This window comes from Anomaloglossus baeobatrachus, chromosome 5 (genome assembly GCF_048569485.1).
Source record: "Anomaloglossus baeobatrachus isolate aAnoBae1 chromosome 5, aAnoBae1.hap1, whole genome shotgun sequence".
Lineage (NCBI taxonomy): Eukaryota > Metazoa > Chordata > Amphibia > Anura > Aromobatidae > Anomaloglossus > Anomaloglossus baeobatrachus.
Genome location: NC_134357.1, coordinates 539,359,499 through 539,431,587, shown reverse-complemented (window position 1 = coordinate 539,431,587; position 72,089 = coordinate 539,359,499). Strand labels below are relative to the sequence as shown.

General features: G+C 48.9%; 1 protein-coding gene, 1 non-coding gene and 1 pseudogene across 2 annotated transcripts; all 3 read left to right on the top strand.

Moving 5' to 3' along the window:
• The first annotated feature begins 8,198 nt into the window (after nt 1–8,198).
• LOC142313420 (U2 spliceosomal RNA) lies at nt 8,199–8,395 on the top strand. Its single transcript, XR_012754457.1, has one exon. It is a non-coding gene; the product is annotated as a U2 spliceosomal RNA (small nuclear RNA).
• Nucleotides 8,396–14,372: 5,977 nt separating this feature from the next.
• LOC142313437 (U2 spliceosomal RNA) lies at nt 14,373–14,594 on the top strand (annotated as a pseudogene).
• Nucleotides 14,595–36,971: 22,377 nt separating this feature from the next.
• LOC142312201 (uncharacterized) lies at nt 36,972–65,426 on the top strand. Its single transcript, XM_075351105.1, has 6 exons — nt 36,972–37,116; nt 37,199–37,659; nt 37,741–37,864; nt 37,948–38,045; nt 38,243–38,333; nt 63,746–65,426. The coding sequence occupies exons 2-6, from the start codon at nt 37,462–37,464 to the stop codon at nt 65,251–65,253; spliced, it is 2,019 nt and encodes a 672-aa protein (XP_075207220.1). The 5' UTR covers nt 36,972–37,116; nt 37,199–37,461; the 3' UTR covers nt 65,254–65,426.
• Nucleotides 65,427–72,089: the final 6,663 nt, after the last annotated feature.

Sequence of the window (72,089 nt, the reverse complement as noted above, 5' to 3'; positions counted from 1 at the left end):
TCCCACCTACTAACACTCTCTCTGCTTCTCCTCACTGCTGGGGATATTGCTCCAAATCCTGGTCCTCCTCACCACATCCCTATTGTCACTTCAAACCCACATCCACAACCTAACACAAATTTCCGAACCCTCTCAAACCTCATACGCATCCACCCAGCCCCCGCTCCACCAGTCTCACTAAAAGGAGCTCTATGGAACGCTCGCTCTGTCTGCAACAAACTATCCTACATTCATGATCTTTTCATCACTAATAAACTATCCTTCCTCGCCATCACTGAAACTTGGCTCACCCCTTCTGACACTGCCTCTCCTGCTGCACTTTCTTATGGCGGTCTCCAACTCTCTCACACCACCCGCCCCAGTAACAAGCATGGTGGAGGAGTTGGTTTGCTCCTGTCTGACCAATGCTCCTTTACACCAATTCCACTACCACCCTCGGTTACTCTCCCATCTTTTGAGGTGCACTCCGTTCGCATCTACGCCCCCTCCAACCTTCAACTGGCTGTCATTTACCGCCCTCCAGGGCCAGCCACTGCCTTTTTTGATCATTTCACCACCTGGCTACTACACTTCCTTTCCAACGACATCCCCACCATCATCATGGGTGATTTCAATATCCCCATTGACACTTCCCACTCATCTGTCTCCAAACTTCTAACACTCGCTGCCTCCTTCGGCCTCACCCAATGGTCTTCTGCAGCTACTCACAAAGATGGCCACACGCTGGATCTCATCTTCACTCGCCTCTGTTCCCTATCTAACCTCTCTAACTCGCCTCTCCCCCTGTCTGACCACAACCTACTCACATTCTCTTCCCTCTCTTCTCCAACTACGCAACCCCCCCTCCACAAACTTTCACACCCTCGCAGAAATATAAAACACATTGATTTACACGCCCTTTCTCAGTCCCTTCTCCCTCTCACAGACATTGCATTTCTACACGATGCAGATGCTGCTGCAACTTTATACAACACTACAATCTCTGCAGCTCTCGAATCAGCCGCCCCCCTCACACACACCAAAACCCGCACAATCAACAGGCAACCCTGGCACACCAGTCAGACTAAAGAACTGAGACGGGCTTCCAGAATTGCTGAGCGCAGATGGAAGAGGTCTCATTCCACTGAGCACTTCATTGCATATAAAGAGTCCCTCACTACCTTCAAGTCCACACTCACTGCTGCAAAACACACCTACTTCTCATCCCTCATATCCTCTCTCTCTCATAACCCTAAACAGCTATTCAACACTTTTAATTCTCTCCTCCGTCCTCCAGCACCACCTCCCTCTCCTCTCCTCTCAGCTGAAGACTTTGCCTCTTTCTTCAAGCAGAAGGTTGACAACATCAGAGCAAGCTTTGGCCCACAATCACCACAGCCCCTCATCATAGCTACTCAGCCTTCTTCCTCCAAATCCAGCTTCTCCACCATGACAGAAATCAATCTTTCCACTCTACTCTCAAGATCACATCTAACAACCTGTGCACTGGACCCGCTCCCATCGCACCTCATCCCCAACATCACCGCAGTCCTCATCCCAGCCCTAACCCATCTCTTCAACCTATCACTAACAACTGGTGTATTCCCCTCATGCTTTAAACATGCTTCTATTACACCCATCCTCAAAAAGCCCTCCCTTGACCCATCCTCTGTGTCAAACTTTCGCCCCATATCCCTTCTCCCCTATGCCTCAAAACTACTAGAACAGCATGTCCATCTTGAACTGTCCTCATTCCTCTCCTCCTGCTCTCTCTTTGACCAGCTACAATCTGGCTTCCGACCGCATCATTCCACTGAAACTGCCCTAACTAAAGTCACTAACGACCTACTAACCGCCAAAACCAAGCGACACTACTCTATCCTCCTCCTCCTGGACCTGTCCTCTGCCTTCGACACAGTAGACCATTCCCTCCTACTACAGATTCTCTCATCTCTGGGCATCACAGACCTGGCCCTATCTTGGATATCCTCATACCTCACCGACCGAACTTTCAGCGTCTCCCATTCTCACACCACTTCCTCATCTCGCCCCCTATCTGTCGGTGTTCCCCAAGGCTCAGTTCTTGGACCCCTGCTTTTCTCCATCTACACCTTCGGCCTGGGACAGCTCATAGAGTCCTATGGCTTCCAGTATCATCTCTATGCCGATGACACACAGATCTACCTCTCTGGACCTGACATCACCTCTCTACTAACCAGAATCCCACAATGTCTGTCTGCTATTTCATCCTTCTTCTCTGCTCGATTCCTAAAACTTAACATGGACAAAACAGAATTCATTGTCTTTCCTCCTCCTCACTCATCTCCTCCAACAAGCCTTTCCATCAAACTCGATGGTTGCTTACTCTCCCCAGTCTCACAAGCTCGTTGCCTTGGAGTGACCCTCGACTCTGCTCTATCCTTCAAGCCACACATCCAAGCCCTCTTCACCTCATGCCGATTACAACTCAAAAACATCTCCCGGATCCGTGCTTTCCTTAACCAAGAATCAGCAAAAACATTAGTGCATGCCCTCATCATCTCCCGCCTCGACTACTGCAACCTCCTGCTCTCTGGCCTCCCTTCCAACACTCTTGCACCCCTCCAATCTATCCTAAACTCTGCGGCCCGCCTAATCCACCTCTCCCCTCGCTACTCCCCAGCCTCGCCACTCTGCCAATCCCTTCACTGGCTTCCCATCACCCAACGACTCCAGTTCAAAACACTAACCATGACATACAAAGCCATGCACAACCTGTCTCCTCCCTACATCTGTGACCTAGTCTCCCGGTACCTACCTGCACGCAACCTCAGATCCTCACAAGATCTCCTTCTCTGCCCCTCCCTTATCTCCTCTTCCCACAATCGCGTACAAGATTTCTCCCGTGCATCCCCCCTACTCTGGAACGCTCTACCTCCGCACATCAGACTCTCCCCTACCGTGGAAAGCTTCAAGAGGAACCTCAAGACCCATCTCTTCCAACAAGCCTACAACCTACAATAGCCCTCAGTCCAGTAGACCACTGCGCAACCAGCTCTGTCCTCACCTATCGTACCATCACCCATTCCCTGTAGACTGTGAGCCCTCGCGGGCAGGGTCCTCTCTCCTCCTGTACCAGTCTGTTATGTACTGTTAATGATTGTTGTACGTATACCCTTTCACTTGTAAAGCGCCATGGAATAAATGGCGCTATAATAATAAATAATAATAATAATAATAATAATAATAACTATGGGGTGCATTATAATACATATAAGACTATGGGGGCTGCATTATATGGAAGACTAATGGGGTTACCTTATACATGGACTATAGGGGTACATTATACATGGTGGATTATGAGGCTGCATAATACAATATGAAGCACACCTTTTGCATGGACAATAGGGGTACATTATACATGGAGGAGTATGGGGCTGCATAATACAATATGAAGGACTATGGGGCTGCATTATATGAGGACCAATGGGGTTACCTTACACATGGTCCATGGGGCTGTATTATAATACATGAAGGACTATGGGGTAAATACAATATGAAGGACTATGGGGACTGCATTATAATACATGTAGGACTATGGGGGTGCATTATAATAAATGGAAAACTATGAGGTGCAGTATACTATATGGAAGACTATGGGGTGCAGTATAATACATGGAGAACTATGGGGGCAGTATAATATATGGAGGACTATGGGGTGCAGTATAATAGATGCAGGACTATGGGGTTTAGTATAATATACAGAGGACTTTGGGGGCTGAATTATAATACATGGAGGACTATGGGCAGTGCATTATACAGTAATACATGGAGTACTATGGGGGCTGCATTATAATATATGCAAGACTATAGGGCCTTCATTATTATACATGGAAGACTATGGGGTCTTCATTATAATACATGGAGAGCTATGGAGTGCATTATAATGCATGCAGGACTATGGTGGCTGTATTATAATATATGAAGGACTATGAGGGCTACCTTACATAGACTGTGGGGGTGCATTATAAAACATGGACGACTATGGGGGTGCATTATAATACATGCAGGACTATGGTGGCTGCATTATAATATACGGAGGACTATGTGGTGCAATATAATATATGGAGGTGAATCATCATGAAATGGAAAGACCGCAAGGGGAAGGGGAGGTGCTTGTGTGGCGCCCTAGATAAACCAGGACGTCACAGGTACTGCAACAACACACCCCACACCCCGGTTAGGCACATCAGCCGCACACACAAATCCTTGTTGCCTCCCTCCAGGGGCTGATGTCCACACCAGGTGGGGCGGGGCCAGGCGGTTGGCCCCGCCCATCGAGGAGTTCACAGTCCTGGAGGCGGGAAAAGGAGTTCAGTTTTGGAGTTGAGGGAAGTGGTAGTTGAGCAGCAGGCTGCGGACCCCAACCAGGCTGGGAGTCGCCTTTAAACCGGTCAAATCCGTTAGCGAAGGGAACCTCCGGGGTTTCTCAGCAACAAAGTCCCGATTGAAGGCAACCGTCCAAACCGTGAGGGAGATAAAGCTACCGCCAGAGCTAGAGCTCCCAGGGCCAGTGCCTGCGGGCAAAAGGGCTCCTCCGGCATCTATACGCTGGGGAGCGGGTCACCGGTGGGAAGCCATCGGGACCGAAAACACACAGAAGGTGCAGGGAAAGGCAGCCATCACCAACCGACCGGGAGTAGCCAAAGCAGCCGGCTGCGGGACCCGTCCATCCAGCCGTTTGTTTTACCGGAGACTCTGTGTTCATTCCTGGCTGAGTGAGTACCACCGTGCCGTCCGGCACCGCGCTGCCCCCACGACCCTGCACCTGACCTGCCCTGCATTCCTCCCTTCACCCCTCACCGGGCCCCGGGACCACAAACCCCTACCCACAGAGGGGGAAAACATCCCAGCTGCTCCCTAACAACGCTCCCGAGATCCCCGTCACCAGCAGCGGTGGTGCCCCAATCTCACCACGACCCGTGGGTGACGTCACGAACTCAATCCCCAAACCAAACCAACCCCTTTCACTCACGGGCGAGGAGCGCCGCTCGAGTCCCCAGATCTGGCCCACCGCTCGAGCCACGAGCAGCGCACCCCCCGCCCGCGACAACTTGGCGTCACGAACAGGATCTTACCGTTCTACCGGCGGGTAGAAGTGCGCCTTGTGTCCCACCGGAGGTGTCCGGCCGAAAAATTTCAGAAGCCGTCATTTTGGGCGCGAAGATTTCCCCGCTCGAGCGTCTTCCCGGGCAGTGGAGGCGCGAAAGCCGAAGCTCCGCCCCTGAAGAGGAGGTACTAAGAGAAAACCAAGGGGGGACGGATGGCGGCCGGCCGCATGTAGCCGAGGCTGCAGAAGGACGGGGACGCCAGGACTCCGTGCTAACACCGTTCCTGGAACCCCAAAACCACGGCACCATGTCCACTCCGCTGGTGCCGCCGGAAGCCCAGCCGCCCATGCCCGGGACAGCGGCATGGATTAGGGGCCGAATGGCGGGAATCTGTCAGCGTTACCGGAGTCAGATATGTCTACTGATGGAGCAGTGGACCGCAGAGGTGGAGGAGTTAGCTGTGGTCGCCCGGGTGTACGGGATGGAGGCTATGGCAGAGGAGCTGGTGAGTGACCACGCGCCTGTGTCCCTGAGGGACCAGCCGCTGCGGCTGAGGGACCCGGTCTACCCCCGGCCTCTGGACAGCCCCCGTCTTCCCTGCCCGCGCGGCCCGCCGCTGCTGGTCCATCTGGCTTGCGTCTCCTCGCAGTGGCAGACGAAGGAGTAGTGAGCCCGGAGCCTGCGTCAGCTGGCGGCAACCCGCCTGGCGCAGAGACGGATGATAGTGACTCCGGGCCGGACACGGAACCTGTCTCGGAAGAGGAGGGGATTGCTAGCTTGCATGACATGGAGGCCACCTACATCCCACGGAGTGGCAATAATGGCTATCGGGCGGCCCCTCCCCGTCGCGCCTGTTATGCGCTGGAGGGGCTGGTGCCCGTGTTTTTCCACCCGGGGTCGGATGAGGAGCAAGGAAGCGAGCAGTGAGTCAGCGGTTTCCCCGATTCACCGTTGGGACCACCAGTACCGTTGTTGTGTGAGTAAATGAAAAAAAAATGAATGAATCAACCGAAGTTAACCTGATTAGAAACCGTGATTGAACCGGCCGTTGCCGGCAAGTTTGTCCCTGGAGGGACTCTTTGAACCCTGTGTAAGAAACTGCTTACGGACACGCCCGAGAACTTGCAGGGCAACCACAAACTTAGTGGAATGTAAATAAAATGTTGGCATTTTTCCGTGACCGCCTCCGGAGAGGCTGTTTTGGAGGATGGGCCTGGAGGAAATGGATGGCCCAGGCCCGCCACTACCGCAACCGGTGGCGATCCTCCGGGGGTCAGGGGTCCCCCATGGACGTGGGTCCCCTTAAAGAGACCGTACCCGCTCGGGCAGCTTGGTGATGGACTGGGGCAAGGGGTGCTGCCCATTTGCTTAGGGGCAGCATCAGGGCCAGGTTGTTTGGGTGGGGGGAAGAGCGGAAGCCGTTGTTAATAAAAATTGACTACCGTTAGTAACTTTAAAGAAAGTGCCTCCCGTAAGGGAAGTTTTAAGAAAAATGCTTATGTTGAAATGTTTGCCGTTACCTTGTTATTTATATTTTTCAGTTGTGAAAATAAAACCGGTGATGGACGGGCAGCCCGCGGACGGTCTGCATTTAACCAAGGGGGAATGTGGCGCCCTGGACAAGCCAGGACGTCACAGGTACTGCAACAACACACCCCACACCCCGGTTAGGCACATCAGCCACACACACAAATCCTTGTTGCCTCCCTCCAGGGGCTGATATCCACACCAGGTGGGTCGGGGCCAGGTGGTTGGCCCCGCCCATCGAGGAGTTCACAGTCCTGGAGGCGGGAAAAGGAGTTAGTTCAGTTTTGGAGTTGAGGGAAGTGGTAGTTGAGCAGCAGACTGACCGTGTCCGGGTACGTGGCCCGGGCACATACAGCAAAGTTGGCAGACGGTGGTGGCCGTCTGCAGGAGAGGCCTATCGACGCGGAACCGTAGGGCCGGGGCTGGGCGGTGGCCCACCGGTACCGAGCCGGGGAGTGAAGAGAAGCCAGCACCAAACCGGCAGGGCTGCGGACCCCGACCAGGCTGAGAGTCACCGTAAAACCGGTCAAATCCGTTAATGAAGGGAACCTCCAGGGTTTCTCAGCGACAAAGTCCCGATTGAAGGCAACCATCCAAACCGTGAGGGAGATAAAGCTACCGCCAGAGCTAGAGCTCCCAGGGCCAGAGCCTGTGGGCAAAAGGGCTCCTCCGGCATCTATACGCTGGGGAGCGGGTCACCGGTGAGAAGCCATCGGGACCGAAAACACACAGAAGGTGCAGGGAAAGGCAGCCATCACCAACCGACCGGGAGTAGCCAAGACAGCCGGCTGCGGGACCCGTCCATCCAGCCGTTTGTTTTACCGGAGACTCTGTGTTCATTCCTGGCTGAGTGAGTACTACCATGCCGTCCGGCACCGCGCTGCCCCCGCGACCCTGCACCTAACCTGCCCTGCATTCCTCCCTTCACCCCTCACCGGGCCCCGGGACCACCAACCCCTACCCACGGAGGGGAAAAACATCCCAGCTGCTCCCTAACAACGCTCCCGGGATCCCCGTCACCAGCAGCGATGGTGCCCCAATCTCACCACGACCCGTGGGTGGCGTCACGAACTCAATCCCCAAACCAAACCAACCCCTTTCACTCACGGGCGAGGAGCGCCGCTCGAGTCCCCGGATCCGGCCCACTGCTCGAGCCACCGAGCAGCAGCAGCCGGACCCAAGCAGCAAGCACAGGCGAGCAGCGCACCCCCCGCCCGCGACACTTGTGCCCAAAAGGAGGAGTTATTCAGATTCATTGCAGTGGGCGCCGGCTGCAAAACGCACCATTCTTCTTGTTTTGGCTCTGCAAAACAGCCTTTTCAAGGGTTGTCTTGGGTGACAAAATGTCTTCTGTAGGCGTGGGTTTGTCTACATCTCCCTAAGATGTGGCCAGCATAGGCCAGGGTGCTACCCAAGGCCGAAACCAATTCGTGTTATCGCTTCTCGGCCTTTTGGCTAAGATCAAGTGTAGTTTGGGAGGGCACTACCTTGGTTGGTGCTGGAAGGTGCCTGGGTTTGCACTACTGCTGGCCTTGGGGGAGTGTGCATCGTAGGATGTCATAGCCCTCTTGTGCCGGACGGTTTCCTGGGCAACGAGAGGCGGTCACTTTTTTATTTTCAAGCTCATCCTTAAAAAAAAAAAAAAGTCTGTTCTTATCAGTTTAATATCTGATATGTCCCCTATCTGGGGACCATATATTAAATGGACTTTTTGAACAGGGAGATGGAAGAAGAGCTTGCTCTGTCCACTCCACGCATTGACCTGGTATTGCAGTACCTCCAGGACCGGTGCACCCCTTCTTAACCCAGTTTCCAAAAGCAGAACTCAATTCACCTGATCAATATTAGCCCGATTAATGAATTGAAAGAAGGCAAACCACTTCATATGCACCTCAATTTGGCCCATTCACTTTTGACACTTTACCCTTTTTTATCTTTCACACTTTTTACTTGCCTTATTCAACCAAAAGCTGCGCCAAGTAGCAAACTCATCAACACTCAACTTGACCAACTCTGCTATGTCCCGTGCAGTTTCTTGTTCTCAATCTTAACTAGATCATTTGCAATTGAATGGAATAGATCCCTTTTGGACAAAGTGGATTCAGCTGCTGCTGCAGTTGTGGCGCCCTGGACAAGCCAGGGGCCACAGAGAACAACACCAACACACCCCACACTCCCGGTCAGGCACACCGAAGTCAGACAAAAACCCTTGTTGCCTTCCTCCAGGGGCTGATGTTCACACCAGGGGGGTGGGCCAGGCGGTTGGCCCCGCCCACTGAGGAGTTCACAGTCCTGGAGGCGGGAAAAGCAGACAGATAGAGTTTGGAAGTGAAAGTGGAAGGAAGGAAAGTGGTAGTAGAGCAGACTGAAGTTGGTCCGGGTGTGTGGCCCGGACGGATCAGCAAGGTTGGCAGACGGTGGTGACCGTCTGCAGGAATGGCCTATTGGAGCTAACCGTAAGAACCGTGGACGGGCGGTGGCCCGACGGTATCGGACCGGTACGCAAAGAGAAGCCAGCACCATCCGGCAGGGGCTTACGGACCCCGGCAAGGCTAGGAGTCGCCGTGAATTTGCCAAATCCGTTAGCGAAGGGAACCTCCTGGGTTTCCCAGCAGCCAAGTTCCGACAGAAGACAACCGTCCAACCGAGACAGGGAAACACAGTCACGGCCAAGGCTAAAGTTCCCAGGGCCAGAGCCTGCGGGCAAAAGGGGCTTCTCCAGCAACCATCCAAGCTGGGGAGCGGGTTACCGGTGGGAACCCATTGGAACCGTTTACAGTACACAGGTGCAGGGAAAGGCAGTCACCATCAACCTGCCGGGAGAAACAACACCGCAGCCGTCTGTGGGACCCGTTCATCCAGTCGTGTGTTTTACCGAGAACTGTGTCCTCATCATTGGCTGAGTGAGTACCACCGTGCCGTGCGGCACAGTGCTGCCCCCGCGACCCTGCACCTCACCAGGCCCCGTAACCCGCCTGCCATCCATCCCTACCCCATCACCGGGCCCCGGGAAAACCAACCACCTACCCACGGAGGGGAGCACTAACATCAAACCTGCTCCCTGTCACCGCTCCCGGGATACCCGTCCAGAGCAGCGGTGGTGTCACCAACTTCACCACAACCGTGGGTGGCGTCACGGACAATAACCAAATCCCCACCATCCAATCAAGTCCCCTTTTCACTCACAGGCGAGGAGCGCCGCTCGAGTCCCCGGGATCCGGCCCACCGCTCGAGCCACCACGGAGCCGGACCCGAGCAGTGGGAGAGCGCAGCATCCCCTCCTCCGCCCGCGACAACTTGGCGTCACGAACAGGATCCTACCGTTCTACCAACTGGTGGAAGTGCGCCTTGTGTAACCGCCGGAGGTGTCCGGACAAAAAATTTGACAAGCCGCCATCTTGGGCGCGAAAAGTTCCCGCTCGAGCGTCTCCTCGAGTAGTGGAGGCGCGAAGGCCAAAACCCCGCCCCTGTAGAGGAGGAGCCGGAAAGAGACTAAGGGGGACTGATGGCGTCTGGCCGCATGTAGCCCGCGGCTATGAAAGCAGAGACGCCAGGACTCTGCGGCGATACTGGGTTCCTGGAAGACCTTATTGCCAAGATGCACCATCCGACTACCAACGATGACGCTTCCGCGCCCGGCACGGCGATGTGGCTGAGAGACCGGACCGCCCCGCTGAGTAACCGTCTGCAAGCCCACATGCAACTCCTCCTGGAGGAGTGGGAGACCGACATGGCGGACGTGGTGGCTGCTATGCGGAGACGCGAGGTGGAAGAGGATTTGGAAGGGAGGGTGAGTGACGCACGCCCCTGTAACCCTAGTGGGTCAGTCATCGCGGCCGAGGGACCCGGTCCATCCCCGCTCGCCCTGCCTCCTCCCCCACTACCCGTGTTAGCTTCTGCCGCCCCGCCACTAGGCCCGCTACCCGTTCAACCGGTAGCGATACCCTGCCAATCCGCCTCGGCAGACCGACTGGCTGCAGACACGCGGAGCCGGCCTGAATCACCCCTGTGGGAACCGCCAGGATCGCAGCCCCTTAGTGAAGACGTATCAGAGGCCTCGGCCAGGATGGCACCAGGCACTGTGCCCGAGCCCGGGACAGTGGAGTGGATGAAGGCCAGAATAAAGGAGTTCAACCAACGCCAGCAGAACCAGATATGCCTTATGATGGAGCAGTGGACCAATGAGGTGGAGATGCTGATTGCGACTGCCCCGATGTACGGGATGGGAACAGATGTGACGGAGCCGACAGGTGACCCACGTCCCTATGTCCTACCAGGACCGGCCACTGCGGCTGAGAGGCCCGGCCCAGTTTCGACCCACGCATCGCCCTTACCATTACTTATGGGGTGCCTCAGCGTGAACCCACCTGACCTACTGCCCCACACTACCGCAGAAAGATCTGATGTGCTGGATACTGGGAGCCGGGAGGCTGCGGCAACCCGCCTGATGCAGAGACAAGTGATAGTGACTCCAGCTCCGGTGCTGAGCCCACCCCTGGAAGTGAGGCGGAAAGCGAACGTCTCCGCTACGTGGGAGAACCGGTGGTTTATTACACCCCGTGCAATGGTGGAAACGGATACCGGGCACCCCTTTCACAGCAGGCCTGTCACTGCATGTTTGATATGCTGGTGGCGGAGGATGAGGCCGACTCAGAGGAATCAGAGTGATGGCAGTGGAGTCCCATTGCAATTGTCCCCGTTGGGACCACCAGTGTTAAAAGTACCGTTTAAAAGAATGATAAGTAAATGATTAACCGAAGATTCACCTGATTGACAAACCGAGATTGAGACCGGTCGTTGCCGGCACCGTTGTCCCCGTGGGGACTGTCTACAAGTGTTGCATAAGGGACTCCTTATGGACAAGCCTCAGAACTAGCAAGGCAACCACGAACTTGTGGCTTGTAAGTAAAAATGTTGTTTTATGGTTTTCACCGTTGCCGCCTCCGGAGAGGCAGATTGGAGGAAGGGCCCGCAGTGGAGCAGGCTGGGGCCCAGCCACCACCGGAACCGGTGGCGATCCTCTGGGGGTTTTAGAGGGATCCCCATGGACGTGGGTCCCCTGAAAAGGACAGAACCCGCTCGGGCAACTTGTGCTGGACTGGGGTCAAGGGGTGCTGCCTGTTTGCTTAGGGGCAGCATCAGGGCCAGGTTGCTTGGGTGGGAGAGAGCGGAAGCCGTAACAGTTTTGCAACGTTAAAGTAAGAGTACCTCCCGATGTGGGAAGATGTTATTTTAATTGTAATCTCTGTTTTACCGTTTATCTTTTCAGTTGTGAAAATAAAACCGGTGATGGACAGGCAGCCCGCGGACGGTCTGCATTTTACTAAGGGGGAATGTGGCCCCCTGGACAAGCCAGGGGCCACAGAGAACAACACCAACACACCCCACACTCCCAGTCAGGCACACCGAAGTCAGACAAAAACCATTGTTGCCTTCCTCCAGGGGCTGATGTTCACACCAGGGGGGTGGGCCAGGCGGTTGGCCCCGCCCACCGAGGAGTTCACAGTCCTGGAGGCGGGAAAAGCAGACAGATAGAGTTTGGAAGTGAAAGTGGAAGGAAGGAAAGTGGTAGTAGAGCAGACTGAAGTTGGTCCGGGTGTGTGGCCCGGACGGATCAGCAAGGTTGGCAGACGGTGGTGACCGTCTGCAGGAGTGGCCTATTGGAGCTAACCGTAAGGACCGTGGATGGGCAGTGGCCCGGCGGTACCGGACCGGTACGCAAAGAGAAGCCAGCACCATCCGGCAGAGGCTTACGGACCCCGGCAAGGCTAGGAATCGCCGTGAATTTGCCAAATCCGTTAGCGAAGGGAACCTCCTGGGTTTCCCAGCAGCCAAGTCCCGACAGAAGGCAACCGTCCAACCGAGCGAGGGAAACACAGTCACCGCCAAGGCTAAAGTTCCCAGGGCCAGAGCCTGCGGGCAAAAGGGGCTCCTCCAGCAACCATCCAAGCTGGGGAGCGGGTTACCGGTGGGAACCCATTGGAACCGTTTACAGTACACAGGTGCAGGGAAAGGCAGTCACCATCAACCTGCCGGGAGAAACAACACTGCAGCCGTCTGTGGGACCCATCCATCCAGCCGTGTGTTTTACTGAGAACTGTGTCCTCATCATTGGCTGCGTGAGTACCACCGTGCCGTGCGGCACAGCGCTGCCCCCGCGACCCTGCACCTCACCAGGCCCCGTAACCCGCCTGCCATCCATCCCTACCCCATCACCGGGCCCCGGGACAACCAACCCCCTACCCACGGAGGGGAGAACTAACATCAAAGCTGCTCCCTGTCACCGCTCCCGGGATCCCCATCCAGAGCAGCGGTGGTGTCACCAACTTCACCACAACCGTGGGTGGCGTCACGGACAATAACCAAATCCCCACCATCCAATCAAGTCCCCTTTTCACTCACGGGCGGGGAGCGCCGCTCGAGTTCCCGGGATCCGGCCCACCGCTCGAGCCACCACCGAGCAGCAGCAGCAGCCGGACCCGAGCAGTGGGAGAGCGCAGCGTCCCCTCCTCCGCCCGCGACACAGTGACTGCAGGTGTGAGAACATGCAGAATTGACATCAGGTGATATCTATCAGCTTCCACTCCAATTAAAGGTACCGTTTAATTCCTACCATGCATTTAATTTTTTGGTGTTTTCTTTGAGCAATGATGATCTGTTTCCTGCTCTCTTGGCTCCCTCTCCTGGATGCAGAGCTTGCTTGCTCTTGGACTTTCAAAAAGAGAGGTCATGATAGACATTTAGCTGCTGAGCCCAATTGGGGAGAGCCATGGTTGATAAATGTGTTGCACACTGCTGCGAAGCATGATACGGCAATATAAGTAACGTCTAATACTACGAATGGGCGGCGTATGAAATTAATTCGTACTTTCATTAAGCATACTTAAACGGCTAATCGGGAAAAGACAAATTGTAAAAAGCCTTCTCAGAAAGCCCCGCTCTACCTTTTGTTAGTAAGCTTTTCTGTAGTCTGCCTGTTGATGTATTTTCCGTTTAAACAGTGTACAACATGAAGAGACGGAACACTGGCGTGTCACGATGCCCCCCGCTGACATCACAATAGCGCTACTGTCTAGAAAGCCAGCTGCGCAGCAGTAGTTGCTCTTTGGGTGGGATGGTGAGCTAGGGGAAGGAGGGGTCAAACACTTTTCTTCCCGGGTGGTAGGGGGATGACAGGGGAAAAGATGCGGGTGGTGGGAGGGGTGCAGAGGGCCGGGATTGGGGGCTGGTAGGGGAAGGGAAAAGATTAGGGTTTGGTTTTGTGGAAGGGCTTTCTACGGGTAAGGATGGGAAAGCGTGGCAGTGACAGAAAGTAAGGCAGCCTGTTCTGTCCTTTCCTGTCCTGTCTTTTTGTATCATGAAATGGAAAAACCGCAAGGGGAAGGGGAGGTGCTTGTGCCCAAAAGGAGGAGTTATTCAGATTCATTGCAGTGGGCGGCGGCTGCAAAACGCACCATTCTTCTTGTTTTGGCTCTGCAAAACAGCCTTTTCAAGGGTTGTCTTGGGTGACAAAATGTCTTCTGTAGGCGTGGGTTTGTCTCCATCTCCCTAAGAAGTGGCCAGCATAGGCCAGGGTGTCACCCGAGGCCGAAACCAATTCGGGTTATCGCTTCTCGGCCTTTTGGCTAAGATCAAGTGTAGTTTTGGAGGACGCTACCTTGATCGGTGCTGGACGGTGCCTGGGATTGAACAACTGCCGGCCTTGGGGGAGTGTGTGCGCCTTCTGGTGACACATAGCCCTCTTGTGCCTGGACGGTTCCCAGGCAACGGGAGGCGATCACCTTTGTTATTTTGAAGTCCTACCGATAAACAGAAAAAGAAAAAAAATCTGTTCTTATCAGTTTAATATCTGATACGTTCCCTATCTGGGGACCATATATTAAATGGATTTTTAGAACAGGGAGATGGAAGAAGAGCTTCTCTGCTTCTCTTCTCTTGCTCTGTCCACTCCACGCATTGACCTGGTATTGCAGTACCTCCAGGACCGGTGCACCCCTTCTTAACCCAGTTTCCAAAAGCAGAACTCAATTCACCTGATCAATATTAGCCCGATTAATGAATTGAAAGAAGGCAAACCACTTGATATGCACCTCAATTTGGCCCATTCACTTTTGACACTTTTTACTTGCTTTATTCAACCAAAAGCTGCGCAAATAGCAAACTCATCACCACTCAACTTGACCAACACTGCTATGTCCCGTGCAGTTTCTTGTTCTCAATCTTAACTAGATCATTTGCAATTGAATGGAATAGATCCCTTTTGGACAAAGTGGATTCAGCTGCTGCTGCAGTGACTGCAGGTGTGAGAACATGCAGAATTGGCATCAGGTGATATCTATCAGCTGCCACTCCAATTAAAGTTATTGTTTTATTCCTACCATGTAGTGTTTTTCGGTGTTTTCTTTGAGCAATGATGGTCTGTTTCCTGCTCTCTTGGCTCCCTCTCCTGGAGGCAGAGCTTGCTTGCTCTTGGACTTTCAAAAAAGGGGGGGTCATGATAGACATTTAGCTGCTGAGCACAATTGGGGACAGCCATGGTTGATGAATGTGTTGCACACTGCTGCGAAGCATGATACGGCAATATAAGTAACGTCTAATACTACGAATGGGCGGCCTATGAAATGAATTCGTACTTTCATTAAGCATACTTAAACGGCTAATCGGGAAAAGACAAATTGTAAAAAGCCCTCTCAGAAAGCCCCGCTCTACCTTTTGTTAGTAAGCTTTTCTGTAGTATGACTGTTGATTTATTTTCCGTTTAAACAGTGCACAACATGAAGAGACGGAACACTGGCGTGTCACGATGCCCACCGCTGACATCACAATAGCGCTGCTGCCTAGAAAGCCAGCTGCGCAGCAGTAGTTGCTCTTTGGGTGGGATGGTGGGCTAGGGGAAGGAGGGGGCAAACAGTTTTCTTTCCGGGTGGTAGGGGGATGACAGGGGAAGGGATGCGGGTGGTGGGAGGGGTGCAGAGGGCCGGAATTGGGGTGCAGTGTAATATATGGAGGACTTTTGGGTGAATTACTGTATTTTTCAGACCATAATACCCACTTTTTACCCCCCAAAAGTTGGAGGAAAGTGGGGGGTGCGACTTATGGTCTGAATGTGGCTGCGGGGAATGAGGGTGCTGCGGTGAAGCGGGTCATCGGGGGCGCGAGCAGGCTATAGCAGCGCCTGCCGTGACCACGTGGGCCCGCTCATTAGATATGCATGCCTATCCTCCCGCCCATCATCTCTCAGCGATGGTCAGCGCTGACAGGTGGGCGGGGTGATGGGCGGGAGGATGAGTGGGGGGTGCGCGCATAATTAACAGCCGGCCATGATCACCCCTGGCAACTACAGCCTGGAGTGATCATGTGCGGCTGTATTCACTGCCCCCCGTGCATCATTATCAGGGCGGGGTGCAGTGAATCAGTACACTCACCCGTCACCGTGTGTGAGCCGGTCAGCTGATCTGTGTAGAAAGCCGTGAGCACAGCGATGACGTCATCGCTGTGCGCGTCGCTACAGATCAGCTGACCGGCTCAGAGAGGAAGACATCGGAAAGCTGCAGGGGGACGGCTGCACACACAGTGACGACTCCACTCAGCGGCGCTGCTGCTGAGACAGAGAGAAAGATGATCGGTGCGGCAGGGAGTGAGGAAAGGTGAGTATAAACGTTTATTTTTTTCTGTGCCACAGGATACAGGCCATATACCATGATGGGGGTATTTTATGAGCAGGATGGGGGTATATTATGAGCAGGATAGGGGTATATTATGAGCAGGATGGATGGGGGTATATTATGAGCAGGATGGGGGTATATGAGCAGGGTGGCGTATATGAGCAGGATGGGGGGTATATAGCAGGATGGGGGTATATGAGCAGGATGGATGGGGGTATATGAGCAGCATGGAGGTATATGAGCAGGATGTATGGGGGAATATGAGCAGGATGGATGGGGGAATATGAGCAGGATGGGGGAATATGAGCAGGATGGATGGGGGTATATGAGCAGGATGGATGGGGGTATATGAGCAGGATGGATGGGGGTATATGAGCAGGATGGATGGGGGAATATGAGCAGGATGGATGGGGGAATATGAGCAGGATGGATGGGGGAATATGAGCAGGATGGATGGGGGTATATGAGCAGGATGGATGGGGGAATATGAGCAGGATGGATGGGGGAATATGAGCAGGATGGATGGGGGAATATGAGCAGGATGGATGGGGGAATATGAGCAGGATGGATGGGGGTATATGAGCAGGATGGATGGGTGAATATGAGCAGGATGGATGGGGGTATATGAGCAGGATGGATGGGGGAATATGAGCAGGATGGATGGGGGAATATGAGCAGGATGGATGGGGGAATATGAGCAGGATGGATGGGGGAATATGAGCAGGATGGATGGGGGAATATGAGCAGGATGGATGGGGGTATATGAGCAGCATGGGGGTATATGAGCAGGATGGATGGGGGAATATGAGCAGGATGGATTGTGGAATATGAGCAGGATGGATGGGGTATATGAGCAGCATGGGGGTATATGAGCAGGATGGATGGGGGAATATGAGCAGGATGGATGGGGGTATATGAGCAGGATGGATGGGGGTATATGAGCAGGATGGATGGGGGTATATGAGCAGGATGGGGTATATGAGCAGGATCATATACAAGGCAGGAGGATCGTTACCAGAATGGGGTACCTTAGTAGATAATTTGGGGATATTACCCCCATAACAGTGTCAGCAGCAGATCCTTGCCCCATAACAGTGTGTCATGACCACATTTTTTGGTTAAAATTTTATTTTCCTCCTCTAAAACCAGTGTGCGTCTTATGGTCAGGTGCGTCTTATAGTCTGAAAAATACGGTATAATACATGGAGGACTATGGCGTGAATTATAATACATGGAGGACTATGGGAGTTGTATTATAATAACTGGAGGGCTATGACAGCTACCTTATACATGGAGGACTATGGGAAATGCATTATAATACATTGAGGACTATGGGGTGCATTCTAGAAATATAAAAGGTTATGTGGGACCCATTATACTATATGGAAGGCTATGTGGGGGCCATTATAGTATTTGGAGAACTATATACGAAGGAGTACAAAGACACAAGCTTGGGATGGGTAGGTTTTGTGCTGATGGAAAGAGGCTCTTTCCCTCAGCACCCAGCTTTCCCATGCTCTGATATGGGAAAGCTGGGTGCTGGGGGAAAGATGTATATCAGAGCATGGGAAACCTGTGTGCTGAGGGAAGGATATATAGCAGAGCATAGGGAAGCTGGGTGCTGAGGACAAGATGAATATCAGAACATAGGAAAGCTGGGTGATGATAAAAAGAGGGATTTCAGATTATGGGACGCCTGGGTGCTGAGGGAAAGAGCCAAGTGTCAACATCATTATCCCGTACTCTGCGAGTGACGGTTTCATTATCCCGTACCCCGTGCGTCTGTGTTGGGTGGGCCCAGGTCCAAACTTTGCACTGGGGGGCCATCAAGCTCTAGTTACACCACTGCTCAGTACAGAGATGACAAGATTGCAGCTGTTGCACTGATGTTCGTGATTTCTGGGCACTGTATCGTCTATAAGGCCAGAGCCACCATGGCGTATGACTCAAGAAAATCTCGCATTGCACTCAGCTTCATGTTAGACAATGATGCAGCTCAGATCTACGATTTTTCTTCAGTCCCAAGCGAACTGAGGAATAAGTGACAGCATGTTGTGATTGCAGGGAGTCTCGACTCACTTGCACCCAGAGAAGTCTATGGGTGCATGTGAAACATCGCACTGCGCTCGGATGACATCTGGATATACGCAGAGACAAGTAATGGAGAAGATGGAGCGATTAATCCCTCCTCCTCTGCACCTGTGATCCGATCACTGGATAGCATCACAGTATAATGACACTTGACACACTCGCAGCAGAGCCTGATCCGAGTGCCTTTAGCATATCGCATCTGATGCCTTATGGTAGTGTGGCTCTGGCCTATAGAAACCCTCTGTACAGCAACTCTAATTTAGTTTTATCAGTACAGAGATGACTAGATCAGAGTTGATGCACTGAGGCTCATGATGTCTTATCTCCCAGCACGGTCTATAAGGAACGTCCTCTGTACAGTAACTCCATTCTATCTCCCCTACAGAGGTGACTATATCGGAGTTGCTGCAATAAGGCTCATGATTTCTGAGCTCACTGTACTGTCTATAAGGACATTTGGTGTACATCAACTCCATTATAGATGTTTCAGTACAGAGATAACAAGATCAGAGTTGTTCACCTAGTTCCATGATTTCTGGGTACTGTACTGACTATAAGGACATCCTCCCTGCAGCAATGTCATTCTATCTGTCTCACTACAGAGATGACAAGATCAGGGTTGCTGCACTGAGGTTCATGATTTCAGAGCTCCCAGTATTATCTATAAGGATGGCCGCAACCAGTCCATGCGTTCCGATATTGTACTGACGTGCATAGATGTTTGAATAAGCCCTTCTACAGATTACATGAAGGCTCCCATAGAGATAGGGATAAAGTCGTCAGAACCAGACAACAATCTGATGTGTATGGGGGCTTCTCGACTTACCTCGAGAACGGATGTCAAGGGAGGGTAGGAACTGGAGTGTTGGAATTCCACTGGTTGATCCTTTTGTTCTTTTCAAAAGATAAGCCACCACCAGAGGAGGCGACAACTGCTCTCTGATAAAGAACACAAGCACATTTGGCCGAGCATTCATGTTTGCGATAGTCAAGAGAGCTGCGGCCAAACAATTGTAGGGATTGGTTGTTTATAGGGGCTTAAAGGGTTTATGTAGTGAAAAACATGTTTTCACCTATCCATTGGCCAGGTGATAATTTGCTTATCAGAGTGTCCAACCACTGGCACCCACACTGTTTGGGAAAACGGAGAAGTTTCATGAATGTGTTTCAGGTACGTGTGACATCAGTTTTTAACTATTCTATGGTTTTTATTCTATGGTGTTCCTCACCTGAGTGTTTTTCACACGTACCGTGTGACCCCGAGTTTCCCCGCACGTGCGCAGACATGTCCACTTTTCTCCGACACCACAGGTGTCACACGTTCTACAAACTGATGTGATCCATGTGACATGTACCGGAGAAAACACGTGTGTCTGAAATAAAATGATTTTCTATACTCACTTGTCTCCAGCCGTGTTGTTTTCAGCGCTGCTGTCACTTGCTTCCAACCCCCGCTCATTGTACTTAATGAATAAGCACTGCATGGAGGACCTGGAAGCAGCAGCGCCATAGAAATCAGTGCCAGGGACAGCATCGCTGGGGACAGGGGAGTATCCAGCAGTGTGTGTGCAGCGAGGTCAGGAGGTCATCGGAATATCCAAGGAACTCTGACGACACCCTGACACCCACGCTACCACGGGTGTAGCGACAGTGCCTTCACGGGTTCATCAGAGTTCATTGGGAATTCCGATGAACCCATGATGTTACTGCTGCGACACCCACAGTAACGCAGATGTCACAGGGGTGTCTTGAGGATGTCCTCTGAGTTCATTGTGAACTCTGATTAACCCGTGAAGTCACTGCCGCGCGCGCGCACGCACACACACGCGCGCGCACACACACACACACACACACACACCAGCGCCCCTGGGCACACCTTATGAGCTTCATGTCACCGCAGGGAATCATACACAGCAGTGTGTGCTCTTACAATCAATGAGGAACGTTCCGTTCTCCATTGGATGTGAAAGCAGCATGGGATCAACGTGGCCACCCCTAATTGGATTATGGTGGATCAGGATTAGGGCTTTGATAGAGAAATAAAATTTCTAGAATGATTTTCTCTTTTTATGTGTTTTCAGGTGTGCTTTTGGGGAATGTCATGGGACTTCACTATGAATTACGGCGGACCTTTGTTTAATTATTTATAAAAATCAAATAAATTGGTGAAAGAGCACTGGAGTCGGAGGTTTATTGTTTATTTAAACTTTATTCTCCTTTCAACTACTGGATTAGTAATGGCAGTGTCTGCTAGACGCCAGCCATTACTAATACCATTGCTTGTTGCCAGCTAGAGCTGGCATCAACCCCAGAAATATTACCCCGTTTGCCACCGAACCATGGCAATGGGAAGAGTCGGGTCCAGCACCAGAATTGGCACATCTAATGGATGTGCCACTTCTGGGGCGGCTGTGGGCTGCTATTGTTAGGCTGGAAAGTTCCAACTGACCATGGGCTTTCCCACCCTAATAATATCATTCCCCGGTTGTCTGCTGTACCATGGCTGGTTTGTAGTAAAATGGAGGGGACACCATTTTTTTAACTCTAAAAATTTGAAAAATAAGTGTGGGATCGCCTCTATTTTTCATAACCAGCCACGGTACAGCAGAGAGCTGAGAATTGCAACCGGCAGCTGCTGCTGTTCCTATGCTGGACATGAAAGTTGGGGGGAATCCCACGTCAATTTAATTTTATTTTTTAATTTAAAAATGGTGTAAAACAGCTGGTCAAGCTCTCTCTATTCTGTTCTATTTATCTTTCTATATCTATGTAGAATTCTTCAGGCTTTGCCCATCTTTTACACATTAAAAAATACACTAATTTCAGTATCATGCATTTTTTTTACCGGTACCACACAGATGTCTGGAAGGGGCCTTATGGATACCCATCTTTGTACTATAGCTTTGAGTTACTGCAAATTATGATGTTCTCCTCCTTGGCTAAAAATACTTTCTAAGGAGTATTGTTACCCCTCTGTAAAATATGTAGTGTGACCTCTGCCAGAGCCTGTCCTATGGAACAGTGGTGGCAACAGTTTCATACCCTCAGCGAAAATCAAGTTATGTCCCTTAAAAAAAAAATATTCGCCCACATATGACTTGAATCAGGCTGTATGAGCTTCATGGAGTTATGTCGCCACAAAAGGAGGGAAACACCGAGAAACACGACTGGGGCCTAATAAATGTGGGTCATAAGAAAGGGTCAGGGGCTGGAGGATAGACTATAAATTGTCAGCGAGATCTGAACAATTTACTGTGGGTTTATATGTGAGTTCTTGTGGAAATTACCTACCACAATGTGTGAACGCAGCCCGATACAGATCCATCCGGCAGTGACTGTTCACTAATGTCACTCCGAGCTTTATCATTATAGAAACATACCTCCCAACCGTCCCGGATTCTGCGGGACTTGCACGATTTTTCAGGTCTGTCCCGCACTCCCGCGGCTCACAGCTGATGTCCTGGCTCCTCCCCTCAGTGGAGTGAATAAATTAAATTATCATTGGCTCTGGATTTTCGGGGCGGCCGGGACTCGAACTCGTGGAACTGTGAGTTCATTATTTCAAAGGCAGCAGCTTTACCACTGAGCTACTGCCTGTAATGAAAGCAATAGGAAAATTTTGTTATCTTGACCTCTATACTGCAGGTGACACACCAGAAGCAGATTATTCAGCTGCAAAGATGGATGGAGGGATGGATGAATGGAGGGATGAATGGAGGGATAGAGGGAGGGATGAATGGAGGGATAGAGGGAGGCATGAATGGAGGGATAGAGGGAGGCATGAATGGAGGGATAGAGGCAGGGATGGATGGATGATAGAGGGATGAATGGAGGGATGAATGGAAGGATAGAGGGATGGATGGATGATAGAGGGATGAATGGAGGGATAGAAGGAGGGATGAATGGAGAGATAGAGGGATGAAAGGAGGGATAGAGGGAGGGATGGATGATAGAGGGATGAATGGAGGGATAGAGGGAGGGATGAATGGAGGGATAGAAGGAGGGATGAATGGAGGGATGAATGGAGGGATGAATGGAGGGATAGAGAGATGAATGGAGGGATAGAGGGAGGGATGGATGATAGAGGGATGAATGGAGGGATAGAGGGAGGGATGAATGGAGGGATGGAGGGATAGAGGGAGGGATGAATGGAGGGATAGAGGGATGAATGGATGGATAGAGGCAGGGATGGATGGATGGATGATAGAGGGATGAATGGAGGGATGAATGGAGGGATAGAGGGAGGGATGGGTGGATGATAGAGGGATGAATGGAGGGATAGGAGGGATGAATGGAGTGATAGAGGGATGAATGGAGGGATAGAGGGAGGGAGGGATGGATGGATGAATGGATGGATGAATGGAGGGATGAATGGAGGGATGAATAGAGGGATGAATGGAGGGATGAATGGAGGGATGAATGGAGGGATGAATGGAGGGATAGAGGGAGGGATAGAGGGAGGGATAGAGGGAGGGATAGATGGATGGATGATAGTGGGATGGATGGATGATAGAGGGATGGATGATAGAGGGATATATAGATACACGAAAGATAATAGATAGATAGAGATAGAATCATAGAGAGATAGAATCATAGATAGATAGATAGAATCATAGATAGATAGAGGGATAGAGATAGATAGATAGATAAATACTGTATCTCAATGTTGGTGAAAGAGTCAGATTCATTTGTTCCCATAAAACTACTATAAAGGAATGAGGGAAAAAAAATACAAATACAATTTTTTTTTTTATCTTCACCACCTTGGATTCAAACCAGCAACATTCAAAACTTGTGTCCAGCAGCCTCCTGGCTTTCCTAGCTGCTCTAGCTGTTGAACCACTAGGAGTGATGATGTCAGAGGGAGGATTTCACATAAATGAACCTACAATGCAGCCTCTTACACAGGACACAGCTACATTGTACAGAGCAGCATCTCTATGTCCTGTATTCTAGAGGGAGAGGAAAAGAGGATTTTTTTTCTTCTAATAAAGTTACTAAAAATAATAAAAAAAAAAAATAGAATAATGTAATTTTATTGCACTTTTTTTATAAAATAATAAACATTACAAATCAGCAAATAACATGGACATATTTGGTGTCCCTGTAATCGTAATGACCTGAACAACACAGCGATCAGATTATTTATGGGGATCGGTAAATGGCAGGAAAAAAAAGGCGCAATTTATTATTTTTCTTTATTAAAACCCATAAAAAATGTAATAAAAATGGATCACTGAGGCCGTGTTCACACATAGCGTAAATGCTGCATTTTTTCTGCAGGTGTCCGTGCCACGAATGCAATAACAATGTTCTATGATTATTGCGTGTTTGCGGTATTTTTTATACATTTTCCCCCTTATTTGATACATGTTTGTTGGTGATGTGAATCCTGAAGCTTATAAAGAAAGAAACACCAAATCCGCACAGTTCAGCGGCGTCTTTCCACGCACCAGGAGCGGAGATTTCAGGACGTCTCATCCACTTTGCTTGGACAATTACTCCGTGTTCACATGTAGTGTAAATGCTGTATTTTTTTCTGCTCTTTCTTTGCACATTTATTCTGCTGTGTTTAATTGTCCAAGTAAAGTGGATGTGATTCCATGAAAAGACGCTGCTGAATTCTGCGGTTTTCGGGGGGAACGGGGGGTTTCTCTGGAGGTTTCTATGTGGAGCTTAAAAAAATGCAGGAAAAAGCTTCTCTGTACATAAAAACACTTAAAAACGCAGATTCACGCAGCATGTGAACCAAAAACGCATTAAATAATGGAGAAAAGGCAGAAAAAATGCAGCAAAAATGGAAACAACAGAGAAGATTGTTATTGTGTAGTTTGCTGCAGACAGAAACAAAAAGAAACAGAATTTATGCAACGTGTGAATACAGATTGATAGGCACAAATAAGCACCATGTCATATAGTGACACAGAAATATAAAAAAATTCTGACTGCTATAAATATGAATGAACAGTCCGGGGCATCTGCTGAATGACCCTTACTGCTAAATGGGTGTGGCTAGGGGTGTGGCTAGGGGCGTGGTCAAAATTTGCCGCTGCGCGCACCGCATACTTTGTCCCTCTTTCCTTTCTTGAAAAGTTGGGAGGTATGTAGAAATGAACATTCATCCCAAACTTCTAGAACAGTTTTATTAAAACAAGTACATCAAAAAATGTATACAGTTTTATTTATAGAGAACTATTGATTCCATGCTGTACATGATAATGGCTTACACACAAAATATGGGTATAAATTACAGTGAATAAATCAATCCTGACAGAGGAGAGCAGACCCTGCCCTCAGGGGCTTATAGTCTACAGGGTAATGGGGGAGGAGACAGTAGGTCGGGGATACAAATGTATAACAACTTTACAAATCAATACGTAGAATAAAGCCATGTTGGACATTAGCGACAATGAAAAAAAAAAATCTTTTGTATCGGAGTCCCGTGCGTTTTAGGTGTAAAAATTGTATTTCTGCATTTACCATAAAAATCCTCTCTTGTTGAACACATTGGAGGACAAAGGAGGTGTGATGTGGATTAGACCACACTATTCTCTTAGGCTATGTGCCCACAGGGGAAAGTGTCCTGCGGTTATATCCGCAGAAGCTCCCAGAAAACCGCAGCACAACTTTGTCTGTTTCAATGCTGCGGTTTATTTGCGGAATGTCCTGCGGATATCACGGGCATTCTGCATTGAGGATACAGTACCATGGCTTCAGCACTGCATCCTTAATGCAGAACAAGTGCTGAGTGATCGGGGGAGTTCATACTTACTTCCATCACACAGCACTTCTCTCCAGCGTCTGTCAGCGTCTCTACATGTGCAGGAGAAAGTGGGCGGGCCTGAACTAACTCCGGCTGTCACATGACCGGAGCTCGTGCAGGCCCCGCCCACCTCCTCCTTACTGCTCATGGATCCACCGCGCTCCACCGGAGGAAAGTGACAGGGTGTCTGCGATCAAGGCAGGTAAGTATATGGGACTCTGCGGAGAAATGCGCAGGAATAATTGACATGCAGTTATGTGCGGCTGCGGGATATCCGCAACATATTCCGCAGCCGCACATTCCGCAACGTGGACACAGACACTCCCCATGTCCCATAGGATAACATGGGGAGTGTCTGTAAATGCTAAAACCTGCGGATTCATCTGCAAAATCCAGATAAACCCGTAGGTTTTCGGCGGCAAAATCCGCAGAAACAAACTCCCGTGGGCACATGCCCTTCTTAGTCTCTAAGGTGGGATGACGAGGAGCAATTACACCCAGTTGCCAGTAGTCACAGCTGTACCTCGCTTAACGAGTAACCCACATAACGAGAATTTCGCTTAACAAGCAAAGCTTTCTGTAAATTTATAACTCGATTTACGAGAAAGCTTTGCTGTACGAGCGAAATCCTCACTGCACACACTTCCGGTTCCGTCCATCCACCACGCTCTGACCCGCACTTGCAGTCCACACAAGCACACACAAGTACGCACAAACACACACGCACGTGCACACATGGTATTATGCTCACTTTACCTTCCGTTCCACCGCCGGGCTCATGGTTCTTGTAGTTCCCGGGTACATTGCGACGTCCTCGCGGCGAACTACAAGACTCAGGAGGCCTGCGATGGAACGGAAGGTAAGGTGAGCATATAATATAATATAGTGTACCTTCCGTTTCATTGCCGGCCTCTTGGGTCCTGTAGTTCGTTGCTTCGCTCCGCTCCAGGCTGTGTATCGGCATCCATAGCAACGAGGCAGGAAATTCCTGGTTCCTGTCACCGCTACTGAAAGGCAGCGCGCTGGCCAGGAAGTTCCTCCCTCGTCGTTATGGTAATGCAATACACAGCCCGGCCCCGCACCAGAGAACAGCAAGTCCCAGGAGACCGGCGATGGAGCGGAAGGTAAGGTGAGCATATATGTGCGTGTTTGTGTGTGTTTGTACATGTGTGGAATGACAGAATAGGGGACCAGGATGGGACATTTAACACCTTGTGGAACGAATCGTCTGCAATGCAATGAATTCCTATGGGAAATCTTGCTGAACGAGTAACTTGGTTAACAAGCACACTCCCAGAACGGATTGTTCTCGTTAAGCAAGGCTCCACTGTATTTGAAAAAAGGAAGAAGATTAATAACGTCCAGCGCGAGCCCCCCTCCCCCAACCCGAAGCGTCGCCCTCCGCGAGCCCCCCTCCCCCAACCCGAAGCGTCGCCCAGTGCGAGCCCCCTCCCCCTCCCCGAAGCGTCGCCCTCTGCGAGCCCCCTCCCCCAAGCGTCGCCCTCTGCGAGCCCCCTCCCCCAAGCGTCGCCCTCTGCGAGCCCCCTCCCCCAAGCGTCGCCCTCTGCGAGCCCCCTCCCCCAAGCGTCGCCCTCTGCGAGCCCCCTCCCCCAAGCGTCGCCCTCTGCGAGCCCCCTCCCCCAAGCGTCGCCCTCTGCGAGCCCCCTCCCCCAAGCGTCGCCCTCTGCGAGCCCCCTCCCCCAAGCGTCGCCCTCTGCGAGCCCCCTCCCCCAAGCGTCGCCCTCTGCGAGCCCCCTCCCCCAAGCGTCGCCCTCTGCGAGCCCCCTCCCCCAAGCGTCGCCCTCTGCGAGCCCCCTCCCCCAAGCGTCGCCCTCTGCGAGCCCCCTCCCCCAAGCGTCGCCCTCTGCGAGCCCCCTCCCCCAAGCGTCGCCCTCTGCGAGCCCCCTCCCCCAAGCGTCGCCCTCTGCGAGCCCCCTCCCCCAAGCGTCGCCCTCTGCGAGCCCCCTCCCCCAAGCGTCGCCCTCTGCGAGCCCCCTCCCCCAAGCGTCGCCCTCTGCGAGCCCCCTCCCCCAAGCGTCGCCCTCTGCGAGCCCCCTCCCCCAAGCGTCGCCCTCTGCGAGCCCCCTCCCCCAACCTGAAGCGTCGCCCTCTGCGAGCCCCCTCCCCCAACCTGAAGCGTCGCCCTCTGCGAGCCCCCTCCCCCAACCTGAAGCGTCGCCCTCTGCGAGCCCCCTCCCCCAACCTGAAGCGTCGCCCTCTGCGAGCCCCCTCCCCCAACCTGAAGCGTCGCCCTCTGCGAGCCCCCTCCCCCAACCTGAAGCGTCGCCCTCTGCGAGCCCCCTCCCCCAACCTGAAGCGTCGCCCTCTGCGAGCCCCCTCCCCCAACCTGAAGCGTCGCCCTCTGCGAGCCCCCTCCCCCAACCTGAAGCGTCGCCCTCTGCGAGCCCCCTCCCCCAACCTGAAGCGTCGCCCTCTGCGAGCCCCCTCCCCCAACCTGAAGCGTCGCCCTCTGCGAGCCCCCTCCCCCAACCTGAAGCGTCGCCCTCTGCGAGCCCCCTCCCCCAACCTGAAGCGTCGCCCTCTGCGAGCCCCCTCCCCCAACCTGAAGCGTCGCCCTCTGCGAGCCCCCTCCCCCAACCTGAAGCGTCGCCCTCTGCGAGCCCCCTCCCCCAACCTGAAGCGTCGCCCTCTGCGAGCCCCCTCCCCCAACCTGAAGCGTCGCCCTCTGCGAGCCCCCTCCCCCAACCTGAAGCGTCGCCCTCTGCGAGCCCCCTCCCCCAACCTGAAGCGTCGCCCTCTGCGAGCCCCCTCCCCCAACCTGAAGCGTCGCCCTCTGCGAGCCCCCTCCCCCAACCTGAAGCGTCGCCCTCTGCGAGCCCCCTCCCCCAACCTGAAGCGTCGCCCTCTGCGAGCCCCCTCCCCCAACCTGAAGCGTCGCCCTCTGCGAGCCCCCTCCCCCAACCTGAAGCGTCGCCCTCTGCGAGCCCCCTCCCCCAACCTGAAGCGTCGCCCTCTGCGAGCCCCCTCCCCCAACCTGAAGCGTCGCCCTCTGCGAGCCCCCTCCCCCAACCTGAAGCGTCGCCCTCTGCGAGCCCCCTCCCCCAACCTGAAGCGTCGCCCTCTGCGAGCCCCCTCCCCCAACCTGAAGCGTCGCCCTCTGCGAGCCCCCTCCCCCAACCTGAAGCGTCGCCCTCTGCGAGCCCCCTCCCCCAACCTGAAGCGTCGCCCTCTGCGAGCCCCCTCCCCCAACCTGAAGCGTCGCCCTCTGCGAGCCCCCTCCCCCAACCTGAAGCGTCGCCCTCTGCGAGCCCCCTCCCCCAACCTGAAGCGTCGCCCTCTGCGAGCCCCCTCCCCCAACCTGAAGCGTCGCCCTCTGCGAGCCCCCTCCCCCAACCTGAAGCGTCGCCCTCTGCGAGCCCCCTCCCCCAACCTGAAGCGTCGCCCTCTGCGAGCCCCCTCCCCCAACCTGAAGCGTCGCCCTCTGCGAGCCCCCTCCCCCAACCTGAAGCGTCGCCCTCTGCGAGCCCCCTCCCCCAACCTGATGCGTCGCCCTCTGCGAGCCCCCTCCCCCAACCTGAAGCATCACCCTATGCGAACCCCCCAAACGTGCAGCGTCACCCCCTGCCCAGTGAGAGCCCCCCGAACAAAGTCACCCCCTGCCCAGTGTGATCCTCCAAAAACGTGCAACGTCATTTCCTGCCTAGTGCGAGCCCTCAAACGTGCAGCATCACGCAAACCAACCCAAACGTGCAGTGTCACCCCCTGCCCAGGGCAACCCCCCCCCAAACAAGCAGCGCCACCTCCTGCCCAGTGCGAGCCCCCCCAAACGTGCAGTGTCGCCTCGTGCCCAGGGAAAGCCCCCCAAACGTGCATCACCTCCTGCCTAGTGCGGGCCCCCCCCCAAACGTGCAGCGTCACCTCCTGCCTAGTGCGAGCCCCCCCAAACGTGCAGCATCACCTCCTCCCCAGTGCAAGCCCCCCAAATGTGCAGTGTCACCCCCTGCAAGCCCCCCAAACATGCAGTCAACCCCTGCCCAGCGCAAGCCTCCCCAAATGTGCAGCGTCATCCCCTGCCCAGTGCAAGACCCTAAAACGTGCAGTGTCACCCCCCTGCCCAGAGAGATACCCCCCAAACGTGCAGCGTCACCCCCTGCCCAGCCCCACCTTCCTTATAGAAGCCTCCACAGCACTGTGCTTGCAGCTTCAGTACATTCCCTGTCAGGAGAAGCCCCCTCTACTTATGGACGCCTACACAGCAGCACGGTGCTGCAGCTTCAGCACATTCCCTGTGATATATACACGAGCTGCAGCCCCTGGCACTGACAGGAGACACTGCTCTGTGCCCCCAAAATACAGGCTGAGAGACCCCAGAGCTATAACTAATGAGGACAAGCTGAATATTCTCCACCTCAGGGTCAGGATCCGTCCGAGCACTGCTGCTTCCCGCCCACAGAGCTGCACTGATGAGGCCCCGCCTCTTCCGGTGACATCATTGCCTCAGGAAATCAACTCCACTACCCTTATGTGCGGCTCTGCAGGAGGTATGTAAAGGGCGCTGTCGGGCTGCCTGCTGTGGCGCTGTGAAAGTCTCCCCAGGGGCTGCGTTTGCCGCCCTGTAGTGGGAGCCGCCATTCTCTGAGCGCAGCTATTATGCTGACAGAGAAACTGCAGCGTGCGGCTCCCACTGCTCGATGTCAATTGTCCTTGTATCTGTCAGATGCTAGGGCAATTGCGGTGCCCGCCGGCGCTAACTTCCGGGTCAGAGAGACGGCTGTAGTGTGTGATCATGTCAGCTGACCCGGAAGTCAGGGCCGCAGCGCAGAGGCGGCAGAGACCGCTGATGATAAGTGCTCCTGTGGAGCTGAAGACACGGAAGAGGAACAGTGAGGGGCGAAGTATCTATGCACACAAAATGGGGGGACAGAGGGTGGGGAGGGGGGCAGTATCTTTTGGACACAGTATGGGGGAGAGAGGGTGGGGAGGAAGCAGTATATATAGACACAGTATGGAGGAGAGAGGGTGGGGAGGGAGCAATATCTATAGACAGTATGAGGGAGAGAAGGTGGGCAGGGAGCAGTATCTATAGACAGGATGGGGAGGGGGAAGTATCTATAGACACAGTATGGGGGAGGGGGAAGCATCTATAGACACAGTATGGGGGAGAGAGGATGGGGAAGTATCTATAGATACAGTATGGGGGAGAGAGGGTGGGGAGGGGGAAGTATCTATAGACAGTATGGGGGATGGAGCAGTATCTATAGACAGTATGGGGGAGAGAGGGTGGGGATGGAGCAGTATCTATAGACAGAATGGGGGGGAGAGAGGGTGGGGATGGAGCAGTATCTATAGACAGTATGGGGGGGAGAGAGGGTGGTGATGGAGCAGTATCTATAGACAGTATGGGGGGGAGAGAGGGTGGGGATGGAGCAGTATCTATAGACAGAATGGGGGGGAGAGAGGGTGGGGAGGGAGCAGTATCTATAGACAGTATGGGGGGGAGAGGGTGGGGAGGGAGCAGTATTTATAGACAGTATGGGGGACAGAGGGTGGTGAGGGAGCAGTATCTATAGACAGTATGGGGGGGAGAGAGGGTGGGGAGGGAGCAGTATCTATAGACAGTATGGGGGAGAGAAGGTGGGGATGGAGCAGTATCTATAGACAGTATGGGGGGGAGAGAGGGTGGGGAGGGAGCAGTATCTATAGACAGTATGGGGGAGAGAGGGTGGGGATGGAGCAGTATCTATAGACAGTATGGGGGGGAGAGAGGGTGGGGAGGGAGCAGTATCTATAGACAGTATGGGGGAGAGAGGGTGGGGATGGAGCAGTATCTATAGACAGTATGGGGGGGAGAGAGGGTGGGGATGGAGCAGTATCTATAGACAGTATGGGGGGGAGAGAGGGTGGGGAGGGAGCAGTATCTATAGACAGTATGGGGGAGAGAGGGTGGGGATGGAGCAGTATCTATAGACAGTATGGGGGGGAGAGAGGGTGGGGGATGGAGCAGTATCTATAGACAGTATGGTGGGGAGGGAGCAGTATCTATAGACAGTATGGGGGAGAGAGGGTGGGGAGGGAGCTGTATCTATAGACAGTATGGGGGAGAGAGGGTGGGGAGGGAGCAGTATCTATAGACAGTATGGGGGAGAGAGGGTGGGGAGGGAACAGTATCTATAGACAGTATGGGGGAGAGAGGGTTGGCAGGGAGCCGTATCTATAGACACAGTATGGGGGGGAGAGGGTGGGCAGGGAGCAGTATCTATAGACAAAGTATGGGGGAGAGAGGGATGTATATGTAGACACAGTGTGATGGGAAGAGAGGATGGGGAGAGGGAAGTATCTTTGGAGACAGTATAGTGTGAGAGAAGGTGAGAGGTGATGTATACAGACATAGTATAGGGAGTGAGGGTGAAGGGTGCTGTATACAGACATAGTATAGGGAGTGAGGGTGAGGGGTAATGTATACAGACAGTATAGGGAGTGAGGGTGAGGAGTGATTTGTTGGGAGTGGGATATTATGGAGAGGGGCAGCGTGTGGGGAGTGGGACATTATGGAGAGGGGCAGCGTGTGGGGAGTGGGACATTATGGAGAGGGGCAGCGTGTGGGGAGTGGGACATTATGGAGAGGGGCAGCGTGTGGGGAGTGGGACATTATGGAGAGGGGCAGCGTGTGGGGAGTGGGACATTATGGAGAGGGGCAGCGTGTGGGGACTGGGACATTATGGAGAGGGGCAGCGTGTGGGGACTGGGACATTATGGAGAGGGGCAGCGTGTGGGGACTGGGACATTATGGAGAGGGGCAGCGTGTGGGGACTGGGACATTATGGAGAGGGGCAGCGTGTGGGGACTGGGACATTACGGAGAGGGGCAGCGTGTGGGGACTGGGACATTACGGAGAGGGGCAGCGTGTGGGGACTGGGACATTATGGAGAGGGGCAGCGTGTGGGGACTGGGACATTATGGAGAGGGGCAGCGTGTGGGGACTGGGACATTATGGAGAGGGGCAGCGTGTGGGGACTGGGACATTATGGAGAGGGGCAGCGTGTGGGGACTGGGACATTATGGAGAGGGGCAGCGTGTGGGGACTGGGACATTATGGAGAGGGGCAGCGTGTGGGGACTGGGACATTATGGAGAGGGGCAGCGTGTGGGGACTGGGACATTATGGAGAGAGGCAGCGTGTGGGGACTGGGACATTATGGAGAGGGGCAGCGTGTGGGGACTGGGACATTATGGAGAGGGGCAGCGTGTGGGGAGTGGGACATTATGGAGAGGGGCAGCGTGTGGGGAGTGGGATATTATGGAGAGGGGCAGCGTGGGTGGAATAGTGTGGGGGATATTTTGTGTAGGAAGCACAAGGAGGGGCAATTATTTATTCAGGGGTACAGCATGGAAGATATAATTATGGTGCAGTATGATGATACTTTTATTTTTATGGGTACTGTATTGGGAAGTGCTGAAGATGGAGAAGAGGGCAGTCTGTAGCGACGAACTTTAGGCATGAAATCTTCTCTGTATTACACAGAGATACAAGGGATGGAAAAAAAATCAGAGAAAATATCATCTTTAAAGGTGCCTGTATGTAAATGTTTATTTGTTATACGGACTACGTCTCATCAGTACTGTGGTTCTGCTCTAACCCCCTCAGGTGTCCTGATGATGTTTCTAATGCTGCGGTCCTGTGCAGTTTGCGGTTTTGACGCTGCAGTCCTGTACAGATTGCGGTTCTGACGCTGCGGTCCTGACTCTGCGGTCCTGACTCTGCGGTCCTGACTCTGCGGTCCTGTGCAGATTGCGGTTCTGACGCTGCGGTCCTGTGCAGATTGCGGTTCTGACGCTGCAGTCCTGTACAGATTGCGGTTCTGACGCTGCAGTCCTGTGCAGATTGCGGTTCTGACGCTGCGGTCCTGTGCAGATTGCGGTTCTGACGCTGCAGTCCTGTACAGATTGCGGTTCTGACGCTGCAGTCCTGTGCAGATTGCGGTTCTGATGCTGCGGTCCTGACTCTGCGGTCCTGTACAGATTGCAGTTCTGACGCTGCGGTCCTTGTACTATGATTCTGATGTACAAATGTAGCAATCCATAACATGCTTCATGGCTATGTTAAAACTTATTCTCAAACCTCTAAATTTTGAGTATTTTTATGAGGAGGATTTGGTGAGTTTCTGCTCCAAAAACTCAGTTTAAAGCACCAATACAGTGTTTTGTTTTTTATTTATTGCACCGCTGTAGTGATGTTTTTAGTCTAAGTCCCCTTGAGCCCTGTCCTATACTTACCTTCCACCGCCTTCATCCTTTTCCAGCGGCGTTTCAGTCGGTCTGCGCTGAAAAGTGAGTAGTCAGCAGCTCCAGTGTTTCGTGGAGCACTCCTGCTATCACTCTTCAATGCCTCTCTGTCGGAGCCTCGTTCTGGCCCTCATAGAGATGCATTGAGCGCCTTTGACGTAGCTTCTGACTTCCAGCCAATCAGAAGCTACAGGCACAAGATGGCGCCGTGGGACTGGAGCTGCTTCGGTAAAGTATGAAAATGCCAGTAGGTGAGTATTAGGCTACTTTCACACATCAGTTTTTTGGCATCAAGCACAATCCGGCGTATGGCTGATGCAACGGATCTGGCGCAGAATATGCAAAAACGGATGCGCCCGATCCTTTTTTTTTACGAATGCGGTATACCCGATCCGTCAAAAAACGGATCTGGCGCATCTGTTTTTGCATCTGTTCCTCCGTTTTTTTGCTGGATACGTTTTGGTTTTTTTTTTCAATAAATTGGAGCATGCTCGGTTTACAAAAACTGATTCGGCGGCTGCATCCGTTTATTGCCGCATTACGCCGGATACGACGTCCATAGGCTTTCATAGTAAATCACGCCGGATCGAGATGTGTTTTTTTGTCGAACACAAAAAACATTACAAGAGACGTTCCATCCGGCCGCCGCATTAGCCAATTACGATGGATCCGGCAAAAGCAGGATGCAACGCAAGGCCATCAGGCACAATCCAGCGCTTATACAAGTCAATGGGGATAAAACGGATCCGGCGCTGTGGTCCCACAGGACGAGCGATTCACCTCTGCGGCACCACAGACTCATGTCAGCTACCTTAATTCCCTCCATGCCCATGGACTTTTTCTCCAGGCCATACCTCTGAGGGTACTAGCTAAAGCAACAATCAGACTCATCACCCTGATTGCAAACGTGAGCCCTGGACCCTGTCCCTATACTACAGGAGCTGCACCCTACATGACTCTCCCATGATTACTAACCCTACGGACCTTCCTCCTGGCTATACCACTGAAGTCACTAGCCAAATAACAATCAGGCATAATCCCCTGATTCCTAGCATGAGCCGTGGACCCCGTCTCCATACCACAGGAGCTGCCCTCGATAATCCCAAGAGACTAACATCTCTTGAGTCCAACGGACCTCATACCAGACCATAGTACCAAAGTCAATCAGAGCTACCTGACCTCTGGTTGGTTGCCATACTTTCCAAATACCTGGACGCTCCAACAAGAGACATATACTACTACTGAGATCTCCTCATTAGAAGCCACACATATTCTTAGGGCCTGACCCTGTACACCGGCATCACCAAGGGACCTCATAGAGGTTGTCTCTGTACGGAGGTCTCTATATCCCTGCAGCCATCTTACATATTCACCAGGCTATTATTCCAGTATAGGTCAAGCCTGTCCGACCTGATGAAGGCTTGTTAGCCGAAATGTCGACACCTGGCGGACAATTGTACAGCACCTTTTTTCACGTTTTGCACTAACAAAATGAAAGAGATTTTGATATCCAACTACTGCGTTCATTTTTGGTCTATTGGAAATTAATAGTGTGCCGGAGTTAACCTTCTAGTGACTGTCTAATTTCTCCTGAGCACCTATGGGAGGTGATGCGAGGTCTTTCCTTTTTCATTACATTTAAAACACCACCACAGCAGTGAAACAAAACGAAAACCGCGGTAGTGGTACTGCAAAGGGAATCTGTCACCAGATTTTTGCTATTTAATCTGCGTGCAGAGTGTAGAGACAGAGAAACACTATACGTGCATGTACGAAAAACACTCCATAAAAAGAGAGTGGACTAGAGGGTAATTGCAGGGGGGGGAAAGGTAATGATGTATAATACCTGAGAGGCCCTGATGTTACCCCTAAAGTATCAACTTGCCTTGCTGCGGAGGTCAACGCCCTAAATAAAACGCAAATGGTGCCCCCGCTCACCGAAGACTCACCCTCAGAGACCCTATGGAGTCCCTACAAGAAGTCCAACCAACACAAATGATATCCATCACAAAAAATAGGTAAATAAATAATTCTGACCAAAAGGTACAATGACCTGACTCAAACACTGATAATCTCAAAAAATTGTATCCACTAGCCACATAATATGCTGAGGCCATGTGTCACTTACTGAGCTGTTTGCTATCATTTTGATATAATCAAAATTTTCTCTGCTGCAGATCTAGTAGTTTTACAGAGCTCGCAAATATGACTAAAGGGGTGGTTCACCCATATTTTTTATTGTCTAGATCGATATTATATTGAGAAACAATGTTTCTCTCAAATACCTTGTGTTGTCAATAGTGCCTGTGAGAGGCGCTATTGCAGACCGCTGCTCCCCGTCCAGTGACGTACCCGTCCAATGCTGCCACGTCACATCCGTGCGGCCGGCTACAGTCTTCCAGACTCTGAGCTGTGAGCGGTGTTTCACTGCTGTCACAGCCCATTTGCTCCCCCCTCCTCCTCCCTCCTAGCACAGCACGGCACATCTCCTGCTCCCCCCTCCCTCCTCCCTCCTCGCAGAACGCTGCAAGCAAGAGACGTGCTGTGAAGGAGGAGGAGGAGCAGGGAGAAGATGGGCTCAGAACGCAGCCGGCTGCACGGATGTGACGTGGCAGCATTGGACGGGTACGTCACTGGATGGGGAGCAGCGGTCTGCAATAGCGCCTCTCACAGGCACTATTGACAACACAAGGTATTTGAGAGAAACATTGTTTCTCAATATAATATCGATCTAGACAATAAAAAATATGGGTGAACCACCCCTTTAACTACATGGCAGTAGGTGGAGTAGTCCTCTAATAATAATCTACTGCTGATTAATAGTGATTTTATCAAAACTACACTAAGCAGCCCAGTAAGTGACACATCGCTGAAATCAGGAGCTCTGTCCATACGTTGGGCATCTCTCAAATTAGGTGTTATAAACCTGGTGACTGGAATCAGGGTCTCTGCCTTTACGTTATGCTTCTCTCAGATTAGGTGGCAAAAAACTGGAACCAGATTAATTTTAAGTTAGTTTGTATTCACTCTGATTTCTTTTAGCAGAAACTGAGCAAAAGCTCTGCGAATCATCTTTAGATACTTAAAACTTTGTTCTGGTGATGTACTGATGGTGGTTCTGGTGATGTATTCATGTAATTACCCCTTTAGATTTTTTTTGTGGCCCTTGGGATTGATTCAGTATGCCAATATGGCCCTTGGACGAAAGAATGTTGTACACCCATTATGTACATGTTTACTCTTATTATCTACAGTAATTGTATTATTACATTGGATCTTTATGATTTTCCATCTTGACCCCATTCAGATCCCTACAATATCTCAGTCAAGATCTTCTATATAAGACAATTTTCCTGGTTGATCTGTCAATGATGGATAAGGACAAGGACAAAATTGTGGAGAGGATATTACACCTCACCCTAGAGATCCTCTTCCGGCTTACTGGAGAGGTGAGAGATACTGATGACGTCACATTACATCATTCTTATCTATGGGAATAACAGATGGACAGAACTGGAGAGGTGAGGACTCAGGAAATGTCTGTAGTGAAATTTATTACTGTGTCTCTCCATAACCAGGATTACACAGTAGTGAAGAAGACCTCTAGTGAGCGCTGTCAGGCCCCTGTGTCTGAGGGATGGGGAAGACCCCTGAACCCAATCACGGGGCCTCCACCTCACCCCCTGATACATGAGGACATCAATGACCAGAAGATCCTAGAACTCACCTACAAGATGATTGAGCTGCTGACTGGAGAGGTGACACTACTGGGAATGCTGGGACATTATACAGTAACGCTATGAAGGGTTTGGGTGATGACTGTATCATTGTATGTGTCAGGTTCCTATAAGGTGTCAGGACGTCACCGTCTATTTCTCCATGGAGGAGTGGGAGTATTTAGAAGGACACAATTCTCTGTACAAGGACAGGGACAAGATGGTGGAGAGGATATTCCACCTCAACCTAGAGATCCTTTTCTGGCTTACTGGAGAGGTGAGAGATTCTGATGACATCACATTACATCATTCTTATCTATGGGAATAACAGATGGACAGAACCAGAGAAGCAAGACCTCTTAATAAATTTCACTACAGACATTTCCAATGTCTCTCCATAACCAGGATTACACTGTAATGAAGAAGACCTCTAGTGAGCGCTGTCAGGACCCTGTGTCTGAGGGATGGGGAAGACCCCTCAGCCCAATCACGGGGTCTCCACCTCACCCCCCAATACATGAGGACATCAATGACCAGAAGATCCTAGAACTCACCTACAAGATGATTGAGCTGCTGACTGGAGAGGTGACACTGCTGGGAATGCTGGGACATTATACAGTAACGCTATGAAGGGATCGGGGATGACGGTATCATTGTATGTGTCAGGTTCCTATAAGGTGTCAGGATGTCGCCGTCTATTTCTCCATGGAGGAGTGGGAGTATTTAGAAGGACACAAAGATCTGTACAATGACGTTATAATGGAGGTTCCCCAGCCCCTCACATCACCAGGTAATAGATAGGACTAAATACACACGGCCTATAATTATCTGTATGTAAGGTATGACTTCAGTCTCTGTATGTGTCTCCTCCAGTTCTATCCAGTGAGAGGACAACACCAGAGAGATGTCCCCGTCCTCTTCTCCCACAGGACTGTAAACAAGAAGATCCCAATGTTCCTCAGGATCATCAGGTAGATGGAGAGAAGGTGTCATGAAATCTCCCTATGATGTGTAGACGGCTGTGAAGGTCTTGTGCTCAGTCTTGTTTTATCCTCCAGTATTATATGTTTTATACTTGTGTAATGAGAACGGTGGAGATGGCAGGATTAGAGCTGATCATAGATGGGACTTCTCCATCTGTCTGTGACTTTTACAATATTTATTTCAGGCTGAAGATCTGACCCATATTAATACTACAAAGACATATGTGAGGGGTGATGAGTGGTGCAAAGAGGAGATTCCTACATATGGCTACCCAGGTGAGTAGTGACCACTAAATGCAGAGAATAAACAAATTAATTTTACATTAACCCCTTCACGACCGGCCGATTTTTCGCTTTCCGTTTTTTTTTTTCGCCATTCTTTTTCTGAGAGACGTAACTATTTTATTTTTCAGTCAATATGGTCATGTGAGGGCTCATTTTTTGCGGAACAAGCTGTACTTTTAAATGAAACCATCAGTTTTACCATATAGTGTACTAGAAAACGGCAAAAAAATTCCAAATGCTGAAAAATTGCAAAAAAAGTGCGATAGCACTATGGTTTTTGAGATATTTTATTCACTGTGTTCACTATAAAACTGATGTGTGGGTGTGATGCCTCAGGTCAGTGCGAGTTCGTATATATCGAATAGACCTGGCTCACTGAGTGGTAGGGTGCTCTGGAGAAAACAAGCAACCAAATACAAAAAAGATCTCCGGCACTCCAATACAAGAAGGATAATGAACACAGTCTGGGTATCTTTGATGCTTTTTTTATTGTGAAAAGGAAAAGTCTGTCTCAACGTTTCGGTCTCGATGGGACCTTTATCGAGAGTTCTATCAGACTAAGAAATTAGAGTAAGGGTACGAATTGCACCACCTTAGAACTGTGTGGGTCACCACCCGAAATGGTAAGTAAATCAGTAAATGCACTGTGACCAATATGTTGAAATGTCAGTGTCAGCCAGTAGGGGTCGCCAAATGAAACGTGCAGTGGCGTCATACATCGACGGGACACCCCAGTCCAAACAACTGTCCAAAGAGGGCAAAAAGGGGCAAAAGCCACTATATGTCACCTAATTAATCCAACAGGAGAGCCCTGTCATGTGAAGATGAAGGGAGTGCACCGATGATATAGGTATCAATGGCCTTGCCAGGATATACTGAGATGTGGCAGGGACTGGCCTGTTAGACAGAGATGGTCTCTTGTGCTTGCTCTGGGCTAATGTATCTCCAGGGGGCGGGCATACATTTACTTAAAGGGGGGTTAACTGGCGTAAGGATCAGCCCTTTGTTGCAGGGATTTCCCAAAGTGATTCACTTAGGGTGAACTGGTCAGAGGACCCATGGGGAGTAGAGGGAAACCTGCGTCCGGTAAAGACAAGCCAGGGAATTTACTGATTTACTTACCGTTTCGGGTGGTGACCCACACAGTTCTAAGGTGGTGCAATTCGTACCCTTACTCTAATTTCTTAGTCTGATAGAACTCTCGATAAAGGTCCCATCGAGACCGAAACGTTGAGACAGACTTTTCCTTTTCACAATAAAAAAAGCATCAAAGATACCCAGACTGTGTTCATTATCCTTCTTGTATTGGAGTGCCGGAGATCTTTTTTGTATTTAAGTGCGAGTTCGTAGACACCAAACATGTATAGGTTTACTTTTATATAAGGGGTTAAAAAAATCGGAAGTTTGTCCGAAAAAAGTGGCGCACGTTTTACGCCATATTCCGTGACCCATAGCGTTCTCATTTTTCGGGATCTATGGCTCAGTAACTGCTTATTTTTTGCGTCTTGAGCTGACGTTTTTAACGGTACCATTTTTGCGCAGATGCTACGTTTTGATCGCCTCTTATTGCATTTTGCGCAACAGTTGTGGCGACAAAAAAACATCGTTTTGGCGTTTGGAATTTTTTTGCCGCTACGCCGTATATTGATCAGATTAATTGATTTTATATTTTGATAGATCGGGCGTTTCTGAACGCGGCGATACCAAATGTGTGTATATTTTTTATTTTTTTTAACCCTTTAATTTTCAATGGGGCGAATGGGGGGTGATTTGAACTTTTAGGTTTTTTTTGTTTTTTTTTAAATTTTTTTAAACTTTTTTTAACTTTTTTTTTTTTTATTTTACTAGTTCCCCTAGGGGGCTATTGCGATCAGCATTCCGATCGCTCTGCACTATCTGCTGATTACAGCTACAAGGCTGTAAACAGCAGATACGCTGTCTTTCTCTTTTGCTGTGCGGCTGGCACAGCGAAAGTGAAACCAAGTCAGGTGTAGTACAGGAGTCATCACATGACCCTGTGCTACCATGACAACTATCGGGAGTCACGTGATCGCGTCACGTGACTTCCGGTATCGGGCGGTAAGTAAAACATTACCGCAATCGCGCTTATAATGGCGCTGTCACGTATTGACAGCGCCATATAAGGGGTTAATCGGCACGAGCAGATAACGATTCTGCTCGTGCCTAGCAGGCACACATCTCAGCTGTGAAAATCAGCTGAGATGTGTGCCGATCGCAGCATGCTGCTGACAGGAGACCGCGGGCAGTAACATTATGTCATTTAGGACGTAATTTTACTGCCCGCGGTCGTTAAGGGGTTAACTGTATACACTTTTTTTGACTATTTCTTTCCACTTCAAACAAAATACTCATTAAAAATGGATGTAATTATGATACTATTATAGCTCCTAATTAGTGATGAGCGAGCACTACCATGCTCGCGGGCTCAGTACTCATAATGAGCAGTTAGATGCTTGGATCGGCACTATTCGAGTACCCGAGTATAATGTAAGTCAATGTGGAACTCGTGCATTTTTCCGAGAGATCTTCCTTAAAAATGCATGAGTCCCCTATTGACTTCCATTATACTCAGGTACTCGAGTCTCTCTCATCTGAACATCCAATAGCTCGTTACGAGTGCCGAGCCCCTGAGCATGGTAGTGCTCCCTCATCACTACTCATAATACATTTTGTGCATTTACAATGTGGACATTCTATATTCCTGTGTGAATGAGGCTGATTATTTCTTAATCATCTGCTGTCCACATTGTAAAACGTAACAAGCATTAACTCCTATTAGACTGTTATGACGTTGGTGTACTGACAGAATACACAGCATGGAGATATAATAATTTAGTAAGTTATGAAAGGCATTACACCATTAATCAATCTGTAAAGGGTTCAAGTTCTATGTATAGACTAATTGAAATTAAAATAAAAATTTAAATTAAATTTACTAATATAAAACTCACAGAAAAATGTTCTGCCAATAGTATAATGGCTGCTACAGCTGTAGATAAATACCAGGAAGAGAGTATTTCTTTATCGTTCCTTTGGGAGACCCAGACCTTGGGTGTTTAGCTTCTGCCTCCGGAAGACACACAAAGTACTACACTTAAAAGTGTAGCTCCTCCCTCTGAGCTTATACACCCCCTGGTGAGCCAGTCACAGCCAGTTTATCGCTTTGTGTTCAGGAGGCATACATCCACACATGCATTCTCATGATTTTTTCTTTTTTTGGAAGAGATTGAAGAAGTGCGGGTCCACGTCTGGACCCCCGGCATGTCCCTTCTCACCCCACTGTGTTGGCGGTGTTGTAAGGTTGATTTCCAAGGCTGGAGCCTTACATGCCGTGCTCCTTCACTATCCCTCCTGGGCTCTATCTTGAAGTGGGAGCCAGCGCGATCTCCATGCCTGGCAGGAGACCGGTCTCCATCCACAGCCCCTTGAGGATTCTGCTGGACCGGAGCACTCATCCCCAAGGACCTGGCCCTGCGTCTCAGCAGCTAAGTACCTGAGACGTTTATATGTTGGGGGTCCCTGTGCTTTATTGTATGGGGAGAGTGTGCTGAATGTATTTATTTTGGCATTTCCGGCGGGTTCTCTAGCTTTCGCCCGAGAACCGTGCCGATGGTGCCTGCGCGTCGGCCTCGCCGCTTAAATTTGGGCCCCAGCTTTGCCGGAGGCCTACTTTCTGTTAACTACCCCCGCATGTCACTCATGCAGAGGGACAGGCACGGCTCCTCCCGGCGGCCGACCTGCACAGGGGAGGGACACTCCCCACTGCTGGGGCGTGTCTCCTCCCCTGCAGGTCTCTATGGCCCTCCAGATCCCGCTCTCCTACAGGAACGCCCCCAAGTCCCGCCCCCTCTCTTCGCTCCGGCGGCCATTTTCTTAGGCAGAGTTCACTCTGCGCTGGGCCTTTCTGCACTCTGCATCCCTGCTGAGGTGCTGTGCATTGGGGGTCCGGGCTTCGGGATCTGGAGGGCACACAATACCGCTTCCAGCGGTCTGGTAAGCCACAGCCGGTCTCTGGTTGTGGACCTCTGTATATTCTCCCTGGGGTTCATTCTCTTGCAGAGCCCCCACTCCAGCAGCATGTCTCACACGAGGAGCAAGGCTCCAAAGCTTTATACTGTATGCGCTGCATGTAAGCTCCTGCTGCCTGAGCCGAGCACCTATCCACATTGTGATGTCTGCTCTAACTTGGCGGTGCCACAGCCTGGAGTTTCACCCTCAGTGGTCTCTCCGGCTGCCTCTGCACCTGTGGCTGAACCCCCGGCCTGGGTAGAGTCCTTCTCTAGGTCTATATCCCAGTCATTTGCTGAGTCCATGGGACTTTTGTCCAGGACTTTGATGAATATGCATCAGCCCCCCTCACAGGGTGCCTCTAATGCTCTTGCTAAGGGTCCTTTAGGATCCCTATCCTCTGACCTCTGTCCATCGGAGCTCACAGAGGATTCATCATCAGGGCACAGACCCCGTCCTCCTAAGAGAAGGCGCAGGGTTTCCTCTCCCTCCTCATCCCGCGGCTCTGATTCAAGAGCTGACTCGCAAGATGAGGAGGATGCCCTTACGGGGGCTCGGAGGCTAACTCCATGTACCCCATTGATCTTTCCGAGGGTGACTCAGATCTTAGTGACTTGATTGCTTCCATTAATTCTGTACTGGATCTCAATCCGCCAGTATCAGAGGAGCAACCCTCTCTGGCAGAAAAGCATCAGTTTACCTCGCTTAAGAGAGTAAAGAGTGTGTTCTTTAACCACTCCAGTTTTCAGACCGCTGTGACCAAACCCAGGGCCTGTCCTGACAAACGCTTCCCAAAGCGTGGTTCTGATGACCGTTTTCCCTTTCCACCTGAGGTGGTCAAGGAGTGGTCTCACTCCCCAAAAGTAGACCCCCCGGTGTCTAGGCTCTCAGCCCGGACCGTTGTGTCGGTGGCTGACGGCACCTCACTTAAGGATTCCACTGACCGTCAGATTGACTTTCTGGCCAAATCTGTGTATGAAGCGGCGGGGGCCGCGTTTTCCCCGACTTTTGCAGCAGTGTGGGCTCTCAAAGCCATCTCTGCTTCTCTAGAGGAGATGCATTCCCTCACCAAGGAATCTATGCCTGAGATGGTTGCCTTAACTTCTCAAGCTTCAGCCTTTTCATCTTATGCCATGTCTGCCATGCTAGAGGCTTCTCACCGCACTGCGGTGGCTTCGGCTAATTCCCTCATTATCCGCAGGATCTTGTGGCTTCGAGAGTGGAAGGCAGATGCTTCTTCAAAGAAGTACCTTGCTGGGCTCCCTTTTGCTGGTTCCCGGCTGTTCGGTGAACAGCTGGATGTAATTATTAAAGAAGCTACTGGCGTGAAGAGTACTTCCATGCCACAAACCAAGACCAGGAAACCCGCCCAGGGTAGGAATCAGTCGAGGTTTCGATCCTTTCGTTCCTCCAACTGGTCGTCCTCTAAGCCCTTCGCCTCGTCCGCTAAGTCAGCTAAGGACCAGAAATCCAACTGGCGCCCAAAAGCGCGTCCACAGAAGACCGCAGGAGGTTCTGCCACTAAGGCAGCCTCCTCGTGACTCTCTGCCCGCTCCAGCAACGTCCTTAGTCGGTGGCAGGCTCTCCCACTTTGGCGACGCTTGGTTTCAACAAGTCTCCGATCAGTGGGTGAGAGATATCATATCTCACGGCTACAGGATAGAATTCTCTTCCAGCCCGCCAAACAGATTTTTTTCTGTCAACTCCCCCCTGCTCCAAGGCCGCCGCCTTCTCACAGGCCGTGGCATCCTTGCAGGCAAACAGAGTAATTGTACCAGTTCCCGCTCGGGAACGGTTCAGAGGTTTTTACTCAAACCTCTTCCTAGTTCCCAAAAAGGACGGTACCTTCCGGCCCATCCTGGATCTCAAGCTTCACAACAAGCATGTTCGGGTGCGGCATTTTCGCATGGAGTCTCTGCGATCAGTCATTGCCTCAATGACCCAAGGGGATTTCCTGGCATCCATCGACATCAGAGATGCCTATCTACATGTGCCAATTGCAGTTTCACACCAGCGTTGGTTACGTTTTGCAATAGGAAAGGATCATTTCCAATTCGTGGCTCTCCCCTTTGGGTTAGCCACGGCCCCTCGGGTATTCACCAAGGTCATGGCAGCAGTGATTGCGGTTCTGCACCTCCAGGGGTTGGCAGTGCTCCCTTACCTGGACGACCTTCTAGTCAAGGCTCCATCCAGCGCAGATTGTCAGCGGAGTGTCTCGCTCACTCTCGCCACTCTAGCCCAATTCGGGTGGCTTCTCAATCTTCCCAAATCCACTCTGACTCCGACCCAGAGTCTCACGTACCTAGGGATGCAGTTCGAGACTTTGCCGGCACTTGTGAAGTTGCCCTTAATCAAACAGCAGTCACTCCAGCTAGCGGTGCGCTCTCTGCTGAGGCCACGCCGTTATACCCTCAGGCGTCTGATGCAGGTTCTGGGTCAAATGGTGGCGTCCATGGAGGCTGTTCCCTTTGCCCAGTTCCATCTGCGCCCCCTGCAGCTGGACATTCTCCGCTGTTGGGACAAGCGGCCTTCCTCCTTACACAGGTTAGTGGCTCTGTCGCCACGGACCAGGAGCTCTCTTCAGTGGTGGCTTCGGCCCCTCTCCCTGTCCCAAGGGCGCTCCTTCCTGGCCCCGTCCTGGGTGATTCTCACCATGGATGCCAGTCTATCCGGCTGGGGAGCGGTACATCTCCACCACAGAGCGCAGGGCACTTGGACTCCGTCCGAGTCAGCCCTTTCAATCAATGTGCTGGAAACCAGAGCCGTGCTTCTAGCTCTCCTAGCATTTCACCACCTGTTGGCGGGCAGGCACATTTGAGTCCAGTCAGACAACGCGACAGCGGTTGCCTACGTCAATCACCAAGGCGGGACACGCAGCCGCCTGGCAATGATGGAGGTACAACGCATTCTTCAATGGGCGGAGGACTCCAAGTCCACCATATCCGCAGTCCACATCCCAGGCGTGGAAAACTGGGAGGCAGATTATCTCAGCCGTCAAAGCGTGGACGGTGGCGAGTCGTCCCTGCACCCGGCAGTATTTCAGTCAATCTGCCGCAAATGGGGCACTCCGGACGTGGACCTAATGGCATCCCGTCACAACAACAAAGTTCCTGTTTACGTGGCTCGCTCCCACGATCCTCAGGCCTTCGCCGCGGACGCTCTGGTTCAGGACTGGTCCCAGTTTCGTCTGTCCTACGTGTTTCCCCCTCTAGCTCTCTTGCCCAGAGTCCTGCGCAAGATCAGAATGGAGGGCCGTCGAGTCATCCTCATTGCACCGGACTGGCCCAGGCGAGCTTGGTATCCAGACCTGCATCTCCCGGACCGTCCAGACCTACCCTCGCAAGGTCCATTTTTCCGGCCGAATTCTGCGGCCCTCAAATTGACGGCGTGGCTCTTGAGTCCTGGATTTTGACGGCTTCTGGTATTCCTCCTGAAGTCATCTCCACTATGACTCGGGCCCGTAAGTCTTCCTCCGCTAAGATCTATCACAGGACTTGGAAAATTTTCCTGTCCTAGTGTCGCTTTACCGGCCATCCTCCTTGGCCATTCTCCTTGCTGACCCTTCTGTCTTTTCTACAGTCCGGTCTGCAGCTAGGACTGTCCCTCAACTCTCTCAAGGGACAAGTCTCAGCTCTGTCAGTTCTGTTCCAGCGGCGTCTCGCTCGGCTGGCTCAGGTCCGCACCTTTATGCAAGGCGCGTCTCACATCATTCCGCCTTATCGGCGGCCCTTGGATCCCTTAACTTGGTCCTCACGGTCTTGCAGAAACCCCCTTTTGAGCCTCTTAGGGAGGTTTCTTTGTATCGTCTTTCTCAGAAAGTGGCCTTTCTGGTTGCCATAACTTCTCACAGGAGAGTCTCTGATTTGGCTGCGCTCTCCTCGGAGTCACCTTTTTTAGTTTTTCATCAAGACAAGGTGGTTCTCCGTCCGACTCCAGACGTTCTTCCTAAGGTGGTCTCTCCCTTCCACCTTAACCAGGACATTACCTTACCTTCCTTCTGTCCGGCCCCTGTTCATCGCTTTGAAAAAGCGCTGCATACTCTAGATCTGGTGCGTGCTCTTCGGATCTATGTGTCTCGCACCGCTGCGCTCAGGCGGTGCACCTCTCTTTTTGTGCTAACCACAGGTCGGCGCAAAGGCATCCCTGCTAATAAGCCAACCTTATCCCGTTGGATTAGATCGACCATTTCGGACGCCTACCAGAGTACTCAGGTGCCTCCCCCGCCGGGGATCAAGGCACACTCGACCAGAGCTGTCGGTGCCTCTTGGGCTTTTAGGCACCAGGCTACGGCTCAACAAGTCTGTCAGGCTGCCACTTGGACTAGCCTGCATACCTTCTCGAAGCACTACCAAGTGCATGCTCATGCTTCGGCAGATGCGAGCTTGGGCAGACGCATCCTTCAGGCGGCTGTCGCCCATTTGTGAAGTTAGGTTCTGCCTACTTCTTAGTTTTTTTCTGTTTATTTCCCACCCAGGGACTGCTTTGGAACGTCCCAAGGTCTGGGTCTCCCAAAGGAACGATAAAGAAAAAGAGAATTTTGTTTACTTACCGTAAATTCTTTTTCTTATAGTTCCGTATTGGGAGACCCAGCACCCTCCCTGTTGCCTGTTGGCAATTTCTTGTTCCGCGTGTTATCACCGGCTGTTGTCGTGGACAGAGTCTCCGGTTGTTCCGGTTCTTGCTCTGTTCTACTTGTGGGTTGCTATTCTCCTTCAGCTTTTGCACTAAACTGGCTGTGACTGGCTCACCAGGGGGCTTATAAGCTCAGAGGGAGGAGCTACATTTTTAAGTGTAGTACTTTGTGTGTCCTCCGGAGGCAGAAGCTAAACACCCAAGGTCTGGGTCTCCCAATACGGAACTATAAGAAAAAGAATTTACGGTAAGTAAACAAAATTCTCTTTTTTTCCTTTTTTTTTTTTTTTCCAAACATTTTTATTGATTTTCCAAATTTTATAAAAACCTTAACAAAAGAAGTATGATTACAAGGGAAAGACAATCAATTGACAGAGTATGGTATAGAAGAAGAAAAAGAGGGGTAAAACCCCTTTTTGCTAGTCCAGATTATTCTTCCATGAAAAATTATATATAATGAAACCAAACTAGAAAGTCAAAATAAACCACATGTAATATAGTCCCTTAAACCCATGTGTCATTCTTTAATAATTCCAAAATCAATGATGTGTCTTAATACTTCCTTGACGTCTCGCCTCCTCCTTCCTCTAGAGCCCCCACTAAGTGAGCCTCAGGTTGCCCAAGCTATCCTGGAATTCATTCAGGAGATACCACTCAGTGTGTATGAAAGGTGTCACCAAGTTATTTATTTCTCCCCGTGTGAAGTGGTGTTCAATAAAATTTTTCCATCGGGGCGTGGCCTGCACGCTGATGGCGACGGCTGCTTGAAGGAGAGCTCTGTGCTGACAGCAGGATAAACCGGCTCTTATCAGCTCACAGATAACAGGATTACCAGCTACAGGAGGTGTGAGTAACCCCAGCCCCCAGCTATGCCTAAGGGGAGACCTAAAAAAACTGGCACTCCAGCCAAACTGACAGACTTCTACCCCCGGGATAGGGATCTCTCCTCACCAAGCAAGATGGCGCTGGCTTCCCATTCAGCTTCTTCCCACTCCTCACAAGGAGATACAGGCTGCTTGAGAGGCTGCACAGCCATTCCTCTGACAGAGGAAACAATGCAAGCTCTGCTGAAAACGCTGAGGGCTTCCCTGCAAGCTGATCGCAGAGAAATAGTAAGAGAGCTGAAGGAAGAGATCAGGTCTCTAGGTGATCGCACAGAGCATGTAGAAACTAAAATGGCTGAACTTGCAACATCACATAACAATCTGATAGATGCTAACACAGCTTTGGAAAAGGAGGTGGAGGCACTAAAACTTAAAATCAGTGATATAGAGGACAGATCCCGAAGAATTAACCTAAAAATAAGAGGGATTCCCTTATCAGTAGCAGATAAAGACCTCCAGGAATACTTCCACAAGTTTCTGCAGCTTATACTCCCTGGATGGGACACCAGAGACCTGATAGTGGACAGGATTCATAGAGTCCCTAAAGCCAAAGGCATAGATCCAGCTCTGCCTAAAGATGTCCTGGCTAGACTTCATTTCTATAAAACAAAAGAAGCTGTGCTTCACACACTGAGGAGAAATCCAGCCCTGCCAGACACTTTCATGGGACTAAAAATCTTCCCAGATCTTTCTGCTGCAACTCTTAATAAAAGAAGAGAATTTGCCCACCTTTCTAAACTCCTTAGAGATCAAGACATCAAGTACAAGTGGGGTTTTCCGGTGAAGATGATAATTTTCAAAGATGGAGGCACTCACATATGTCATACTCCTCAGCTGGACAAATTGCTGGATGACTGGGGAATAGCCCACCCACCAAACCCTGGTGGGCAGGAGAATCATAGAGGCCCTCCAGACAGGATTAACCCTGAATGGTCAGTAGCTTAGCTGGGACTCCTTCCTGCTTATGGCACCTGCTGTCCCTGCTCCTGTGACACGGGATGTCACGTAGCCCCCCTGATGTTCTCGCCTATGGCGAGCGGTTATACACCAGGCACCCTACTCGGGGCAAACCGGTGTTGTTGGAATTTTTTTGTTCCTCTTCTCACAAATGTTCCTTAATTTTTTCTGGAAATTTCTCTCAATTCCTTGCTGGTCTAGCCCCTCTCATCCCTGATGGCGTTCCTAGGAATTCAAACCCCCCTGCGGCTCCAATATGAGAATTAAGATATTGTCTATTAATGTGAACGGACTCAACTCCCCAGCAAAAAGGTCAATGATGTGGCGAGAGGTGAAGGCATCTAACTGTGATATAGCGTGCATTCAGGAGACCCACCTTCTTTCCACAGATAATAAACGGCTACTTCATCCAAGGTTCCAACACTCCTTTTTTGCTAATGACTCAAAAAAAAGAGGAGGAGTGGCCATTTTAATAAAGAACTCAGTGGCTTTTAAATTGATGAATGTCAGTTATGGAGCGGATGGAAGATATATTATTTTGTCTTGTTATATCAACAGCATCCCTTATACCTTGGCAACAGTCTACTCCCCAAATTCATCACAATTGACCTTTGCTAGGAAATTTTTCCAAGCATTCATAGATACTGCCACAGGGGCGGAAATCATCTGTGGAGACTTTAATATACCTGTAATACGCTCCATGGATTGCTCCAACACCAGCATCCCACATGCTAAGGAACTTAAGCATCTCATCAGTGAATTCCATTTTCATGACATCTGGAGATATTTGCACGCATCAGAAAGAGACTATACATTCTTCTCTTCCAGGCATCGCTCATACAGTAGAATTGATTTTTTTTGGTCGACAGCAAATCTATAAGTAATTGTGTGGCAGCTGATATTGGTTTAATTACTTGGACAGATCATGCGCCGATCTCTTTGTCTGTTCAGGGTAGCTTTAATGTTCAAAATTCCCCTAGGTGGAGACTGAATACCAGCTTGCTTGGTAGGCAGAAGGTACATGATGAAGTAGAGTCAGTGTTAACAGAATATTTTAAACTTAATAATAATGGGGAAATTTCTGACGAGACCCTGTGGGCTGCTCATAAAGCAGTAGTCAGAGGGCAGCTCATAAAAATAGCCTCCATCCAAAAAAGGAAAAAAGACGCAGATATTAAATATATATTAACCCGTATTCATCACCTTGAATCCCTGAATAAAGCCAAAGCATCCCCTAACTTGACTAAAGAAATTGTAACCCATACATTCCAACTAAGATCCCTACTCCTGCAAAAATACGAACATAATCTTAAAAAAAATAGATCGACATTTTATGCTATGGGGGATAGAGCGGGGTCCTTATTGGCAAGAAGGACGAAAAAACGTGAGATCCAATCTAAAATAGAATTCCTGAGGGACCCAAACGGAACAATCACTAGACATCCCATTGAAATAGCAGAAGCATTTGCAAAATACTATGAGGCCCTGTATAATCTAAAATATGATTCCAATACGTCACAGCCGACTCAAGTGGATATACAGGGTTTCCTAGACACCCTGGATCTTCCCCGGGTCTTAGATGAGCAATTAGAGGAACTTAATCTTCCCTTTACTACACATGAAATCCTAGGTGCCATCAAAATGACTAAGTCTAACTCTGCCCCGGGCCCCGATGGGCTGCCATACGAATATTACAAACAATTTACATCCACTCTGTCCCCCTTTATGTCAAAAACCTTCAATTTTTGGCAAAATAAAGGGTCAATTTCCCCAGATAACTTAGAAGCGATTTATTATCCCGCTACCCAAGCCAGGGAAACCTGCAGACACCCCGGGTAATTTTAGGCCCATTTCACTCCTAAATTGTGATGTTAAAATTTATGCCAAACTAGTGGCAGATAGACTTCATAAAGTGATCCCGACCTTAGTGGCTCCAGACCAAGTTGGGTTTGTGACAGGGAGGCAATCTAAGGATAGCACCAGACGGATGCTTGACTTGATTGGACTGGTGGAGATATCGGGTGAACCCAGTGCATTCCTGTCTCTTGATGCTGAAAAAGCCTTTGACAGGGTGCACTGGGGATACCTGGAGAGAGTTCTAACAAAATTCGGGTTCTTGGGGAAAATCAAGTCATCCATTCTAGCCCTCTACTCTTACCCAAATGCGTCAGTGTTGGCATCGGGGCTTCTGTCATCTAAATTTCAAATAAGTAATGGCACCCGCCAGGGGTGTCCATTGTCTCCCGCTATTTTTGCTTTAGTGGTAGAACCTCTGGTGGAAGCTATACGAAAAAACATAGCCATTTCTGGTATAAGAATTGGGGAATTTGAACATAAACTTGGTTTATACGCAGACGATGTGATAATTTCCTGTTCTAACCTTGCAGTGTCGATTCCAGCAGTGGTGAACACATTATCAAGCTTTTCTAAAGTGTCGTATTATAAGCTTAATGCGGCAAAGTCTTTGATACTGCCGTTTAATGTACCGGTGGAGGCCAGGAGTGCGCTGGAGGGGGCCTTTCAATTCAAATGGTGCGACAGGGGGATACCTTATTTGGGTATTAAGCTGACACCATCGCAGATGTTAATTAAAGAAAATTTGGAACCTCTGATCCAAAATTTAGAAAAGGAATTGGGAAGGTATGAAAAAATATCATTGTCCTGGATGGCCAGGATACAGTCCTTTTAAAATGGTTTTCTTACAATATTTTGGGTATGTGCTCAGATGCCTTCCCATCAAAATTTCTCACAAAACCCTGATGAAACTTCAATTGTTGACTAACAAATTTGTCTGGGGTAATAAAAGGGCTAGGGTCGCAGGTAAAGTGTTATACCCCCCATATGACTTAGGGGGATTGGGCACCCCAAACATATCGGCATATTATAAAGCCTTACTAATTGAATCACTAAAGGAATGGTGGCGTCCAGGTAATTCACATAGATGGGCTCAGATTGAAAATTTCCTGTCCCGCCAGGGCTCGGTCAGAAGAATGATGGAAGCAGAATATTTGAGCCGTTCACGGTTCTCCCCGTGTGTTCCCACCATGTCAGCCTCCCTGGAGGTCTGGCGAAATGACTTGATTCATAAGATTCAGATTCCTCTTTCAGAGATTTCCCTCAAGTCGTTGGAATCTCAAATCCCCTTTTTGAATCTGGCCAGGTGGGAGGGATCGGGCATTACAGTGCTGGTGGATCTATACTCTGATTTGGGTGTTAACCCCTTTAATGAAATAGTACAGGAACACCCCTCTTTAAAGGGCTGTTTCTATCAACACATCCAAATTAGTCATTTTCTGGCCTCTAAATTTCCTCCAAAGTTGAATCCTCTGTTACCTACAACAAAGGCTTTGGTATTTAAAAAGATAATTAAATCTAAAGGTATCTCCTCGACATACAAATGGCTCAATAACCCCCCCGAAGAGCAAAAATCTCCTTATATGAATAAATGGGACGTGGAGTTGAGTGTCTCTACCTCTCCTTCAAACTGGCACTCGGCATCAGCAAATATCCAAAAATATTCCAAGTGTATAAATCATCTGGAGCAACTGAAAAAAGTACACCTGCGATGGTATCGGTCCCCAGCCAACTTAGCACAGTTCCTCCCAAATTATTCGCCACATTGTTGGAAGGGCTGCCTCCAAAGGGGTACTCTTGGTCACTGCTGGTGGGCTTGTCCCAAGGTTTTCTCGTTCTGGTTGGAGGTGTTTGGCCTGATGGGTGAGCTGACAGGCAATCCTATTAATCCGAATCCAGGTCTGGCAGTGCTAAACATGGGTATAGAGGAGTTCTCTTGGGAATCCAGGGGTTTATTAGTTCACATTCTAGTAGCTGCCAGATATTGCATAAGTTTGCACTGGAAATCCCCAAAGACGCCTACATTAGTTGAACTATATAACCGAATTAATCTCCAATGCCAATACGAGTTCTGTCTGGCTCACTCCATCCGCGCCAAAAACAAAATACTTCAGATTTGGGACACGTGGCTAAACTCTGTATATGCATCCCCTGTCAGGCATCTGTCTCCAGGGCAAACTGTTGATAATTAAAAATGGGTCAAATAGGGTCAAAGAGAGTGTTACGCAGGGAGTTCACCCATACCACATGTCAATATTCAAGGTGTTTAAATCTCTGTTGTTGTTACTGCTCGGGCTACCCCGAAACGCCATCCAATTCCCTCCCTCCCCCCTCCCCCTCCCTGGTTGCTTCCTTGCAACCATCCATGGTCCTCCCCCTCTCCCCCACCTCTCTCTCCCCTCCCTTTTCTTATCTTCCTTTCTTACTCTCTGGTTCTGGTTGTTTGGATCCCTCGTTTTGAGGATTAAAGAGTAAATTGGTAGGTTGACTCTATACATATTGGGTATTGATTAACCTAAAAAAAGTTGCAACTTGCATCAGACATGATTGGTGGTGGTGTGACAGGAAATGTGAATCATAATCAAAGGTGATACTACCACATGTTACAGCGTTGTTTTCTTTGTGTATTATTGCCAATGATACCTGAATTTCTCCTTTTTGTAATGTAACTTCCTACAATAAAAATTGATTGGATTAAAAAAAAAATAAAATAAAATTTTTCCATCTCCCAAATAACGCGGCTGTCTTTTGATCCTTATCCCTTTCTGCTTCCAATTTCTCCAACCTCAGAAGAGTATGCAATTCCCCAATAACCTCTTTTTGTAGATGGACCCTCCCTCTGTATCCAGTGTCTTAAGATACACCTTTTAGCTATCATGGCCAAGTCATGTATGATTGCTAATGTCCTTTTATCCCGAGTATTTGATCTCTCTTTGACTCCACCCTCAAAGAAATGGAAAATCCACACCATTAATTCTGGTCTGCAATATATCCCCCATGTTGACTGGGCCAGCATTCTTACTCGATTCCAGAACCTCTGCACTGCCTTACATTCCCAGAGTCCATGTAGCATATCTGTTTTCTCTGCTTGACATTTCGGACAACGTGCATCTCTACCCGGAATATTAAAACCTACAATAGCCCTATGTAAAAGACTAAACTGGGTGTCTCTCCAACCCTCGTTGGTGATGTGTTTCCGCAGTTGGACCCACCCTTTCAATATATTTCCCACCACTTCTTGACCTTTCAGTTGTTTCTCCAACGCTAATAAGGTACGACTATCCTCCCGAGATATTAATACCTCCCTAAGTGTTCGGTAAATTTGGGATACATTTACATTTGTAACCTCACATTCCAGGAGCTCATCAATCGGACTTTTGTTCAGCTCCCTTCCAATCTCGCCAAGATGTCTGATTACTCCAAACTTCAATTGTTCATACTGGATAATGTGAATGTTATTGAGGTCATATTTATCGAGCACTTCCCTTCCTGTCATCCACCGTCTCTCCCCCACATTCATAACATCTTGCATTCTCTTGATGCCCTTCTCTTTCCATCCCAGAAATAACTTGTTGTCTCGTCCCTGAGGGACGTTTGGGGATGCCCAGGGTTTTAAATACTCTCGTAGATATCTTCCTCGAAAGTCCCAGTTTCTTTCTAACTAGTCTCCAAGTTAACATGGTGTCTCGGAATATGATAGTTTCTTATGTGACCCTCAGTCCTAGACAATGGGGCAAGGAGAATGGACTTCAGGTCCCATGGTGTTGCATATTTGTTCTCCATGTCATGATCTGAGTGTCTACATGTTCCTCTCAACCAGTCGATCACGTGTCTCATAATACACACCAGGTTATACCCCCTAACGTCCAGGAAATTGATTCCTCCCTCCTCCACTGACTTCATCAATGTGCCTAATTTTATTCTGGGTTTCCTTCCCCTCCACACAAAATCCGCATATGCTGAGTTGAGTCTGTTCACATCTTATAGTTTTAATAGTAGCGGAATTGTCTAAAGCAGCCTAGGAAGCCTAGGAAAGCTCATCATTTTTATCAAGTAGCATCTTGCCAGCAATGGTAAGGGTAGTAGTTGTGTTATGATTTTCCTGATCAGCCGGCCATAATTCATTTTATAAATTGTTTCCACCGTTCTCCCTATCTGCACTCCCAGGTATTTGATGTCTGTGCTGTAGGGATCCCACATATACAACCATTTCTCAGATTTCTCCCAACAGTCCCGTGACCTCCCCTCAAGAACAAGATCTCGCACTTCTTTTTGTGTAACTTAAAGCCTGAGAATGATCCAAATTTTTCAATCATGTTAAGGGTTTGAGGTAAGTCCACGCCTGGGTTTCCCATATACAGTATCGCTTCATGAGCGAAAAGCGCTATCTTCATTTCTGCCCCCCTTATTTTAATCCCTTTGAAGCTGATAAGACCCTGGAGAACTCTAGATAATGGCTCAAATGCCAGTTTAAATAGTAGGGAGGATAGCGGGCAGCCCTGCCTTGTCCCCTTCATCAGGGGGAACACTTCCGACAGGAAGCCCGGGGTATGTATCCTTGCTCCCGAGTTGGCATATAAACGTCTCGTGTAAAGTCTCATTTTACCGGTAATTCCTATGGCCTCCATCACCTTATCTAGCCAGATCCAATTCACATTATCGAACGCTTTCTCAGCGTCGAGTGTAACTAAAGCAGGTCTTGCCCCTCCATCAGTACGCCCCAATCTAACCGCATCTACCACTAAGATCGTCTTCCTGATGTTGGTAACCGCATTTCTCCCTTTGATAAACCCTACCTGATGTTCGGAGATTATCCTGGGCAAAATCAGTGCTAGTCTATCGGCCGTGATTTTGGACATTATTTTTAAATCCTGATTGATGAGCGATATAGGCCTGTAGCTAGAGGGATCATCCAGGTCTTTGTTACCCTTCGGGAGTAATTTAATGTATGCTATGTTGGCATTTCTAGTGATTTCTATTCCTCCCAGCATTGCATTAAAAACTGAGGTTACGTCCGGTGCAATCAGATACTTAAGTGCTTTATAAAATTCGCTATTAAAAACATCAGGTCCTGGCGCTTTATTGGTGTTAAGCTCCCCGATTGTTCTTGTTACCTCCTCCACTGAAATGTCCACGTTTAGGGCTCCCAGCTCTTCCTCCGTTAAGTTAGACATTTGGGCTTGTCTTAACCAATCGTACTCGTCAGTCAAATCATTGTTTCCTGACCCATATAGCTTTCTATAATATTCCCCCAGCACCTTGTTGATATCTTTGGGATCTGTGGTTACCCCCCCCCCCCCTCCCTTTGTTTTCATTTTAGAGATTACCGTTGTTTTTCTGCTACTCCTTGCCAAATTTGCCAACATTCTCCCTGCCTTATTGCCGAATCTATGAAGATCAGCTTCTTTGTGTGACCAAAACAGTTGTTCCTTTTATTGGCCCACTCGTCAAAGCCCCTCTTTGCCTCCAACCATCTGTCCCTTGCCGAACTAGACCTATCTACCAGATAATTTGTATATGCTAGCTGCACTGCTTCACTATGGGAGTTATATTTCTCGTTCATCCTCCGTTTGATCCTGGCCGCATAGCCCACCAAACGTCCCCTCAGAACCGCTTTTGCCGTTTCCCAGAACAATACTGGAGTCTCCCTGTGTTCCTTGTTGTCTTCTGTGAACTCTTCCCACCACTCTCGCAATATCTTGGGAAAATTATCCTGTCTGAGGAGGAACGACGGGAATCTCCATATAATGTCAGAACCTCTCCTGAAATTCTCTCTGATGTCCACTCTCACCGGACTGTGATCAGAGATCACCATATTCTCAATCGCGCAGTTTTTTGCTCCATTCACAAGATCCCGAGACATCCAAATCTGGTCTATGTGCGACCAACTGTCATGTGGGTAGGAGAAGTGTGTATATTCCCTATCGTGTGGGTGAGTTAGCCGCCCTATATCTTCTAATGATACATCCCTGTTTACCATTCTCTTGTCCCCGGGACCCTTCTCCCCTCTGTCTTCAGCCGACTTAGGTACTGTGTTGAAATCTCCCGCCACTATGATGTTGGGTCCCTCATCTGATAATATGATAGCTTTCATACTATCATGGAACGTAATTTGATGCAAGTTTGGACCGTATACATTGTAAATACTGAGTATGCCTGCTGGACTAGTAATTGTTAGATGTTGCCACCTTCCCTGATCATCCTCCTCATGAGTGACTACTTCATGGCTGAGCTGTTTGTTTATCAAAATCAATGTGCCCGCCTTCCTACCTTGTGCCGCTGCCCCATAAACTGAACCTACCCAGAATTTCTTCATGCAAAAAAAAATCCTCCCCAAGTGGGTTTCTTGTAGTAGAGCAATATCTGTTTTTAATCTTTTCAGGTGCCTTAGAATCATTGCTCGCTTGTTGGGTGATCTTAGGCCCTTAAAGGCCGCTTTACACTCTACAATATATCTTACTATGTGTCGGCGGGGTCACGTCGTAAGTGACACACATCCGGCATCGTAAGGTACATTGTAGCATGTAATAGCTACGTGCGATTGCGATTGAACGGTAAAACGTTCATCGCACGCACGTCGTTCAATTCCTAAATATTGAACGTTAGGTTGTTCATCGTACCCTGGGTAGCACACATCGCAGTGTGTGACACCCCGGGAACAATGAACAGATCTTACCTGTGTCCAGCGGCTCCCGGCCGGCAATGCGGAAGGAAGGAGGTGGGCGGGATTTTTACGTCCTGCTAATCTCCGCCCCTCCGCTTCTATTGGCCGGCTGCCGCGTGACGTTGATGTGACGCCGAACGTCCCTCCCACTCCAGGAAGTGAACGTTCGCCGCCCACATCAAGGTCGTATGGACGAATAAGTACGTGTGACGGGAAAGAATCGTGTGTGCGACACGTTCAACAAATTGCCGCACATACGATGGGAGCGGTTACGATCGCATACGATGTCGTATGCTAAATCGTAACGTGTAAAGCAGGCTTTACATTCCACATTGTTAATTGTACCATTTTTGCCTAAGTAGACTACTCTTACCATTTCCACCCCTCAAAACCCCAGCAACAGTGGAGACGAGACTGCCAACTCTAACCTCACAGATGGCTCCTCCAGAATGACACTTTCTTTCCCCAACTTGTAAATATAACCCAGAACAACAAAAAAAAAAAATAACGGACAATTATGCAACATGTTATCTCTTTTGAGGGATTGTCGGTGCTTTTCGCCATGTTAGTGACTTCCCCTTTTCCTAGCCAACATATGAAGCTCCCTAGTCACCCCCCCATAACAAACATAGCCTGTACTTTATCCCCTGCATAACCTGCAGCGACCGCAAATACTATGTCAGTATTAATGCAATATCGTAAATATGGAAAACCTTAGTGAGATATTAACAATCGGATCAGTCTTGAAATTGGGGCACCGTCCAGCCGAATGGACCCGATCTGCTACCCATGGATCTAGTAAGCAATCCAGAGAAAAGAGAGAGGGGGGGAGCAAAGAAGAGAAAAAAAAAAAAGTTCAGTGGGGCCTCTTTCCTTCCTCCTCGCGGCATTTCTCCCCTCTCTTCTTAAAGGGAACCTGTCATCAGAAATTTTGCTTTAAACCTAAAAGTTTCCCCCTCTGCAGCTCCTGGGCTGCATTCTAGCAAGGTTCCTGTACTTTTTGTGGCCCCTTTTAAACCAAATTAAATACTTTATAAACTTGTACCTTTTGCTATGTAAATTTTGTAAATCGTCCATGGGGGCGGGCTCTCTGCTGACCGTTGCTGTTCCTCCAGCAGATTTACGCCGCCCCCCCCAACGCTGAATTTCATATCTCAGGACGCCGCGCCTGTGGTCCCGCGCATGCGCTTTGCGACTGTAGCGGGACTGTGCACTGTGTGCACGTGTGACCGCTGGTGACGTTTTGCGCAGGCACGAGGTTATGGGCGGCGCTGTGAGTGTAATCAGCAAGTGCCGCCCATAACCTCATGACCGCACTTTCCCCTCTTCCTCCAGCGTTCTGCGCAAGCGCTTGCTGGCCAGATGACCCGACGTCACCTCTTTCCCATCTTGCCCTGCTGCAGGGTAAGCTGGGAAGGAGGTAACGTCAGGTCATTTGGCCGGCGAGCGCTTGCGCAGAACGCTGGAGGCAGTGGGGGACAGCGCGTCCACGAGATTATGGGCGGGCACTTGCGATGCAATCACAGCGCCGCCCATAATCTCGTGCTTGTGACACACGTTACCAGCGATCCTGGCGTGGGCGGCACCTCAGGCGCAGTGGGCGGCGTCCTGATGGATGAAATGGCGCGTGGGGGGACGGCGTCAATGTGCAGGAGGGACAGTAACGGACACCAGAGAGCCCGCCCCCATGGACGATTTACAAAATTTACATAGCAAAAGGTACAAGTTTATAAAGTATTTAATTTGGTTTAAAAGGGGCCACAAAAAGTACAGGAACCTTGCTAGAATGCAGCCCAGGAGCTGCAGAGGGGGAACTTTTAGGTTTCAAGCTAAATTTCTGATGATAGGTTCCCTTTAATGCAATAACATCAGCGTCTTTCCTTGGTCGAGGAAAACAAAAAAGAGAAGCAAAAACAGGGCGAACCCACTCACAAATCATGTGTCCGGATGCTTCTCCTGTCGCCGGTCCCTGAGACCCGACCCAGGGCTGTGCTGCTGAATCGGACTTAAGCGGGCTTTACACGCTGCGACATCGGTAACGATATATCGTCGTTAGTGACGCACATCCGGCGCCGTTACCGACATCGCAGCGTGTAAACCCTAGGAGCGACGATCACCGATCGCAAAAACGTCAAAAATCGTTGATCGCTGACACATTGCTTCTTTCCATAATATCGTTACTGCTGCAGGTATGATGTTGTTTGTCGTTCCTGCAGCACCACACATCGCTGTGTGTGACACCGCAGGAATGACAAACACTGCCTTACCTGCGTCCACCGACAATGCGAAAGGAAGAAGGTGATCGAGATGTTATGTCCCGCTCATATCCGCCCCTCCGCTTCTATTGGCTGGCCACTTATTGATGTTGCGGTGACACCGAACACACCTACCCCTTGAGAGAGGTATTGTTCGGCAGTCACAGCGACGTCGCCGACCAGGTATGTGCGTGTGAAGCTGCTGTAGAGATAATGTTCGCTATGGCAGCTATCACCAGATATCGCTTGTACGATGGGGGCGGGTCGCGCTCGACATCGCTAGCCGATGCTAGCGATGTCGCAGCATGTAAAGCCCGCTTAAGTCTCCTCTCTCCTCCGACCTCACTTTGTACTTGCCCTCTGTGTTGTTCCTTCTCTCTTCCCAAGCCTGTTGGGTATCCTCTTCCGTTGGTGCCTCCTCCACTGGATCTTCTGTCCTGTCCTCCCGTCCGGTTCTTGTCGTGCTCTGACATGAGGGTGTTTTCCGCTTCCTTGTGATCTTTATAGTATGAGAACGAACCATTAGGGTTTCTGACTGTTAGCATAGCCGGGTAGAGCAGCTGGCATTTTACTCTTTTGTTGTACAAGAATGTGCATATTTTACTGAATTCCTTCCTTCTCTTACATACATCAGCAGAGTAGTCTCCGAAGATTAGCAGTCTGTTGCCTTGGTATTGTAGTGGGTGTTTTTGGTCTCTGAAAGCCTTCAGTATTTCCTCTTTGTGCTTGTAGTCGAGAGATACTTGACTATCACCTGTCTGGCTCTTGGTGGGGGTCTATTACTTGAATTTTGTCCTTCCCCTTTGTTCACCTCCTGTTGCCTCAGTGGTCCCACTCTGTGGGCCCTCTCTACTCTAAACTTTGCTTTTATGCCTAGGGCCTGTGGTAGCTCCTGCTCACATATGCTGTCTAGCTGTCCCAAAGATACCGATTCTGGCAGCCCCACAATACGCAGGTTGTTGCGTCTTGATTTGTTTTCCAGATCTTCTGCCTTATCTTTCAAATATTCATTGGATTTCACTAGGTTTGCAATTTTCTCCTTCATGCTCTGAATTACATCCTCAGAATCAGAAATTCTTTGTTCTGTGTCTGTTAGTCTATTTGCGTGGTCGTTTAACTGCTTTTGTAAAGTGGCCAGTGAATTTTGTTTAGCTGCCTCAATGGCCACTTTGATTTCATTAGACAGATGGGATGCCACTTCTATTGCCAGTTTTTTATAATCCACATTGAACTCTTGCGGTTGCTCATTATGACCTGTAGGTGGTGCTATTGCCTTAGATTTTCTTGTCTGTGCTGATCCGCTCTCTCCTTCTCCCAGTGACTTTGCAGATTGTAGTAGCTTTGTGCTTGCACATTTTTTGTTTTCTTTAAAAGGGGTATTAATGATTTTATTCAACTTTTGGGAAGATTGGCCAGATCTGTTCCCCCTACACTGCTGTCCTGCATTTTCCTCCTGCCCTCCTAGTCCTCCATGCACCCCTTCAGCACCGCCTTCTTCTTCCTCTCTCTCTCTTCTCCTTCCTCTCTCTTCTCCTTCCTCTCTCTCTTCTCCTTCCTCTCTCTCTTCTCCTTCTATGTCTCCTTCATCTTCCCATTGCGATCCTCCCTCTTCTGACTCCTGCATCCACTTCTCTGCAGCATCAGTGATCTCTGCCTCCTCGTTTATATCCTCCATTTCTCTCCCTCTCCGGCCCAGCGTTACCGTTTTTCTTGCCTTGTTTTCTGGCTCCTCCCCCAGCAGGTTCGCTGGCGCCATGTTTATCTCCTCCATGCCCTGCAGCCCTTCAGCATCGCCGCTCCTCCAGGATCCCTCTCCACAGCTGGCACTCCGTAGCAGGTACCGCTCCATGCCTGCCGTCCTCCTGGTCCCCGCTGTTACTTGCGGTGCGGCCACGTGAACCGGGAGCTTTATTCTGACTGATTCCACGGGGGATGGCGGGGCTTCTTCTTTATGCCTCCACCTCAGCCAGGACCGGATCCGGAAGTGGTATTTTCCATTTTATGTTCGTATTAGGGAGGTTTGTACTATGCTGACGTTTTATGGGGTTTGTAAATAATACCCACTAATTATTCCAAGAAAATCTATGCTAGAAAAGTCAAATACTGCTCCTTCCCATCCGAGATCCGCCGTGTACTTTTTTCCTTTCACTCTGGTGAAAATTGAAAAATTTGGGCACAAGTAACATTTTAGGAAAAGAGAAGTTTTTTATTTCATCGGCCTTTGTTATAAAATTCTTTGTAGCACCTGTGGGTTCAATGTGTACACCACACTCCTAGATGAATTCCTTGAGGAGTATATTTTCAGAAAGGGGTCACTTGTGGGGGGTTTCTGTGTTGGCAGTTCGGGGACTCTTTATATAAGAACTCACATCCGCAATCTGTTCCAGCCAAAATTATGCTTCAAAGGCTGGAATTACACTTGGTGTGTGACTTGCACGAAGATCTCATCGCACTGGCTCTACTGCCGGGAGCATGTCAGCTAAATAGAAATACATGAAGCTGACGCACTCCTGCCAGGAGAGCCACTGACCAGTCCCAGCAGTGTGATGCGATCCTCACACGCAAGTGTGACTCCAGCCAAAAGTCCATTACCGCTCCTTCCCTTCCAAACCCTAGTGTGAACCCAAACAGTATTTTCTGATCAATTGGGGATCCGTTTTCCCTATTAGTCCTTGTGAAAATGAAAAATTTCAGGCTAAAGCAACATTATAACAAACAAAATCTGAAATTTTTTAATTTTTCTTTACAATTTGTAACAATTCCTGTGAAGTTCCTACAGAGTTTACATGCTTGAGTGCTGCCATTTTTAAAAATGTGTTATTTTTCTATTTTCCAACATAGTCTCATTACAAGCACCTCAGATATTAAGTGGTCCTTTACTTGAAATAAATAAGTTTCTGCTAAACTCTTAAGCCTTTTATTATCCTAGAAAAGCATTTAAAAAAATCATGCCATATATGAAGTTATTTATTAAATATTTTGTGTATTTTAATAGGTTGCCTTTAGGAGAACCTGTCTCCAGATTTGGCCCCTATAAACTACAGCCACCACCAGTAGCTCTTATATACAGCATTCTAGAATACTGTATATAAGAGCCCAGGCCGCTTTGTATAACATAAAAAATCTTCATTTATTACTCACCTAGGTCCGATGGGTGTCGCTGCTCTCGATCTGTTGCCTCCTCTCTTTTTGCAATCGCAGTCCTCCTTCCCAGCTCCATGCAGCATCCTACATCATCCATTGTGCTCCTCCGTAGGTGCACTTTTCTGCCCTGCTGAGGACAGTGCAAAGTATAGTAGTGCGCAGGCGTGGGGAAAAGTTAGACTGTCCATGCATGCACACTGAAATACTTTGATCTGCCCTCAGGACAGAGAGAAATGCGTGAGCGCAGGAACAATGCAGGACACTGTGTGGATGACGTAGGACGCATCATCCACACACAGCTGGGAAGGAGGACGGCGATGGAACAAAGAGATCTATAATTATTCTATCTTTGCTGAAAGACTCATGTGGGGCTTGTTTTTTGCGGGATTGACGTTTTTATTGGTACCATTTTTGAGCACATAATATATTTATCCTTTTTTTATTTTTTTTTTATTTTATACCAATGACCATGTGGTAAAAGTGACAAGAGTTTTATTCTTCAGGTCAGTACGGTTACAGTGATACCACACTTATAGGATTGTTTTTTTGTCTTGCCACATTTACACAATAATAATTGTATCTAAAAAGTATTGTTTTTGCATCACTGTATTCGGAGAGCTACAGCTTTTTTATTTTTCCGCTGATTGAGCTGTGTCGCATCTTGTTTTTTGTGGGACAAGATGATGTTTTTAGCTATGCCATATTTATTTAGATACATCTTTTTGATCACGTTTTATTGCACTTTTATTTTGGAGGTATGATGAACTATCAATTCTTGCCACTTTTTTTTTTGCTAGTGAACAGCTAGTGGCCTAATATCAGGATCTAGTGGTTCTTGATCTGAGGTCTATTGTCAGTTTGAAAAAAATTGAAATTTTGGAAATGGCTTCTAATATCTATGTATATTTAATAAAGAAATGTTGTAATGTTATGTATTTCAAGGTTATTTTATTTGAAATTAATAATTGGTTTTAATGTTGGCAGATGATGGTGACAGAAGATCACAGGGATATCTGATATCTTCAAGTTTTAAATCCAATGACCTTGATATCACGCAAGATACAATACAAGTGTATTCCATTATTCCAGATATACCATCCTCCCATTACAGCAAAGATCTATCATCTGATCCTGTTAAACATGTCCAATCGTCTAATTCATCACAGACTAGTAAGGAAACGAAGCATCACAAAAGGAGTGTTCAAAGCCAAAATGATCTAGCAGAAAATAAGCCACTTTCATGTTCAGAATATGGAAAAAGCTTTTCTTCAAAGTATGAAAAAATTGACACAAAGGATAAAAAATTTCCATGTTCAAAGTGTGAGAAAAAGTTTACTCAGAAATGGAAGCTTGTACAGCATGAGAGACTGCATGCAGGGGAAAAACCATATTCATGCCCAGAATGTGGGAAAAGTTTTAAACACGTATCAAGTTTGTATGTCCATAAGAAAATTCACACAGCGGGGAAGCCATACTCCTGTTCTGAATGTGGAAAATGTTTTGCTGCAAAAGCATGGCTTGTGATTCATCATAGAACACACACAGGGGAAAAGCCATATTTATGTTCAGAATGCGGGAAGTGTTATACACAGAAATCAGCTCTTAAAGAACATAAACTAATTCACACAGGGGAGAAGCCACATGCATGTTCAGTATGTGGGAAATGTTTTTCAAAGAAATCAGTTCTTGTTCGACATAAAATAATTCACACAGAGAAGAAGCCACATGCATGTTCAGAATATGGGAAATGTTTTACACCTAAATCAGCTCTTGATGAACATAAAATAATTCACACTGGGGAGAAGCCACATGCATGTTCAGAATGTGCGAAATGTTTTTTAAGGAAATCAGATCTTGTTCGACATAAAAAAATTCACACAGGGGAGAAGCCATATTCATGTTCAGAATGTGGGAAATGTTTTTCAAAGAAATCAGCTCTTAATGAACATGAAATAATACACACAGGGGAGAAGTCACATGCATGTTCAGAATGTGGGAAATGTTTTACACCTAAATCAGCTCTTGATAAACATAAAATAATTCACACTGGGGAGAAGCCACATGCATGTTCAGAATGTGCGAAATGTTTTTTAAGGAAATCAGATCTTGTTCGGCATATAAAAATTCACACAGGGGAGAAGCCATATTCATGTTCAGAATGTGGGAAATGTTTTATATTAAAAGCACATCTTGTTAATCATAAATTAGTTCACGCAGGGGAGAAGCCACATGCATGTTCAGAATGTGGGAAATGTTTTACACACAAATCACATCTTGTTCGACATAAAAGAATTCACACAGGGGAGAAGCCACATGCATGTTCAGAATGTGGGAAATGTTTCTCAAGGAAATTAAGTCTTGTTTACCATCAAATAACTCACACACAGGTGAAATCGTATTCATGTTTAGAATGTGGAAATAGTTTTACAAATATATCAGATCTTGTTACACATAATAGAACTCACACAGGCAACAAGCCTTTATCGTACTAGAAGGTCAGACATTTTGTACTTGAACAACACATTTTGTTGCTCAAATTAAAAAAACAAAAAACACATGGAAAGGTGCAAATTGTACAAGAAGACGTAACAGAGACTGTCAACATAAAGTCAAATAAGCAAAAAAGAAAGGGAAAGCAATTTGGAGCTTAACCCCCTTCTCCCCCTGGCAATTTTCCATTTTCGATTTTTTTTTTTTTTTTTTTTTTTTTTTTTTTTTTTTTTTTTTTTTTCCTCACCTTCTTCAAAGAGTCATCATTTTTCCATTAATATAGCCGTATAAAAACTTAATTTTTGCAGGACGAGTTGTATTTTTGAATAACACTATTCATTCTGCTCCATATTGTAGTGAAGAACGGGAGAAAATTCCAAGTGCAGTGAAATTGCAAAAAAACAAGTGAAATTTTTTGTTTACCATGTATATGGCAAAACTGACCTGGCACAGTACGAATTCATAGATACCAACCATGTATAGATTTATTTTTATCTAAGTGTTTGAAAAAAAATTCAGAAGTTTGTAAGAAAATTTTTAAAAAATTGCTCTTTTGTGCCGTTTTCTGAGACCTGTAGCATTCTCATTTTTCCGGATCTTGGGCTCAGTGATTGCTTATTTTTTGAGCTGGCATTTTTAATTATACCATTTTTGCTTAGATGTGATGTTTTGATCGTCTGTTAATGTATTTTAATAGGCGAGAGAAGCTGTGGAAAGATTAGGCGCAAATAGGGTCTTACCTGGTAAAACAAGCGGGGGTGAGTGTTAGCAGGAACACTCACCTGGTCTGGTTGTGCCAGTCACAACCCCTTTTAGAGCATGGAAATAACATGGAAGGCAGCGGTCCCGCAGCGATGAAACAAATTAGAAGGCAGGAGAAAAGCAGGTTTAAATACCGCGCCAAACCACAGGAGTCCAGATGTTGTTGGTAAATCCCTTTTTTATTTTCTCAGGTCTACGCATTTCAGGGACATATCCTTCCCCTTTCTCAGGACCATGTACAGAGAATACTATCTACTAACACCATCTGGACTCCTGTGGTTTGGCGTGGTATTTACCGTATTTTTCGGACCATAAGACGCACTTTTTTCCCCCCAAATGTTGGGGGAAAGTTGGGGGTGCGTCTTATGGTCTGACTGAGGCTGCGGGGAATGAGGTGCTGCGGTGGAGCGGGTCATCGGGGGCACGAGCAGGCTGTAGCAGCCTGCTGTGACCACGTGGGCCCGCTCATTACATATGCACGCCCATCCTCCCGCCCATTTCTCAGCGCAGAAGCCAGCGCTGACAGGTGGGCGGGAGGACGAGCGGGGACGCGCGCATAGTAAACAGCCGGCCCGCATGATCACCCCTAGCAACTACAGCCTGGAGTGATCATGTGCGGCTGTATTCACTGCCCCCCGCGCGTCATCATCATAGCGGGGTGCAGTGAATCAGTACACTCACCCATCCCCGTGTGTGGAGCCGTCCCCCTGCAGCACGCGATGTCTTCCTGTCTGTGCCGGTCACCTGATCTGAGCTGATCGGCACAGACAGGAAGACATCACGTGCTGCAGGGGAACGGCTACACACACACACACACGTCAGTGGTGCAGAGAGGAAGATGATCAGTGCTGGAGGGAGTGAGGAACAGGTGAGTATAAACGTTTTGGGTTTTTTTCTCTGTGCTATAGGATACAGGCCATATACCAGGATGGTATATGAGCACGATGGGGGCATATAGCAGGATGGGAGTATATGAGGAGGATGGATGGGGGGTATATGAACAGGATGGGAGTATATGAGCAGGATGGGAGTATATGAGCAGGATGGGATTATATGAGCAGGATGGATGGGGGGGTTATATGAACAGGATGGGCGGTATATGAACAGGATGGGGGGTATATGAACAGGATGGGGGTATATGAGCAGGATGGATGGGTATATCAATAGGATGGGGGTATATGAACAGGATGGGGGAATATGAGCAGGATGGGGATTTATAGCAGGATCATATACAAGGCAGGAGGATCATTACCAGGATGGCGTACCTTAGTAGAGAATTTGGGGACATTACCCCCCCATAGCAGTGTCAGCAGCAGATCCTCACCCCATAACAGTGTGTCATGACCACATTTTTTTGCTTAAAGTTTTATTTTCCTATTTTCCTCCTCTAAAACCAGGTTGCGTCTTATAGTCCGGTGCATCTTATAGTCCGAAAAATACGGTAAACCTGCTTTTCTCCTGCCTTTAATGCATTTTAATACTATGTTGAGGTGCCCAAAAAAAGTAATTTTGGCGTTTGCCATTTTTATCTTGCTACGCCCTTTACAAATCAGATTAATTTTATATTTTGATAGATTGGGCATTTCTGAACGCAGCAATACCAAATATGGGTTGGGGGTTTTTTTGTTTTTTTTTTTTATTCTCAATGGAGCAAAAGGGGGGTGATTTGAACTTTTAAGGGGTTTTTTTTAACCCCTTCACGACCGGCCGATTTTACGCTTTACATGTTTTGGTTGTTTTTTTGCCATTCTTCTTCGGAGAGACGTAACTTTTTTATTTTTCAGTTAATATGGCCATGTGAGGGATCTTCTTTAGCAGAACGAGCTGTACTTTTAAATGAAACCATGAGTTTTACCATATAGTGTACTGGAAAACGGCAAAAAATTCCAAATGCGGAAATATTTGCAAAAAAAAGTGCACTATTGTTTTTGAGAGATTTTATTCACTGTGTTCACTATATGGTAAAACTGATGTGTCGGTGTGATGCCTGAGGTCGGTGCGAGTTCGTAGACGCCAAACATTAATAGGTTTACTTTTATCTAAGGGGTTAAAAAAAAATCAGAAGTTCGTCCGAAAAAGTGGTGTACATTTTGCACCATTTTCCGTGACCCGTAGTGTTCTCATCTTTTGGGATCTATGGCTCAGTGATGGCTTATTTTTTGCATTTCGAGCAGACTATTTTAACGGTACCATTTTTGCGCAGATGCTACTTTTTGATCGCCTGTTATTGCATTTTGTGCACAATTTTGGGTGACCAAAAAACTTAATTTTGGCATTTGGATGTTTTTTTACCGCTACGCCGTTTACCGATGAGATTAATTGATTTTATATTTTCATAGATCGGGCTTTTCTGAATGAGGCGATACCAAATGCGTGTATTTTTTTATTTTTTTTAACCCTTTCATTTTCAATGGGGCAAATGGGGAGGTGATTTGAAGTTTTAGGTCTTTTTATGGTTTTTGTTTTTTAAACTTTTTTTTTAACTTTTTTATTTTTATTTCACTAAACCCCGTAGGTGGCTATAACGATCAGCAGTCTGATCGCTCATTCATTTCTCCCAATCAGAGCAACATCGCTCAGACCGGGAGAAATGATCATCTCTTGTAACAGCCAGCACTCGGCTGGTTCTTACAGGACTTTAGTCATGTGAGCACAGGATTCATCACATGATCCTATGCTACCATGACAATCACCGGATCCACGTGATCATGTCATGTGACTTCTGGTATTGGCCTGTAAGTACGGTTCGCCGTTATCAAGGCGCTGTCTCATATTAACAGCTCCATTTAAGGGATTAAAAGGCATGGGCGGATAGCGATTCTGCTCGTGCCTGGCAGGCACACGTCAGCTGTACAAATAAGCTGATATGTGCTCTGATTCACAATATGTAATATCACTAGGACGTAATATTACTGCATGTGGTCATTAAGGGGTTAAAAATAATTTTTAAACTTTTGTTTTACTTGTGTTTTTTTTGTTTTTTTTTAAAGTGATTTTCTAATTCCCTTAGTGGACTTTATGACTGCGCTGGCTGATTGCTTCAGCATCGCTCTGATCAGGAGAAATGCTGTGTTCCTGTGTATGTCGACGCTCTGTAGGCATTTACAGAAAGTGAGTCGTGACAGGGGTCATCATCTGACCTTGCTCTGTCATGACATCCCACTGGAGCCCAGTGATCGAGTCACTTGGCATCATTGGTCAGATAAGTTAATATCATAACAATCCTGATGAACCCGTTTTAGGGGGAAACGTGTTGAGTGATGTAAATTACTTATAAGTGTAATATGTTTGAGGACGTACACGTCACAGGAGCAGTAAGAGTGTATGATTCAACCACAACTTTTAGTCCTGATTGCTTTGGCACATTAGATGTCTTTCTCTATATACAAGTGCATCTTAATAAATTAACTTTTTAATGGTAGTCTAATTTATTTCAGTAATTTTAATATAAAAAGGGAAACATATATTATATAGTCATTACACAAAGTGATCTATTCCTATTTATTATGTAGAGTCATTACACACTAAGACCAGCTAAAAAAATGTTAAACTCAGAAATATTGGCGCCTACTGAAAAGTCTGAAAATAATTACTTGTGAATATTGTCTTTTTGCGAAAAAATATATTTTATATTGTACATTATATATATATCATGCCATAATAATTTTTGATTATCACAATTGTGGTTATTGAAAATGTTTGATATGTTGGAGTATAGGTCTTTTCTATGTATCCTGTTTTGTAAAATAGTGTTTTTCTATATATTCTGGTTTGCTCTATCCATTTGAAATTTTCTCCAGCACAGCATGTGAAATCAATTGATGGGTATTGATTTTCCGACTTGGGTGTTTCCTTTTTTTTTTTTTTAAATGCTTGTTCATTCCTGTTTTGGGTATATTCAGTGAGCTAGGGCATCCGCCTGAAACGTGTATGAATAGTTACTATATTTTTCGGACTATAAGAAGCACTTTTTTCCCCCCAAATGTTGGGGGAAAGTGGGGGGTGCGTCTTATAGTCTGAACGTAGGGCTGCGGGGAATGAGGGTGCTGCGGTGGAGCGGGTCATTGACGGCACAAGCAGGCTGTAGCAGCCTGCCGTGACCATGTGGACCCGCTCATTTAATATGCACGCCCATCATCCCGCCTATCATCTCTCAGCGCTGAAGCTGATGCTGACAGGTCGGCGGGGGGATGGGCGGGGAATGCACGCATATTAAACAGCCTGCCCGCATGATCACCCCTGGCAACTACAGCCTGGAGTGATCATGTGCGGCTACATTCACTGCCCCCTGCGCATCATCATCAGCGCGGGGTGCAGTTAATCAGTATAACTCACCGGCCATGATTCCTGCAGCACCGCGATGTCCTCCTGTCTGTGCCGGCGGCGGCTGTGTGGAGACTAGCGGTGCGCACAGCGATGACGTCATCACTGTGTGCACGTGTCCACATGCAGCCGCCGCCGGCACAGAGAGGAGGACATTGCGGTGCTGCATTGATCGTGGCTGGCTTCGCACTCCAGCACTGCTGCTGACACAGACGGAGGAGCGATGCTGCAGGGAGTGAGGTAAGGTGAGTATGAACGTTTATTTAATTTTTTTTTTATGTGCCACAGGATGTGGGCCGTATACCAGGATGGGGGCGTATAGCAGGATGAGGGTATATGAGCAGGATGGGGTCATATGCCAGGATCGGGGTATATAGCAGGATGCGGCCATATGCCAGTATATAGCAGGATGTGGCCATATGCCAGGATGACGGTATATAGCAGGATGGGGACTATACCAGGATAAGGGACATGTACTGTATATACAAGGCAGGAGGATCATTACCAGGCTGGGGTAGCTTAGTAGAGAATTTGGGGACATTACCCCCATAACAGTATCAGCAGCAGATCCTCGCCCCATAACAGTGTGTCATGACCACATTTTTTGCTTAAAATTTTATTTTCCGCCTCTAAAACCAGGGTGCGTCTTATAGTCCGCAAAATACGGTATATTCCGCCCTACCCATATTTTATGGATTAAATAAAGCAAGAAATTTTATCTATGGAGGACCCGGATTTCTTGATTTTTCCTTTGCTATATTACCGCTGGTCTGTGGTGAAGAAGTGGGCTCTGTCTAATAATATACCACAGAAGGATATTACCTGCACTTGGTGAGCATTCATCACTTTTTTTTTTTTTCCTGAACTGGTTTGACCCCAATATGAATCCCAGCGTGAATACTACAATTCAATTTATTATATTCCTGTGGTGGTGAATTTTTGTATCCATTTTCTCCTCCAAAATCTATTAATTGTGCTTCCCTATGGAACACAGATTGAGCTGTTTAACTGAAATGTTTGGGGCTGTAACAGAAGATCCCACTGTTATGGCAGATTTGGAAGATTTATTCCATAAATTAGGCCGGGGCCAAACGGGGAGTAATGCGATCCTCGCGTGACATTTGGCTCACGCTAGCAGCACAGCGGGAGTCAAGTGTCACTGTGACTAAGGTCCGATCATGCGATCGGACCTCAGCTGCAGGGGACGGGCCAGAGCTGAAGAGGGGCGGGCAGGCCAGCACAGTGGAGGAGAGGGAGGGATTTATCTCCATCTCTCCTCCGTAGCCGGTTATTGCCATTCTCGCCCTGCACTCGCGGTACTGCGAGTGCAGTGCGATCTTTCTCTCGCCCCATAGACTTGAATGGGTGCGAAAGAAAGTGTCTCTCATTACAATCAGCATGCTGCAATTGGTTTCTCGGTCCGATTGGGGCTGAGAGAATAATCTCTCATGGGTGCTGGAACATAGGTTAATATTGGTCCGAGTGGAATGCGATGTTTTATCGCATTCCACTCAGTCCGATTTTCATGCCGTGTGGCTTAGGCCTTAGAGAAAATATCTAAGCAAGAACTTTGCTCATGGTGAGACAGAAACATCTTAAACACTTATGGAAGTCCATAAAGTAGAAACCCACGGCATACACCATGCAAGATCCAGAAAGTGCTTGTATTCCATATAGCGTGCAGGTAAAACAGCGGGGAAGAAAGATCCGGGTGCAGGCCCCCAAGGACGATGGCCATTTCACATCTTGTGTG

Excerpts from the sequence above, each read along its gene's own strand:
- LOC142312201 (XM_075351105.1), top strand. The coding sequence starts at position 37,462 with ATGTCTCTCCATAACCAGGATTACACTGTAATGAAGAAGACCTCTAGT. Across the intron at positions 37,660-37,740 it reads TTGAGCTGCTGACTGGAGAG|GTTCCTATAAGGTGTCAGGA; the intron begins GTGACACTGCTG and ends TGTATGTGTCAG. Across the intron at positions 37,865-37,947 it reads CCAGCCCCTCACATCACCAG|TTCTATCCAGTGAGAGGACA; the intron begins GTAATAGATAGG and ends TGTCTCCTCCAG.